The following is a 66,779-nucleotide window of genomic DNA, read 5'->3' as shown; positions in this document are numbered from 1 at the left end:
TCACCGCTCTAACTATAAAAATGTAAAAAAACATTTTCATTGAGGTTAAATAAACATACATAACGTTTACCGTCGTAGCCATTTGTGAGTGTGCAGTTCAGTGGCGTCGAATACATTCACATTGTTGCGCAACCAATCTCCAGAACTTTTCATCTTGCGAAACTGAACGCTTTAACCATTTTTAACTATACGATTTGCTGGCATTAAGCACATTCACAATGTTGTGCAACCATCACCACCATCCACCTCCAGAACTTTTTCATCAACCAAGGAGAAACCCTGTGCCATTACACAACAACTGCTCCGTCCCCTCTCCCCCGGGGCCTGGTGACCTGTAGTCTACTTTCTGTCTCTATGAATTTGCCTATTCCAGATACCTCATGTAAGTGGAATCATACAATATTTGTCCTCTTGTCTTGCGTGTTTCACTTAGCATAATGTTTTCAAGGTTCATCCTTGTTACGGCGTGCGTCTGTCAGAATTTTGTTTCTAGCCAGCACTATGGTGGTAATCATCGTGTTTTGCAATATCTAAGTGTAACAAATCAACACATTGTACACCTTAAACTCACACTATGTTATGTATCAATTATATCTCATTGAAGCTGGAAAAAAATTTAAACTTAAAGAAAAAAGAACTTTATTCCTTTGTAAGGCTAAATGATATTCTATTGTATGGATATACCACGTTTTGTTTATCCATTTACCTGTCGATGGACATTTGGGTCCACCTTTTGGCTATTGTGAATAATGCTGCTGTGAACGTGGGTGTGGAAGTACCTGTTTGAGTCCTTGCTTTCAATTCTTTTGGGGCTACATTGAGAAGAGGAATTGCTGGACCATACGGTCATTCTATGTTTAACTTCTTGAGGAATTGCCAAACTGTTTTCCTTCGTTATTCACTTTTTACTTGAAGTTTTACATATTGAAAATTGCCCAAATTATAAATGTATTGTTTACTAAATCATCCCAGAGCAACACCCCTGCGTAAATTGTCACTAGGTCAAACTCATGACCACTCTCCTTCTGTTCCTTCCCATTCACTTCTAACACCATAGATGAGTTTTGCCTGTTTTGGAACTTTACGTAAACGTTTTATTTATTCTTCTATGATAGGTTTCTTTCATTCAACATAATGTGAGATTCATCCATATCGTTACCTGCAGCAGTAGCTGATTCATTCCATTGTATAAATATACCACCATTTATTTATCCACTGTGCTGTTAATGGATATTTGGGTTGTTTCCAGTTTGGGGCTATCATGCATATGGTTATGAACATTTGTGTAAAGGTCTTTTAGTGCATAAATGTATAGGTTCCTGTTGGGCATACACCTCTGAGCAGAATGTTAGGTCATAGGGTTTGCATACATCAACCTCGGTAGATACAGTCAGTTTTCCAAAGTGGCTGAATCAATTTCATGCACTTCCATTAGAAACAGGTGAGAGTTTGGATTGCTTTGTAATCTTGCTGACATTTGGTATTATCAGCCTTTAAAACGTTTGCCACCAGAGGGAGGGTGACTGTGTAGTGGTACCTCACTGTGGTTTTAATTTTCATTTCTTTTGTCACTAAAGAGGTTAAACCTTTTCTGATGTTAATTGACCCTCTGGAAATTCTCTCTTGTGAAGTGCCTCAAGTCTATTTGTGCATGAGCTGTTGGATGTTTTTCTTATTGATTTGTAAGAGCTCTTTATATATTCTAGACATGAGTCCTTTGTTGGTTATATGTGTTGAAAATATCTTCTCCCATTATGGGGCTTAACTTTTCACTTGGAATAGTGGGGTTTTAAAAATTGTTTTATTATTTAAATTTAAACAAATTTTTTTAAGATTGGCACCTGAGCTAACATCTGTTGCCAATCTTCTTTTTTTTTCCCTTCTTCTCCCCAAAGCCCCCCCAGTACATATTTCTATATTCTAATTGTAGGTCCTTCTGGTTCTGCTATGTGGGATACCATCTCAGCATGGCTTGATGAGTGGTGCTAGGTCCATGCCCAGGATGTGAACCACTGAAAACCTGGGCTGCTGAAGCAGAGTGCATGAACTTAACTACTTGGCCATGGGGCCAGGCCCTGGTATGGTGGGTTTTGATGAACTAAAGTTGCTCAAGTAATCTTTTTCTTTGTATCCTGTTTAGGAAATTCTCACCTATCCTTTTTATTGAAGTCTTTAATTTCTCTCAATAACCTTTTATTAGAGTTATTTATGGGCGTTTGATGTTTTCTGATGCCATTGTAAATGATATAATTTTTTAAAAATAGACTTCTTATTTTAGAATAGTTTTAGATTTACAAAAAGTTACAAATATAGTGCAGAGAGGTCCTGTGATGGAATCATTTTTAAAATTAAAAAAATATTAGTCTTTTTCCTAATTGTCAATTTCCCAATAGTCAATTTCCTAATTGTCTGTTGCTGTTATGTTGAAATACAATTATATTTAATAGTTCCACCTTGTATTTTTCAACTTTGTATACTTGTTTATTTATTTATTTTTTTAAACTAATTTTTTTTTTTTAAGATTTTATTTTTTCCCTTTTCTCCCCAAAGCCCCCCGGTACATAGTTGTATATTCTTCGATGTGGGTCCTTCTAGTTGTGGCATGTGGGACGCTGCCTCAGCGTGGTTTGATGAGCAGTGTCGTGTCCACGCCCAGGATTCGAACCAACGAAACACTGGGCCGCCTGCAGCGGAGCGCGCGAACTTAACCGCTCGGCCACGGGGCCAGCCCCTGTATACTTGTTTATTAATAGTAATAATTTATCTTGATCTTTTTGGATTTTCAATGTACCCAATTATGTCATCTGTGAATAAGATAGTTTTATTTCTTCCTTTGTAATCCCCAAACTTTTTCCCTTTATTGTACTAGCCTGGACCTCCAGGAAATTTTTTTTTTTTTTTGAGGAAGATTAGCCCTGAGCTAACTGCTGCCAATCCTCCTCTTTTTGCTGAGGAAGGCTGGCCCTGAGCTAACGTCCGTGCCCATCTTCCTCTGCTTTATATGTGGGATGCCTACCACAGCATGGCTTGCCAAGCAGTGCCGGGATCCGAACTGGCAAGCCCTGGGCCGCTGAAGCAGAACGTTCGAACCTAACCGCTGAGCCACCAGGCGGGCCCCCCAGGAAAATTTTAATATAAGTTGTGGTAGCAAGCATCCTACTGTCTTTCCTAGTCTCAGAGGAAAACTTCCAATATTTCACTATCAAGTATAATGTTTGCTGTAGAATTTTTTTTAGATATTCTTTATCAGATTGAGAGAATTCCTTATTTTCTCCTAGGTGGATTTCGATTTTCTCTTTTGGATGGTGAATTTTATCAATTGATTTTTCTGAGTATGTTGAAATACTTTGAATGTCTTTTTCTCCTTTTTTTTTTTTGTTACATTAATGTTTCAATTTTCAAATGTTAAACCAACCTTGCATTCCTGGGACAAACCCAACCTCCGGTAACATATTATCATGTTTATATATCCCTGCCTTGGTGATCACTGATGCTATCAAAGAGATTTTTCAAAAAAATTAATTTGATCACCATTTCTAGTTTTCTTGGTGGAAGTGTTGGTGTAAAATAAGATTAGATTTCTTTGCTGAAGTGGAAAAATCTTAAAGATTTTTAATTTCATTGTATCTGTTACATCCTCCTTTTCACTTTTAGATCAATATTGCAGAGGTTTGTGTGGACACAAAGCAAAGGATTCTGTAGCTGATGCAGAGGTTCCCCCTGCACGCCAGACTGACTCAGACCAAGAGCTAACTTCTGTCTCCTGCAGTGCACACCCAAGGGCTGTTGGTCCCACCCAGTCCTGGTAGATTGACCACATTGGGTCTTTCACCCCCTCACCTCAGTGCTGTTGACACTTTTTCAGATTACCAGGTTGCTGTTCTAGTCCAATAAGCTGACCCTGGCATACCACTGTGGCCTTTAAGAGCTCAGAGAAGTGCCTGGCTGTTGTGCATTCTCCTGACAGATCAGTTGTCGTCCATCTTGTTCCTCTGCAGCTCCCTCCATTCCTGCTATGTTTCATGACGCTGATGATTTGTCACTCTGTTCTTTAAAGTCTAAATCCAATTTTCAGCAATTCATGGTTTAATTCAGCTTGGTGGCTCCCTACATCCCTGTGGTAGGCTGAATAATGGCTCCCCAAAAATGTCCACACGCTCATCCCTGGGACCTGTGAATGTTACAAAAGAGATTTACACATGTGATTAAGTTAAGGAGCTTGAGATGGGGAGATGATCCTGGGTTATCTGCGTGGGCCCGAAATGTCATCACAAGGATGCTTATAAGAGGGAGGCAAGAAGATCAAAGGAGGAATTAGGAGGTGTGAGGACTGAAGCAAGAGATTGGAGTGATTAGAGGAAGAGGCTGTGAGCCGAGGAGTGCAGGAGCTAAAAAAGACGAGGGAATGGATGCTCCCTGAGAGCCTCCAGAAGGAACCAGCCCTGCCGACCCTTGGCTTTAGCCCAATGAAACTGATTTTGGATTTCTGACCTCCAGATCTGTAAGGGAATAAATTTGTGTTGTCTTAAGCACTGAGTTTGTGGCAATTTCTTACAGTGGCAACAGGAAGCTAACACAGTCCTCTACTTGCATAACCAGGCCCTTAGGTATAAGGGAAGGGTTGGGACTCGATAGAGATTCGGAATTGCTTATTGACTTGTTAAGGGTGGAGCTGAAAGACACACAAACCTGTCCTACAGAGGTACACTGGGGGTGGACTACATAAAAGGGATATAAGCAAGACTCTAGCCAACTCCAGGACATAGAAGATACAGGCAGCAGGAGATGCAAATGGAACAAGAATTCCAACGGCAGGTCCTATGGTAAGTTTGCACAGAGAGCGGGCACGGAATGTTGATGGCAGGCTGAGTTGTAAATATTTTTCGATATTTGGTTCCTATTTTGCTAATAACCTAAGTTAATAATAGAAAAGAGAATTTCCACCAAGGTTTTGGTCGGGGAGTTTTTTGATGTAGGTTATCGGAGGAAGAATAAATATGATGGAGGAAAATGCCTGCTGGTAGACGCCACTAAATGATAAGTGCTGAATTCTAGGAGGACAGATGAGACTGGAGATACCCTATAAGATTGGAGAACTTATCAACAGGGAAGCTGGTGAGAGAAAGTGTGGGCGTCCCCACTGGATTGGGGCTCGATGTAGCTGAATATTCTGCAAGTAAGTTATTTAACGTGTTGGTTTGCTTGTGCTAAAGCTTCACTTATGTGGACATAACTAAAAGTCAGCAAGGAAGTAAAATGTTTTGAGTAGTCAAAAAAGAGTTTTCAGGGCTTTCCTCCACTGGTCTGAGTACAGCCTGTGGGCTCTCAGTTCAGCTCTATCCGTTCTCCTTGTGCATGTAATTCTGCAAAGTGTAGCCATCTGATTTCTGGCCAAAGAGGTAAAAAACAGCAAAGAAAAAACAGCAAATAAGAAGCCAGGAACAGAGGGAAGGCAAACAGACAACCCAAAGAGGCGAGAGCTGGCAGCCCATGTAAATGAACACAAACACACTGGTGCCTCCAGGTGCCCCTGCCGCCCAGCCCTGCCCAGGATCTCCCACTCTCCCTACAATCCACCAACAAGAGGGTTAACTCCTGGCGGAGCAGGGGGCTTCCAGACCCCACTGCAGCACCAAGTGTCTCTTCTGTTCTGGTCGGTCGTGCCCTGGCCTCATGGATGTTAATAATTTGAATATCACTCATGCACATTGCTTTGTTTTTTTAATTTTTTTTATTTTTGGGGGGAAGATCAGCCCTGAGCTAACATCTGCTACCACTCCTCCTCTTTTTGCTGAGGAAGACTGGCCCTCAGCTAACATCCGTGCCCATCTTCCTTTCCTTTATATGTGGGATGCCTGCCACAGCATGGCTTGATGAGCGGTGCCATGTCTGCACCCGGGATCCGATCTGGTGGACCCCGGGCTGCTGAATTGGCACGTGCGAAATTAACAGCTGTGCCACTGGGCCGGCCCCCAAGTACATTGCTTTAATAATTAGGTCAGCTAGCTAATTTTCTGATATAAGAAATCCAAAAATAGAGCAGTTAGGGGTTGTTTCATGTAGGGAGAACAGTCATATATAGTTACAGGCGCAGTGGGCATCAATACATTACAATACAGGCTAACAACTGATTTTCATATGAGTGGGCCTCAGTCATTAAGAAAAGTTTTATTGTATTCAGCTTAATCTGTTCAAGAAAACAGGCAAGAGTGTGATACATTTTAGAAGTTTTAATCCAAAATGGACTAAACGTTTTGGTGCTTTTATAGAATTGAGCCTTTAACCATCTAGAAAATTCACTTGTTCAGAGTGACTCATTCTTCAGGATTCCAGAGCTGGAACTCCTGAATGGAACACAACAATGGCCTGTCCGTATTGTGTATAGCCAAAATGTGCATATTCTTGTATAGCCAGATTCATTCTTCTATCCCAGGCCTGTGCAAACGTGAGCATTGGCTCACCTGGGCTGAAGTTGCCTCTGTGCTCACCTGGGCCCATCAACCCTCCCTGCTCACCTGGGCTGATGGTGGCTCCGTACTCACCTGGGCCCATCACCTTTCCCCGCTCACCTGGGCTGATGGTGCCTCCATGCTCACCTGGGCCCATCACCCCTCCCTGCTCACCTGGGCTGATCACCCCTCTCTGTTCATGTGGGCTGACCCTGCTTCTCTGCCCACCTGGGCTGACCGTGCCTCCATGCCCACCTGGGCTGATGGTGCCTCCCTGTTTATCTGGGCTGACCTCACCTCCCTGCCGCCTCCTTTTCCTTTGCTTCCGTGGGCCTCTGTCGTGGAACTGTGGTGGCACCAACGAAGAACAAAAGCTCCTTTCTCATTTTTGACACGATGTTATGATGAAAATGGCACACACGTCAACTCATCTCAGCCACTCAAACCATAGGCCTTAGAAAAACAGTTTAATGAGACTTAAGACAGCTTGAAGAGCTGGAGATGGGGTTGGATGGAGGCAGAAGCAAGTTCAGAGTCCAATGTAACACACTAAAAAAGCAAATCGAAACAAACAGCGTGCTTTGAAAATACGAAAAGGAGGAAACACGTTCAAAGTTAATGGAAAATTTGAGGGTCAAAGAAGTCAATGAGCTAGAAAGAGGGCAACAAAAGTAACCTTGCTGAATTCTGCATGGATTGTGTCACTGGAATTTGCTACACAGCAGAGGGAAGGGACCCTCTTTCTCTAGCAACGTGCCCTCATTAGCAGATGGGTCTTATACTTTAAGAGCCTGGCCGGTCTAATTGCTTTATTAACTTAATTACTCACTCTAACCACCTATACTCAACATTAGTCAGCTGCACAGGTTACCAGCCAGCCCTGAGCGAAAGATGCAGAGAAACCAGGGCCAAGCGGCAGGCCTGAGCAGTGAACAGGGCACGGGAGGGCTCCACGGCGGGGTGGCTAAAATCACAGACTCACAGCAGTGACCATGCGCTCACTGTGAGGATTCCGGGTCGCAACAGCAGCACCAGGGCTCCCCAGGGCATCCGGAAGTGGGGACCGCAGGACCGTGGAACCCCATGGGACATGGAGCCGGGAGCCATTGGTAGTGGCAGACACTCTCCATTTCCCCAGCATGGCCGTGGGGTCCCTGCTCCTGGAGCCCCTTTCTCTGAGCATCTGTTCCCATCTCCTCTCAGCCCCCACGGCCCCTTTCTTCCTCCCCCTTGCGCAGTTTCCCCACCCAACGGCTCAGGCCTCCTGGGGCTCCTTCTCGCTCCAGCCTCCCTTTGTGCTCTGACCCATCCTCCCTGCCTTCCACCACGTTGTGACCTGCCAGGCTCCCTCTGCAGCTCCAAATTCTTTCCCTGGTGCCCAAGAAAAAAATTCAGATGGCTCCATTTGTGTTTTCCTGCCAGTTGGATGTCAGGGAACCCTGGCATCTAAAGGTCGACGCACACCCTTGCTGTCCTCAGCAGAGGCGGGGTCTCACGGTATCTACAAGGTGGTCCTTTCTGCAGGGCCGGGGCCCAGCAGTCAGGTGTGGCTTACTCGCAAAGACTGGACAGTGGGTTTCTAGTTTCTGAAAACGTGGAAGAGTTCCATGAGTTGGAGAATGAGTCCTTCATTTTTGCCTCTAGTTCCCTCACTCACAGGCTGGGTGGACAATGGTAAATCACTTCCTTTCCACATAGAATGAGGGGTCTGCATAGATAATAATGCCATTTGCCACATACCAGGCATTCCAAGTGCTACACACAAATTTGTTGTTGAATTCCCAGGAGGGAGGTACTATCCTCGAATCCTATTAAAGATGGGGAAACAGGCACAGAGCAGTTGAGTAACTTGGCCAAGGTCACATAGCTAGTAAGTGGGAGAGCAGGGATCTGAACTCTGTCAGTCTGGCTTCAGAATCCTTGCTCTTAACCGTGCTCAATTCGCGCTGCCATATTGCCATTCTAGCATCCCTCGGGCCCCAGGGAAAAGTGGGCAATGAGATAAATGAGGCTGGTGGGGAGGGGATTAGCTCTGTTCTCCAGAACAAGATGGTCCTTTGTATCTGGCCAGGATGGCCGGCACCCCGCAGGAACGCTGCTGCCCTTTGCCTGTGCCCTCTCTGCAGGGCATGGGAAATGCTGGGCTGTCAGCATGTATAAACTCAAAAGTTTCTCCCTCACTCACTTCAAGGACTGTTTACCCAAGTGGAAGCAGGAGGATTAGGCAATCCATTGATCCAACGTGTTTGATTGGTTTGGGTGTGACCGAGTGTAGTGCAGCTATGGGAACAAATGCATCCCATGGAGAAACATGGACACCCACGCTAGCTCGGAGGGCCCAAAGGCAGGCCTTGGCATGTGGCTCATGAGCTAGGAATCCGGGGTCAACCAGTGATTTCGGGATGCGGATAAGAACATGAGTACTCTCCATTCCATGCCATACGCGGGGACCAGGCCATTTCCCAAGATGCCTGCTGAGGGCTGACAACAGTCTGCAGCGGTGGCTTGTGTCCATTGTTGAGACAGGCAGGAAATATCAAGCAGGATCCGGCTAGGGTTTTCAGGGATCAGTGATGCCCTTCACCAGGTCCCAAAGCTCCTTGCCAGGAGCCAGGTCACAGGAAGTGACAGTGTTCTGGTCACTCCTGCACAAAGGCTGCACTGTGTTGGCCCTTCAAGGGAGTATTTATAAGTTAGGACATTGAACCACCAAACCCGTGGGCTACCTGGTCATGGTAATGACCCTGGAGGAGATCGGGAAAGGAAACGTCACCTGCCGAGCGAACCAAGTCAGAAGGGCCATTGTGGGGAAGGTGTTATCGTTTTAGCGGGTGCAGCGGAGGGTGGATCAGGCCGCCAGACTTGGTAAATTGTTATTTACAGTTTCTGAGCTTTTAAAAGAAGGGCTTCCCCAGAATCCGTCCTGACGCCGGACCCGCGGCACCATGCAGGCTCCGCTGACCTTGCTGTCTCTGCTCCTCCTGGGAGCCCAGGCCGGGCAGCACTGGACCTACTCAGGTAAGCCCCCCGCGAGGAGGGGAGCGCCTCCTTCCGGAGGACAGCGGCCGAGCCTGGCGTTTCTTGGGCTGGCGAGGCAGACCACGCACGCTTGTGTGCGGTTCCTCTGTTGGGGTCTGCCCATCGTGGGCTCAGTGTCTCGGGGTGTATAGAGAACGCACTGAACTTAGACCTCCACTAAGGAAAAGAAGAAATAGTCCCCCACTTCACAGATCCACGAGGGTCACCCAGAGTGTCTTTAGGTAGCCTCCAGGCTGCCTGCTGTCGATGGCCGTGTCCTGCTGAGACCCAGACCTCAGTACTGAAACCCAGCCTTTAAAAGATGAAATCGAAACCCTGGCATTGACATGAGTTCTGGCCCACGTATGAGCCAAAGATGGGAGGACTGCATCTGTGGCGTTTGGACATGAAACACCCCATCCATGTGGCAGTGAAGAGAGCTCCTGCCCATGTCCCCTCTTTTTTGTACTGGACTGAGGCAGGAGAAGACACTCCTGCCACTGGCAGGGGCCAGGAGCAAACACAGTGTTGAGTCTGCTCCCTGCACAGGCCCCCAGCCTCAGACACAGGGAAGCGTACATTCAGGGTGGATATGTGCCCTGTTGAATCAAGGGCAATAGAATTAGGGGCATAGTGGGGAAGCTCAGAAAGTCCAATTTCAGAGGGCAAGATGGCCAACCCTGACCAATGGCTCTGTTGTGGAGCAGAGGCATCCCACAGCCGGCCACGGGGACCCCGGGGCATCTGCTTCTCTGGCCCACTGGCGCTGGGGGTGGAGCAGAGGGTAAGGAAGGGAGAGAATTCCGTCAACGCAAGTCTTGTCCTCCCCAGGCTCAGTCCAGCGTCTGGGACTGTGGGCCTTCTGGAAAGCCTCCAGGGGCCCTGGAGGACTTGGGGCAGCTGCTGCAGTGACTTTCCAGAACACATGAGAACCCTTCAAGACTGAGAGGGGTGCGGCCAAAGCCTTGTGTCCATAAAGGGACTGTGCTCGAGACCCCTGGCCTTGATCCTGGCATCTCGCCTCTAGGAAAGAATTGTTTAAAAATTGGGTTTTATTATTAAATAGAGAAGAGCAGAGAAGTAGAGAATTGACTTTTCTCTTGATTGCAAAGCCAAGAAGCTGTGAGAGGCCCCAATATAAACATCTTCCTTCAAACAAGCTCTGCGCTCACCTCACAGCCCCCACCTCCTGCCCCCTCGCTGCACAAGGGTGAGGGCTCGTAGTCCTAGCTGCAAATGGTCACACCAGGACCCACGGTGTTTGGAAGCCCAGTCGCTGCTAATAATGACTGGCTTTTATTACTCTCTCCCCTGTGATTAGTAACTACCTTAAAAAAAAGACCCTTTTCCTTATTTTGATGTTTTCTTACCTCATCATTCTAGTTGAGTGATTGAACCAGATGCCTCCTTTCTCATCCTGAATCTGTAGGTGAAGGTGCACCTGGTGGGTCTTACCACACTGGGAACCGGTGAAAGGGGTGGAGAGAGAAAACAGGCGGGGGGTCCTGCCGCAGGGGCGGAAGGGGCTGTGTTGTTGTTGAGAGCTGGGAAGGAGAACTATGCCATTCAGAGGAAACGAGGCAAAGGCCACCAAATAACACAGGAAGGCCAAGCCCAGGGAGCCCTCTCGTACATTTATCAGCTGACGATAATTCACAGGCAAACTAAAGCTACATATTAAAGACTTTCATCGCTTTCAAAACACTAAGTCATATTCTCAGGGCCAGTGGTTGCAACAGGAAAGTCAGGGATCGGCACCAAAGCCCCCAAGACACAGCGTCCATGGAGTTAATTTAAATGCCTCTCCCACCTCCTTCTGGAGGCCCTGCTTCTGCTTTCCAGAAGGCAGACCTCTGGCCTTGATCCTGGCAGCCTGCCTGGCTCCTGTGGGCCTTCCGCCGGGCAGGCCGTGCTGGGAGCTGCAGGCTCTGGCCTCTGCCCCGAGTGAGGGGCCGGCAGGGAGGGCTTGGCTGGGCAGCCTCTCAAACTGCAATCCCTTGGGATCTCTCCTGTCTCAGACGGGGAGCTGGATGAAGCGCACTGGTCGAATGAGTACCCCACCTGCGGGGGCGACAGACAGTCGCCCATCGACCTGCAGAGTAAGAAGATGCGGTACAACCCATCCCTGAAGCCTCTGACCCTGGTGGGCTACGAGGACCAGGAGGGCGAGTTCTCCATGATCAACAACGGCCACACAGGTAAGGGTGGGCCACAGGGGCCGGGCCATGAGTGGTCAGCAGGGAAGGCAGGTGTTGGCTGCCGGGAGCGGCATGCGCAGAGGCTCAGAGCGCAGCCTTGGAGCTGCAGGCCTCAGACGTGCGGGCGGACAGGCGGGAGGCCCTGAAACTAAGTGGCTCTTCCAAAGTTGTGCAGCATCTGTCTTTAGACTCAATTCCTGGCTGGCTCCTTCTTTCCTCCTTAGCCTCTCCCCAAACTTGCTCTGACCCGACCAGTGGGAAATTCAGCTCACAGACAGGTGATGCTGCTGAAGCCACACGCCCGCTGCGTGCTCTGTTGATCTCTGCCCTGGTCTGATTTTCCGTATTTTCTGTACTGAGTCTGATTAACTCAAAGTGCCTGACAGGTAGGCCAAGCATTTCTCAGAGGTTTAAAAAGAAGCTCATGTTTTCTGTTCCCTCCTAGAAAGGGGGTGGAAGTCAGACAGGAGAAGTTGGGTCTTGGGGACCGCACTTCAGAAGCCTAGACTGGACAACTGTAAATTCGTGCTTTATGTTTGCAGAACACCCTGCTGATTTTCCGTGGGTTCATCTCTGAGCCTCATGACAACCCCAGGAGGGGGGCATTTTTTAGGCTGGAAACCAGAGACCTTGGGAGGCCGAGGGACTTACTCAAGGTCACACAGGCTCTTGCGGCCCAGCTGGACCCAGAGCCCCTGTCCTCCTCTTCCACTCTGGCCTGGGGCGGGTCAGTTTACTGCCCACCTGCATAGGTGTACGGGGGTCACAGGACTTAGATTTCCTATTGGCACAATTGAGAAAATAAAACCAATTGCCTTGATGGGGCTGGTGACATAGCACATAGGAGAATGACGGAAGATCTGTAAAATCCTCAGGGACATGAGCCTGGATCACCGAACTCCACTAATAATTCATAAAAGCCTCATTTTATCATAACGTCAAGCTCCTGTTTCCAAAATTACTCTCTGAAGCTTCCAGTGGGTTAGCAGCTTGCAGCTTCTCCCCGTCCTCGCCCTTAGGGGAGAGGGGCTGGCGCCAAAGGGTCAAAGGCGGCCGCTGAAGGCAGGGAAAGCTTGGTGGACGCCAGCAGGTCAGTCGGCCGGGACTAACGAATGATTGACAACCCCTCTTCATTACGTGGGCTGAGTTTCTGCTGGCTGCCTGCTGTGTGCAGGGCTTTGTGTTGAGGACCCGGGAGAGGACGGGGTGAGGAAGACGCCAGCTTCCCTGGGGGTTTACAGTGGCTCCCTCCTCCCGCATTGCAGAGGGCCCTGGACCTTCCTCCTATAAGGCTGTGCTGGGATCTCTGGAGGCCAGAAGCTTGTTCCCCTGGGGTCCCCAACCCACCCTACAGCATCTCAAACATTAGAATGCACTCACAGCTCACAATACTTATTTTGTTTTATGTAAATTGTTTTGAAAGATTTTTATAATTTAGCTTTTGAGGTTATTTGGCTATACTCTTTACAAGTGGCTATACATTTTCAGCAAGCTCCAAGCACATTGAAGAATTCCACGGAAGGGAGGGGGCCGGCCTGGTGGTATAGTGGTTAAGTTCACATGCTCTGCTTCGGCAGCCTGGGGTTCACTGGTTCAGATCCTGGGCGTGGACCTACACACTGCTCATCAAGCCATGCTGTGGTGGCATCCCATATAGAAGAACCAGAAGGACTTACAGCTATGTACTGGGGCTTTGGGGAGGGAAAAAAAAGGGAGATTGGCAACAGATGTTAGCTCAGAGCCAATCTTCCTCACACACACACACAAAATTTACTATAGTGGAGCCATTTAAAAAAAAAAGCTAATATTAAAAAAAAAGAATTCTGTTGAAGGGAAAAAAGAAATAATCTACAAATTTTAAATCTAATGAAATTTTGATGAATACTAAGTTTAACAAAAAAGTTGAAAAGACATAATTAAACATTTATTAATTTTGCTTTTGCAGAGTCCTTTTTATATCTTGGAACCTAAGATATAAACATATATGTTTATATATATATTTTTAATAGATTTCATTTTTTAGAGCAGTTTTAGGTTCATGGCCAAATTGAGCAGCAAGTACAGAGCTTTCTCATACACCTCCTGCTCCTCTGCCTGCATAGCCGCCTCTATGATCAACATCACTCACTAGAAGGGTACATTTTTTATGAAGGATGACCCTGTATTGACACATCATAATCGCCCAACGTCCGTAGTTTACATTAGGGTTCACTCTTGGTGTTGTACACTCTGTGGGTTTGGACAAATGTATAATGACATGCATTCATCACCACAGTGTCATACAGAGTGTTTTCACTGCCCTAAAAGTCCTCTGTGCTCTGCCTAGTCATCTCTCCCCCGCCCCTAACCCCTGGCAACCACTGACCTTTTTACTATCTCCATAATTTTGCCTTTCCCTGAACGTCATGTAGTTGGAATCATACAGTGTTTCGTCCTCCCAGCTTGGCTTCTTTCACTGAGTAATGTGCATTTAAGTTTCCTCCATATCTTTTCATGACTTGTTAGCTCCTTCCTTTTTAGCGTTGACTAATATTCCACTGTCTGGGTGGACCACAGTTTATTTACCCATTCACCTACGGAAGGACGTCTTGGTTGCTTCCGAGTTTCAGTGATAATGAATAAAGCTGCTGTAAACATCTGTGTGCAGATTTTTGTGTGGACATGTTTTCAGCTCCATTGGGTAAATACCAAGGAATGTGATTGCTGGGTTATATGGTAAAAGTATGTTTAGTTTTGTAAGAAACTGCCCAAATGGCTTCCAAAGTGGCCGTGTCATGTTGCATCCCTCCAGCAATGTGGGAGTCCCTCTTCCTCCACATCCTCACCAGCATTTGGTGTTGTCAGTGTTCTGGGTTTTGCACATTCTAATAGGTGTGTAGCGGTATCTCATTGTTTTGATTTGAATTTCCCTAATGACATATGATGTGGAGCATCTTTTTATATGCTTATTTGCCATCTGTGTATCTTCTATGATAAGGTGTCTGTTAAGGTCTTTGGTCCATTTTTAAACTAGGTAGTTTTTTTATTGTTGAGTTTTAAGAGTTCGTTGTATATTTTGAGTAGCAGTTATTTATCACATGTATCTTTTGCAAATATTTTCTCCCAGTCTGTGGCTTGTCTTCTAAATTCTCTTGATGTTGTCTTTTGCGGAACAGAAGGTTTTAATTTTAATGAAGTCCAGCTTGCCAATTATTTCTCTCATGGATTTTGTCTTTGGTGTTGTATCTAAAAGACATCAACATACCCAAGGTCATCTGGGTTTTCTCCTGTTATCTTTTAAGAATTTTATAGTTTCACATTTTACTTTTAGGTCTATGATCCATTTTGAGTTAATTTTCGTGAAGGGTGTAACGTCTTGTCTAGATTCACGTTTTGCATGTGGATGTCCTGTCATTCCAGCAGTGTTTGTTGATGAGACTCTATTGTATTGCCTTTGCTCATTTGTTAAATATCAGTTGCGTATACTTACGGGGATCTATTTCTGGGCTCTCTATTCTGTCCCATTGATCTGTTTTCTCTTCTTTCACCAATACCACACTGCCTTGATTACTATGGATTTACAGTTAAGTCTTGAAGTTGGGTAGCATCCGTCCTCCAGCTTTGTTTTTCTCCTCAATATTGTGTTGGCTATTCTGGGTCTTTTGCTTCTCCATATAAACTTTAGGATCAGTTTGTTAATAGCCACAAAATAACTCACTGGGATTTTGATTGGGATTGCATTGAATCTATCAATCAAGTTGAGAAGAACTGACATCTTGACAATATCGGATCTTCCTATCCAGGAACATGAAATATCTCTCCATTTATTTAGTTATTCTTTGATGCCTTTCATCAGAGTTTTGTAGTTTTCCTCATATAGATCTTGTCCATATTTTGTTAGATTTATAGCTAGGTGTTTAATTTTTGGGGTGCTAATGTAAATGGTGTGGTGTTTCTAATTTCAAATGCTACTATATATTTATATTTTTATGTGCCCCAATTTTTGTTATTAGATTCAACAGACATAAAATTACATTTGAATAAGAAGAAATTGAAAACACACTTGGATGTTGAGACAAATTGCTACAAAAGTTTCTAAAGCTTATTCTCAATTTCTCTATTTTGTTGTAGACTAGTAACAGGTGGTGGACCTGATTGATTAATATATACTTTTAACTTCCCAAAATACATATTCTTAGGCTCCAGAAAAGCTTAAAGGCCTAAGGTGCTGGGATTCTAGTGTTCAGTGGGAAAAAGAACATTGTTCTCTTAACGGGTCCTATACGCCGCTTTGTTAGGCTCCTCGAAAGAGGGACAATCTATCATTCAGCTTTCTAGCCTAGTACCTGGACTAGATGCGTTTGAGGAGAAAAGACTTCTGCATGAAAGGGTCAGTCCCCAATAGGTGCCCATGAGGGATGCAGGATTCTGAGCAGGTTTTGATCTTCCAAGACTGCCGGAGCAAGGCTGGTTTTGTCTTTTTTTCAAACTCTTATTTTGAAATAGTTTTAGATTAGAAAAATTGCAGAATAGTACAGAAGGTTCCCATATACCCTTCTCCCACTTCCCCTAATATTGACATCTTATAACCGTACTACATTGATACGATTAACTGCTCTATAGACCTCATTTGAATTGCCACACTTTCCCATTAACGTCCTTCTTCGGGTCCAAGATCTAGTCCAGGATCCCACATTGCATTTAGTCATCATATCTCCTTACTCCTCTCCAACTGGGGTCAGTTCCTCAGTCTTTCTTTGACTTTCACAACCTTGACACTTGGCCATTGCTTCTTGAGCACAGAAAATGCTCAAATCGTGGTTTTTCTGCTCTGGGAAGAACCTGGTTAAATTAGTTTCAAACAAGGGGAACAACTTTTTCTGGATATTAAATCAATTTTCAGAATCTGGAGCATTCAGCAGGTTGATTTTTGGGTAGAGGTATTTGGCCTCCCCTTTTCTTTTTTTTTTTTTTTTATTAATGTTATGATAGATTACAACCTTTTGAGATTTCAGTTGTACATTTTTGTTAGTCATATTGTGGGTACACCACTTCCCCCTCCGTACCCTCCCCCCACCCCCCCTTTTCCCTGGTAACCACCGATCAGATCTCCTTCTCAATATACTAATTTCCACCTATGAGTGGAGTCATATAGAGTTCGCCTTTCTCTGACTGACTTATTTCGCTTAACATAATGCCCTCGAGGTCCATCCACGTTGTTGTGAATGGGCCAATTTCGTCTTTTTTTATGGCTGAGTAGTATTCCATTGTGTATATATACCACATCTTCTTTATCCAATCATCAGTTTCTGGGCATGTAGGCTGGTTCCACGTCTTGGCTATTGTAAATAATGCTGCGATGAACATAGGGGTGCAACGGACTCTTGAGATATCTGATATCAGGTTCTTAGGATAGATACCCAGTAATGGGATGGCTGGGTCATAGGGTATTTCTATTTTTAACTTTTTGAGAAATCTCCATACTGTTTTCCATAGTGGCTGTACCAGTTTGCATTCCCACCAACAGTGTATGAGGGTTCCTCTTTCTCCACAACCTCTCCAACATTTGTCGTTCTTGGTTTTGGATGTTTTTGCCAATCTAACGGGGGTAAGGTGATATCTTAGTGTAGTTTTGATTTGCATTTCCCTGATGATTAGCGATGATGAACATCTTTTCATGTGTCTATTGGCCATATTCATATCTTCTTTTGAGAAATGTCTGTTCATGTCCTCTGCCCATTTTTTGATCGGGTTGTTTGTTTTTTTGTTGTTAAGCAGTGTGAGTTCTTTGTATATTATGGAGATTAACCCTTTGTCGGATAAGTGGCTTGTAAATATTTTTTCCCAATTAGTGAGCTGTTTTTTTGTTTCAATTCTGTTTTCCCTTGCCTTGAAGAAGCTCTTTAGTCTGATGAAGTCCCACTTGTTTATTCTTTCTATTGTTTCCCTCAACTGAGGAGTTACAGTGTCCGAAAAGATTCTTTTGAAACTGATGTCAAAGAGTGTACTGCCTATATTCTCTTCCAAAAGACTTATTGTCTCAGGCCTAATCTTTAATGGCCTCCCCTTTTCAAAAGCACAGTGACAAGCCGGAATTGCTGCCATTTTTCAATCTGGCCTGTGAGGTCCTGTTGATAAAACTTGAGAATTGAGCCATTCTGTCTGCAGGGAATTGTATTTTGGGGAAACATACTTGTCAGGACCTCTGTTTCTGCTCATGAGGTGCTAACTGTCCCCGGCCTGGTCCTCAGCTCGCCAGTCTCTTGGCACAGATGACACTGCACATCTCCTTTTAAAGACTCTTCCGTTTTGCTCATGTGAGCTGTGATTTGGAGGCCGGCCATGTTTTAAACACTAATACAAAGTACCTGTTCTGCCAGAGGGCATGTTAAAATCTTTGAGGCCGGATTCCTGCCTGACAACGCATTATGTTACGAATTTAATCACAGCTCCCTGCGCTTTAGACCATTGGGAAGGGAAGAAGGGGGATCTGACGGATATCAACTCCCTAATATTTACTCTTTAAGGAAACTTACTTGTTTATCACCATCTTTGAAGACTTTAAATAGAAAGACTTTGATAACAGGTCAGCTGCCGCTTGTCCCTTTCCAAGTCGTAAATTATGTCCTCAGAGGTATTTTTCTTTCACTCCCTTGTGTCACTCTCCACATCTTTCTTTAGAGAAATATAGAGATTTCTCTAAGGCCTGAGCCAGTCAAATGGACTACTGCAGCTATGTGACGGGAGTGACTTCTCTGCAGGAAGTCTGTCGGGCACAGGCAGGAGGAAGCTGGAATAGTGATCCATTTTCCCATCAGCAATAACCTAACATTTGAATGCATCCATTGATAATCACACCAAATTAAACGCAAGCCAGGAGTCCGTGTGTTCCCAGACTTGCTGCAGATTTCCGTCTCTTGTCTTCTGAGGACAAGTTGAGGCTAGTAATGGTGACATCCTGTCCTGTCCACACCCAGTTCTGGCCCAGCTCTGTCCCGACCCACAAACTGTGTGATCTGAGAAGTCTTTCCACCTCCCTGGGGTGGCTTCTCTGTCCATAAACTGAAAGTTTCGAAGGCCCGCAGGGACGCCCCCTTACACGGGGTGGAGTGGGTTTTCAGTTGGGCTAGTTCTAGAAGGCTACATAGGATGAGGATTTTAACCCCATCACAAAGAAGATAATGACCTCAACTTGGCCTTACAAATAGTACTTATTCTGGAGAGTAAAAATAATAAAAACAGTCCAAGAGTCCCCCCTTCCTATTTCTACATCAGGGGCAAATTCCAAAACTGGCCAGATGTGAAGAGTGCAATTCTGGTTTCCACACCCATTGGGCCATATCTTTTCAGGGCCTTCCCCTTTCCAACAAGCTGGATCTGCCAGTTTGCGGTCCTGCCTCTAACCTACTGGTTCTGGGTGGAAATGTGTGTCCATGGGAGAGGCATCTGCCTTGCCTAGCTTGCTCAGTGCCTGGTCCTCATCCTGCCCTGTGTCAGTCGCCTCCTCCCCATTGGAACTCTGCTCATGGCATTCTAAGCCAGTCTATAGCACCAGCTTGCCCCCAGAGTGGGCAGGTGACCAGGGAAGAACCAGTAGGTCTGACCTGTCCACATTCACTTGCGCCACTCCCTGTCTCTCGTCTTCTCTCCAGTGCAGATCAGCCTGCGCCCCACCATGCACATGGAGGCTGCCGATGGCACCAAGTACATAGCTGAGCAGATGCACTTCCACTGGGGCGGCCGGGCCTCAGAGATCAGCGGCTCTGAGCACACCATCGACGGGATCAGATATGTGACTGAGGTACCGTGAGGACCCCAGCCAGGTCCTCTTTTCTTCACACCCCGTAGTCACTTATCTTATTAAAACAGCCAAAAAGACTTCGTGCAATGGTGACAGTCAAGTCACCCTGAGGTTGAGTTTATTTTTCGTTCACTCACAACTATTCATTGATCATTGCCATGTGCCAGGGATTCAGGTGGGGTCCCCACCCTCACAGAAGTCACAGCAAGGTAGGAGTCTGCAGCCTACACAGTGGGGCCAGCCCTCTTCAGTTTCAGCTGGATTTCTATGTGTTAGATTTTCTGGCTTCCCTCTCTTGCTTAGATCTGTCCTTGGGATGACCACAGGTACAGTCACCTCCAGGGGCAAGGGTCTCACACCCAAACTACAGAGACCTCAAGAGAACTCAGGGGCTCCCTCCAGACTCTGCCAGTATGTCTGCCTGGAGGGAGGCGGGGTCAGGGAACGCCCTTGAATTGTCCTCTTCCCAGAATCCCATTCATGCTCTTTTCATTCTTAGAGAACTTTCTGGATTGATAGATCTCCTAGCCTAACTAGAGGGAGGTGGAGGTTGGAGTTGTTTGTGCAAGACAGTCTGAGGCCTCAGATGGAAGCCTTTTCTTTCTTTTCCTCCTCTCCTGAGACCCTGAAGCATTTGAAGTCTGTATGAACTGCCCTTGATTACCCTTCCTTGCTCCCACAGATTCACCTTGTTCACTACAATTCTAAATACGGGAGCTACGATATAGCCAAGGATGAACCTGATGGTTTGGCAGTGCTGGCAGTCCTCATTGAGGTAGGCTGAAACTGTGCATGTGAAGCTATAGATTGGTGTCCAGATAGATGTTAAGTATGGATGAAAGCTTTTCCTTCCTGTCCCTCCTCATCTGTTCCTGAGCTCACAATTCCTGGAAACGCTAACTCGATGGAAGATCTCCCCTTTATCTAGCCCTTGCTCACAGTCACCGGGTTCCTTCCGTGTTATCAACCTCAGGGACCTTGGATAACTGGGACAAGCTGACTTAGAGCTGGAGTCACAGAGGGTTGACTGGACACAAAGTGGTCTGAGGGCAAGGGGAGGCCTGCAACCTGCCAGACAAAGGCGACACATCTGCATTTCCAAGAAAGTCTGGAGCGTGGGACTTATGGCTAGGTGGCAAGAAGTGGTCAGTGAATCCACTCCCCACAAAACGAGTATTAAGTTGGATAAAATTGTCACAAATAACCATATCAGTGCTTTGGGAATGGGCCAAATGCAAACAACAATTGAGGCATTTATTTGTGAAAAATGGCTAGAATTTTGAGGAAGAACAATGAGCATCTGTGGACTTTGTGCCTGGGGTTATTCCCAGCCCCACCGCTAACTTGGTCAGCCAGGCAGGTTTATCAGGGCAGGGTGGACAGGAAAACCAGCAGCTTCACTGCCTGGGGCTGAGGAACTGTCTTGATTTGGGCTGTAAATTGAAAACCCAGGCCCAGGGGCACTGACAGTATAAGTAGCAAGCTTAACAGAAAAGACAGAAAACAAAGAGGGAAAACCTGAGCTCTGACAGTCTGAGGTTGCAGTCCCAATTCGGGCAAGTGGCAAGTGGCAGGCCAATAAGAAATTTAACAAGGAGATCCTGGAAATGAGAAAGCCACAGAAGGCCGTGTAAACTTCCCAAGAGGTGGAAAGTAAAAGCCGAGGCTGACTTGATACCTGGCTGCACTTCGATCCATCAGCTGAGGGAGCAAATCTTATGGGACTGAGGGATTCGAGCAAGACCTCTGCTAAAGTCATTCACCGACTGCAAAGCTCTGCTGACCCCAGGTGGCCCCTAGGAATCCAGGCTAAAAAATAAAAATAAGATTTAAGAACTGAGCAGAGACAGTAGCTGCTGCATGTTGTCGGGAAGACGTATCCTGTAGATCAAGTCCGGCCAAGCTCCTAAACAGACACACAAACAAAAAACCCTCAGGCCAATTTTAAAAAATCAGAATTTGGATTTGCTACCATATAGTATACGAAATGTCCAGTTTTCAAGAAAAAGTTGGGCATACAAAGAATAGGAAAATATGATCCATATTTAGGAGGAAAAGACCCAGTCAATAGAAACTGACTCTGAGTGGACCCAGAGTGATTTAGCAGACAGTACTTTATTTTTTATTTTTTGGTGAGGAAGATTGGCCCTGAGCCAACATCTGTTGCCAATCTTCCTTTTTTTATGTTTATTTTTTCTCCCCAAAGCCCCAGTACATAGTTGTATATCCTAGTTGTAGGTCATTCTAGTTGTTCTTTGTGGGATGCCACCACAGCATGGTTTGACGAGTGGTGCATAGGTCCATGCCCAGGATCTGAACTGGTTAACTCCAGGCTGTCAAAGCAGAGTGTGTGAACTCAACCACTTGGCCATGGGGCCAGCCCCTAGCAGATCATGCTTTAAAACAACTATCATAAATAAGTTCAAAGAATTAAAGGGAAATACGATGATGATGATTCAAAAAAGGAAATCTCAATAGAGAAACAGAAACTATAAAAATGCACCGAAATGAAAAGTCTAGAGTTAAAAAATATAATGAACAAAATGAAAAGTACACTACACAGGCTCCGAGCAAATCTGAAGCAGCAGAAGAAAGAATCAGAGAGGCTGGCCCCATGGCCGAGTGGTTAAGTTTGCATGCTCTGCTTCGGCAGCCCAGGGTTTTGCTAGTTCGCATCCTGGGCACGGACCTAGCACTGCTTTTCAAGCCACGCTCAGGCAGCGTCCCACAAAGCAGAACTAGGAGAACCTACAACTAGAATATACAACTGGGGGGCTTTGAGGAGAAGAAGAAGGAGAAAAAATAAATTTAAAAAAAGAAGACTGGCAACAGATGTTAGCTCAGGTGCCAATCTTTTAAAAAATAATGGAAGAAAGAATCAGTGCATTTGAAGATAGAGTAAAGAAATTATTCAATCTGAAGAACAAAGAAAAAAGATTGAAGAAAAATGAACAGAGCCTTAGACTCATGGGGACAAGATCACACATCCTGAAATATATGACATGGGAGTCCCAGAAGGAGAGGAGAGAGAGAAAATGGCAGAAAAAACGTTGAAGGAACAATGGTCAAAAATTTCCCAGATTTGATGAAAAAAAATCCAAGAAAACTCAACAAACCTCAAGTCTGATAAACATCTAGACACATCAAAGTCAAAATGCTGAAAGCAACAAGACAAAAAGGAGCCATCACACATAGGGGAATGCCAGTACAATTAATGACTGACTTCTCTTTAGAAACAAGTCATCAGAAGCCAGCGGAATGACTGTCAGCCAGGAATTCTATATCCAACTACACCACCCTTTAAAAATGAGGCAAAATAAAGACATTCCCAGATAAACAAAAACCAAGATAATTGCTAGCAGACCTGTCTTAGAAGAAATATTAAAGGAAGCCCTTCTGGTTGAAAGGAAATGATACCAGATGGTAATTCAAATCTACAGAGAGAATTGAAGAGTGCCGGATATGGCAAATATGTGGGTAAGTGTAAAAGACTATACATGTATTTGTTCTCTTTTCTTCTTTTAATGTCCTTAAGAAAATCCCATAAAATTGTTCAAAGCAATAACAATACCACTGTGTTGCTGGGTTTATAATATATGTAGAGGTAATATATATGAAAAATAAAAGGAAGGATGGGGAAGAGACAGAGCTATGCTGGAGCCAAGTTGCTCTATTTTACTGGAATTAAATTAATATTAACCTGATGTAGATGGTGATACGTCAAGCTGTGTATTGTAATCACTAGAGTATCAGTAATAACTAAAAATGGTTAAATGGTCCACTAAAAGTATTTGTGAAACACAAAAGGTGGAACAGAGGAACAAAACAGACACGAGACATTTAGAAAACAACTAGCAGATGGCAGTCGTGAATCTGAGACATCTGAATTTACACCCAGTGGAAGAAGAATTGGGTCAACACCACTGATGGAAAAGAACCATTGAAAATAGACCTTTTTCACCAAAGGCAACTTTTCTGACTTTTAAAAAGTCAACACTCATACAAAAAATCAAGAATGAGCTGGCCTTGGCCGAATCAGAGCAGCCTTGCGGGGGCCGTCTGGCTCTCTTCTGCTCAGCCAAGTCCTGAGGATGAAGAAGGGAGGGCATGAGACCAAGCCCCCTCAACCCAGTGAATCCGACTATGGCTGACACTGCCCCAATCTGGGTCACTGGGGATATTTTAGCAGTGACAGCCATTCCCCGAGGGTGTCCCCAGTCATCACCAAGAAGCTCCTTTCCCTGGAAGCTGCCAAAATGCTTCAGATCTTGTCTCCCTGGTGAGCCCAGGCAGCTGGTGGCAGAGAACAGGCAGACTGTCCCCCAACACAACTGGGGCGTGGACAGGCCGCCTCCTCCTTGCCCTTCTGGCTCTGCCTCATCAGTTAGGATAGCAAACCAGCTGGATTAGCGGAGCCGGTCCCGGACAGAGGTCCCTTCTCCCTTAGGTTGACTGCTCTGTGTTTCTCCTACAGGTCAGTGATTACGCTGAGAACACCTATTATAGCAAGTTCCTTTCTCACCTGAGTGAGGTCAGGTATTCAGGTAAGGGAAGCCGACAGCAGCTGCAGGAGGGAAGAGGAATGAGCGTGAGGGTGAGGTGAGGACAGCGGGGCAGGGGAGGGTGACGCTGGTGGGGAGGGTAGCAGATAAGCCCTGCCAGGGGAGCACCCCTCCCTGCACAAGGTCTCTTGTTCTAGCAATTCCTGCTGTTGGCTGAGGCTGTGAACACCTCTGAGAAATCTGTTCTAAACTCTACCTGTCAATTCCCACAACTGGAACTTCTCTCTGGCCAGAGTTCCACTAACTAGGGATGTCTTCACTTGAGTGACTCTCACCGCCGGCCCCAGCCCGCCGTGATGATCCTGGTCACCAGAGAGACATGTTCTCCTTAGCTTCAAGCTGAGAAGACTCTCAAGGGTGAAGCCCCTCATCATCGTGCGGGGACACAAAGTCACACAGGGCTGCTCTCCCATCTCTCTGCCTCCGGAAGGCAGAGTTCTGTTAGAGTGATCGCCCACTCCTATGGCCAGCCCTTGACCTCGAGCGACATCCGCGTCAGCAGTGAAGCCTTGGTTTTGTGCATCCCACTTTGGCCACATCTCCCAGACTCCAGCTCCCTGACTTCAGTCCTCGCTCCTCCAGCAATTCTCACCTCCAATCCATGGGCCTCCACATTCTCACTACTAGTCATGCCTCAGGCCTTTCATCTCTCTTTACCTAGCTGAAGTTCCACTGGCCATCATTCTGACGCACCCAGGCAAACGTCCCCCATGCGCTCGCCCCTCTGTCCCCTATAAGCTCACCTGGCAAAGCCCCAGACCGACTCCCATCTGTTCATGACTGAATGTGGCTGGATAGAAACACACAGACGTCTAACTGGTGTTATGAAGAGGTTCTAACACTGCCCGGAAATCCTGAAATACTTCCCCGGGCGTTTGCTTTTCCGCCTCTCCGAAATGATTACTTCACACTTTCTCCTGTCTCCCGAAGCCCCTGGCCCTGGCCCCAGCTTCTCCCTGGGAGCGGGTGCCTTGCCTCCTGCTTCGTCGAGAAGGTAGTCAGAAACTGACTCATCTTCTGAGCTTCCTGCACCTGACCAAACGTCATTCCCCTCCTCGGCTACAATGGTGAGGTGTCCCTGCACTTGTCCAAGACCACCCTCCGTGTGAGCACCAACCCCACCCCTCTCTCATTCTCGGGCCTCCTCACCTGCTGCTCTCTCCCCTCTCTCCTGCATCATTGATATCTTCCCTTTCATCGGACCATTCCACTCAGCACACAGTTCTGTGCTCCAGCACCTCCCACCTCAAAACGCAAATGAAAGTGTCTCATGACGCCATTATTCTCTCATCTTCCACCTCATTTTCAGATCCCCTTGAAAGAATTGTCTAACAGCCTTGTTCTCTTTTCTCACTCACTGGAAGCTGGCCCGTCACTCCACTGAGCCTTCAAGGTCACCCCTGTTGTCAGATCTCCCTGCCGCTTTTCTCCTCTTCTCTTAATTGACCTCGAAACATCAATCCATTACACCCGGCTCTCATTCTGACCACGCACTCCCTGCCCCAGCTCTGCTTTCTTTTTCTGGCTCCCTCCCTAATATTGGAGGGTGCCACGACTCTGTCTTCCCTCATTCGGTCCCGCAGCCTGAATTGCCATCTCTAGACTGTGGAACCCAAAAATCTATATCTGGTCCTCCGTGCAGGGATGGCATCAGGCAAAGCAGATGCAAGAACCGTCTGGCTAATTTACTGGCTGTGAACAAAGCCAGTGGGAGAAACCACAGGCCTGTGGTATAGCTAAAACATTTCTTCAAATTCACTCATCTCAGACATTTTATTTCTACAACTAACCCGGACACATTTCCTCTCTAGTTCAATAAATTCCACTTCTGATCAATACTGCCTACCACACTGGCCTCTCTCCCTGAACTCAGGATTCCTTTATCCAACTGTTTACTTGATATTGCCATATGGATATAAAACTTAACGTGGCCAAAACTTAACTGTATTCCCTTCACCTTCCAGACGTCACTAAACCAACTTTCTCATCTCAGCAATGAGTGTCATTATCCATCCCATTGTTTAAGCCAAAAATCCCAGAATCATTCTTGATTTTCCTCTTTCCATTACCCCCCACATCCAAAGCATCAGCAGGTCCTGTTAGTTTACCTCTCTACTTTCATTTCTTTTGGGTATATACTCAGAAGTGGAATTGCTGGATCGTATGGTCATTCTATGTTTAATTTTTAAGGAACTGCCATATTGTTTTCCAGTGGCTGTACCATGGTTCTGGAATTTGTGACTCACTTAAATATATTAGAGTTATGAAACTAAATCTATGCAATAGAGCCCTTTAGAAGGTTATATCTTTCAATCTTTCCAATAACAGTAAAACTTACAAATCTTTTGCTTACTATGGGATTATGCACTGTTAGAATTCACGGCCTTCGTTAAACAAGCCGATTTAACTGCATGTCAAAATGATGTCCTCTTTGCCATTAACAAATGCAAAAGTGCCCAGGGAAAGTGAAGCAAAATTCAACTCAACTCCATGTTACTTTGACAGTCTCATGCTAAGCTCAGGGGCTCAGTGTCATTGATGTGAACAAAAGAGGAATTCTCTAGATGCGGTGATGGTTGCGGGTGCTGTGGAGGCTTCAGACACCCTGCAGAGGTCCCCCTCCCTACACCCCACCTGTGGCTGAGCTTGGTTCCCAATGGGCATGGCAGGGAGAGCTCAGGACAGGATGCCTACACCTGGACCCCCACTCGGTTCTGATTCTGCCTTTCTAACCTCCATTCAATCATTTCTAAATCAGCCCAAACTAAAGAATTTGTTCTTTCTTTGAGAGCACTTATGAAGAAGCCCCTAAGAGTCATAGTTAATTCTTTCATTTATCATAAAACATATCCTCTGCCTGAAAACGATGACGATGATGGTGACAGTTACACTCGTGAGTATTTCCTACGTGCTAGTTCGATCCAGCACTTTATAAACACACCCGCCTTTGCCCTTACAGCAATCCTACTGAACGTTCCCTTTTTACAGATGAGGGAGCAGCCTTAGAGGAGTGAGCACCCAGTCAGGAGGAGGTGTCTGAGTGGGTCTCTCCCCAAAGTCTTTGCTCTAACCCCTTCCAGGGAGCAGCAAACAGGGGAAATATTTCCCAATGGTCAGCTTCTATGTTCTGCTTAAATCAGGAGATTCAAACATGGTGAGGTCTGAGCCTGAGCTGTCCTCCCAGGGGGCAGCAGGGGTCCCTAACACTCCTTTATCTCTTGTCCCCTCCGTTAGGACAAAGCACAGTTCTGAGTGGCCTCAACATTCAGGACATGCTACCCAAGGACCTCCGCTACTACTACAGCTACCAGGGGTCACTCACCACTCCTCCCTGTACCGAGAATGTCCAGTGGTTTCTGCTGGCGGATCCCGTCAAGCTCTCCAAGTCACAGGTAGTACATGGCCTCACTTCACCGAAGTCTCCCCTTCCAACTCCCTAGTCAAGAAGAGTGCTCGGCCAAATCTCACCCAATGCCAGCCCTGGGCTCCTGTGGTGTTTGCCCTGCACAGGGCTTCTGTACCTCCCCTACACTGTCGTGGGCGATCTTACTAGTGCCATGGCAGAGAGGAGCAAACAGGCATCAGGGAATCCAAGAAATTTCTAGTTGATGCAGGAAAAGGACTGGAGCCTGATCCAAGTCAGAAGAGAAGGGTTGCATAGTAAAGGCAAATATTTATTGAGTGCTGCTCTCGCCAGCCACTGTGCTCGGCCCCTGATATACAAAATCCCTGTCCTCGTGGAGCTTACATTCTAACGTCATAAATGGCTTTATGCAAGAAGACTGGCTTCGTGTTGAGCTCTTTCCCATGCCAAAATGCCTGTAGTCCTTTGAAGAGAAGAGCTGTGTCAGTCATCTTCTTTCCTCCAGCATAGCATGGGCATATAATAAATGTTTACTGAGTTGAATAAAGGACAAATGTTGCTGAGGTTGCAAAACAAAGCTGACAATTCCTTCTGGGTGATGTTCTTCCTTTTTCTTAAACTTTTCATTTCCTTACTTCCTGAAAAGGTGGAAAGACCCCTATTCAAGGATACCCCCACACAAAATTGTCTAACCAGGTTAGAAGTGCCCCCAGATGCCTAAGAGAAGCAAATGTAAATCATCTTTGGAAAAAGGCACCTTAAATCCAGATCTAGGGGAGCTTTCACTAGACAAGAGGCATGGTTTGAAGAATATTGGCTTATAATTTTCCAAAAGCGTTGAAAGACACCAAGTCATATACTCAGGAACCCCAATGAGTCAACGTAAGCCACACTAAACATACCACAGTGAAACTACAAAATATCAAAGACGAAGAAAAGACTTCAAAATCAGCCAGAGAGAAAAGGCAGATTATCGTGCAAGGAGTACTATTAGACTGAGAATTGATTCAACGCAGCAACAACGAATGTCAGAAAGCAGTGGAATCATCTATTTTCATAGTGCTGAGAGAAATGAACAGCCAAGCTAGAATTGTACATGCCGCAAAAATGTCTTTCAAGGATATAGACAAAGTATGGACATTTTCAGAAAAACAAAAATCGAGTTTGCCACTTATATATCTTTATTTACTTCTTTCTCTCCTTTATACTGGTAACCAAATACAGAAAAAGATTAAAAGAGATTGTTGGAAGAATGAAGAGTGGATAAATGGATGCCATGCCTGCCACATAGCACCTAGAACATCCTTTGGACTTGAGATCTTCCAACAACTGCTTTATCAGGGTTATAAAACCCAAGCTCTAGTTCAATTGCTAACTAAACTCTTTTAAATCACTCAGTGCCTCTTCTCCATTATCCACTTCATGTTACCCACAGGTTTTGAAGCTAGAGAACTCCTTATTGGATAGCCAGAACAAGACCCTCAACAATGGTTACCGCAGTACCCAGCACCTGAATGGCAGAGTGGTGGAAACCAACTTCATATATCACCCTAATCAGCGTGAGTGAGATCAACTCTTGTTTATTCTTTGCAATTTGTTGACTTCTGTTTCCTCCTTCCCTGGGTGGACTCATCTCTTCCGGCAGTAGTAAGGGAAGGAGAGTCATCTAAATAGCAGGAAGCTCAGATGGGCCAATCTATACAGGGCTTGGGCAAAAGGGATGACTCATTTTCTCAGTCCATGCAGTGATGTAGAACAGAGGAGACAATGAGGAAGGGCAGCTACATGGTTTATTACCTACCTGGTCGTGGCTGGAGACAGTAGGAAAAGCAAGATGGCAGCAACACCCAGATGCCCCATAAGCATGTAGGCTCAAGGTAACCTCATCAAACCCAACTCAGATTATATCCTGCACATCTTTATCTTGGTCTGTATTACAAGCCCATCCCCAACTCTTCCTATATGTTCCCTCAAGGTGGGGTTAACTAGACCACATATTGTTTACTGTATTTTCTTGGGGACCAAGCACCAAGACACTGGAAGTAGGCATCAACAGTCCAGCCTCTCCTGGACTCTCTAATCCATTGGGTCAGGCTTCAACTCTGTTCTTGGCTCACCTCATTTCTGTGCTTGCAAGAATATAAATGTCCTGCCGTCGTCCCATCTTTATTTTGTCTGCTTCTCTGTAGAGTTGTGGTGAACTAGACATATTCCCTGAATTCATTGTCTTTACAATCTGTTTCTATTAACCATTCTTGAGACCTTTACATCCTCTAATACAATAGAATTGGTCTCCAACTGATATTACCCTACTTTTATAAGTGTCTTTCAAGATTTTAAATCTCTATATATACTCCCCCGCTCCCAAGAAAGACCTGTTTGTGATTTTCTTACCATCTTTCCGCCCTGGTTTGTTTATTGCTGTTCTTTCTATCAGCTTGCTCCTCCAGAGGGAAAATGACACCAGCTATAATTACCTTTCCTCATATTATACTATAATGATATTAAGAGTATCACTTCCTTTTTCCAAAGGGTTGCATCCTCCTGAGCAGGTCCACTTGCTGGAATGCTGAGCAAAGGGAGCCTAGCCCCACTGATCTGTCTCCTTGTTCTAATTTTGCCGTGTTCTCCAGTTTTCCCTATAAAATTTTGCACTATTCTTGCAAGAGGCACAAAGAGATTGTATAGTTTCCCGTATGTCACATCTCAAATGTTCTTTCCATGGGGGTGGTCACTCCAGTTTACCCTTATGAGGGAGCTCAGATGTTCCAGACACCCACCTCTTAGACCAAGATGCGCCAAGTTGCGGTTTGCCTGTGTGTCCATTGTGGCCCTTCCTTCTGATAGTCTGTTTAGCGTGATTACTTCAACAGCCAGTAGGGAGTGAGAGGGCTTCTTCCCCCACTGCTAACTGGGGATCCGTAGGATGGCCTGCCTTTGCCGATAATGGAACAGAAAACTGGGCATCATCTTGCTCCACCTGCCCTCACTCAGGCCCAGACTTTGATGTAGCAGGAATTGTCTCCAGCCAACCTGGTGGTGTGACCCACATGATCTCTCATAATTCTGTAGAATTCCACCCCAGAGGGGTTAATTTGATCAAACTGCCAATGAGGAATGATCTGAGAAACCAAGGTCAGTCACAAAAACAAGACCTCTTGCAATTTATTTATTAGAAAACGTCCCCTAAGGTAAGACTACTGAGCGTTGCATGAGAAACTAAGGTTCAAGGGTGGAACCAGCTTTAACATGTCATCTCTTGGATTCTGGTAGTTTACAAGCCTGAATTCAGACATAGCGAAGATGCTTGAAGCCAATGGGATGGGAACATGAAGGGCATTCTAAGGAATCCAAAATACTTCCCTAAAGGACACACGTGCGGAATGGCCTCTGGCTGTCCCACATTCTCCGTTTTCACGAGGACCTCCAAAGTTTTGACCTTTTCTTATTAACTCTTTTTTTTATAGAATCTGTTCTTGGCTCTGAGCTCCAGTTTCACCTAACCAGGATCGACAATAACCTTGAATACTTTAGAAGATTAATTGAACAGAAGCAAGTAAAGAGAAAAGGCAAATATTAACGAGCTGGAATCATGAGCTAGGACAGGAAGAGGCAGCAGCCCCCTGAGCCCACGCCCTGCCCTGTCTGCAAGAAATCCTATGTGTCCAATGGCTTCACTCCCCCTGAGGCACCTGTTGAATTTCTGACTAAAACAAGGGGAAACCATCACCCGTGAAAGGAAGTGAGATGGTTTCAATGTGTGAGAAAAGATCTGAGCTAGACAACACTAATGGAAATTGACTGGAATAGAAATTTAAAGGGCTAACTCTCCTCCTATCTAATCATGCACGTTGATCTTCCTAAATTATAAACCAGCCCAAACTTCCCTGCAGCATTTAGATGTAATAAACAACGTTAGAAATTTGTCATTAAAAAGTTTCTCTTTTCCATTCCTTTGTTCCACTTCAAATTTCCCTTCTTTGCCCCACCCCCAGGGCCCCAGGCCATGGGATAGAGATCAAGGTGGGAGGGATTTCCAGGACCAAGATGAGAAAAAGGAAAGAGATTCTTTCATGGGGATCTTGCTGATGGGGAGGTTTGGAGTAGTGATCGTGCCCTGTGAGTAAAGGAAGGGCAGACGAGCAAGGAGGCAGGCTCCCTGGAGACGGGGAGGGAGGAGATAAAACTGACGGCCTCCCTGCCGATCTCCACCTTTTGGTCAAATGCTGTCTGGGCCTTGTTGTCACTGGACCCAGGATCTACCACTTACTAGTCATGTGGGATAATAAAATAACCCACCTTCAGAGTTGTGGTTTGATTGAATAAGACAAGGTTGAGATGCACCGGGCAGAGAGGCCGTTAGTTTTATGGGTCAGTTATGCATCCCCTTCCTGCAGGCCCCTCCCTTACCCACTCTCAACTTCCTCCTCTTCTCTGAGCTCACCCTCATTCTTCTGAATTCCTCAACCTACTGTCTTTACCGCCTTTCTTATTCCATGTTTTTATTCATCATATCCAAAGGACTTTCACATATGACTCACTTACCCTCAAGGCAATCCTGTACGAAGCCGCCTTATCCCCAGTTTACAGAAAAAGAAACCCAGATGCAAAAGGCCAGCTGGCTTGCTCAAGATCTCCCGGGTGGCAGACAACAAAGCCAGAATTTGAACCCACGTCTTTTGTATCCAAGTTCTTTTAAATACAGAATCTCTCATTCATTTATTCCACAAGCTTGGTAAAGCACTTGCTATGTGACGGATGTGGGGCTAACTACTAGTGTACCGAGATGGCGGAGGGGCTGTTCCTACGCTTGGAGCTCAGGTCCAGTGAATAGGACATATACTTACATAACCAATCTCCCTACCACGGCGAGAACAACTGGAAAACCTCCTCAGAGGGGCTGTGCTCGGCCTGGGTTTGGAAGGAGTTCACCTGGTGAGCCGAGTGGGGGAGGGGCGGGCGCCTATGGGAAAATGGGAGCAGGGTCAAGGGAGCTGGCAGGGAAAGAGGGGTGAGGCCTTGGGAGGTCCGGCTTCGCAAGTGCTTTCTGTGCCACTAAAGGGTGTTGGATTGTACCTGTGGGTGACGGGCAGCTATGGCAGGGCTTTCCACAGGGGAATGACATGGTGACATAAGATTTATTCTTTCAACCAGAAATGAGAGTCTGTGATGACCTGGAGATGAAATAGGGAAGACTTTACGTCTCTGTGGGGTGGGAGACACTACAAACAAGTAAACGAAGACGTAAACAAACAGGATTACACATGCCTGTTTGTGCTTGAAAACAAGGGAAAAAGGAACCCAAAATTGATTATAATGGTTGCCTAAAAGGAGGCGGCAGGGGGAAAGGTGGAGGATGGGGCTGGAAGATGGACTTTTCTGGAAGCATCCAGTTTGGTGGTTTTGACTTTTGAACCCTGGGTTTCACGTAATTATAAAACAGAATGAAAAGATTTTTAAAAAATCCCTAAAACTTAACTTAAAATGCAAAACCATAGTAAAGTGATCAAACAATTATACATTGAGTTGGAAGCACAAACACACAGAGAAGAATGTCTCCAAGTTGTTTTAAACACGCTATTTTTACCATCAGACCCAGTGGGGTACGTCCTAAAGCCGAGAAGAACTGCGACGAAAGCCGCCACAGTGCTCAGGAGTCCTGTCAGGAACGATGTTGGAACTGTTATTTTGAAGCTGTGTGTGTGATTACTATACTATCCTACTATATACACCAAATAATTATGTTTGTGTCCTTAGTAACAAGATTTTCAGCATAAGAAAACAGAGATCCAAATAGAACATCGAAAAAGCTAAGTAAAAACCCTATAATCATAACTTTGAACTGTCAGTATGTCAGTTCAAATTAGAAATGTCAGTATGAATTTATAAATTCCTTTTCTATTTCTAAGAAGCACATATTTCCTGGCTCTGTCCACTTTTCAGGCCTAGAAACAACGGTGCCCCCGAGGCAATGAACGCCCTTCCACCCAGACAGCCGCCTCTCAGCGCTCTTCCCGCTACGACAAACCGGGGCTCCTGGTAGCAGACCCCATGTCTGGGGCGAGGACACACAAGATGAGCCTGGGGTACCTTTTTAGGCCAGAAAACAAGAAATCCACCTAAGACAACTGGAATCATGCCCCAAAGACACAGGGGCCATCTTGAAGGGGCTCCTGGGACAACTTAAGCATCGAAAAGAATAATATCAGAAAAAAGAAGAACTGCAATGGGTTGAGACATATCACGTCTATGCAAATAGCCGAGCTCACAACGGTATTAAAAAGTGAGGGAAACCTCATTGGTCACCTTGGGAGGTTGCTAGGGAAACCATTTATTATTCTGTAAAATGGCAAACAGAGGGGAGAATCAAGCATGTTCCTGCCTCTGCTGTCCATTGTCTTTCCGTCTTCTCAGAGTTGGTCATATTAGCTTCCTGGGGCTGCTGTAGCGACTGGACCGCAAACTATGTGGCTTAAAAGAACAGAAATGTATCTTTCCCCAGCTCTGGAAGCCATAAATCTGAACTCAAGGTGTTGGCAGAGGGCCAAGCGCCCTCCAAGGCCTCCTTCCCGGCTTCTTCCAGCTCCTGGGGGCTCCAGGTGTTCCTTGGCTTGTGGCTGCATCACTGCAATCTCTGCCTCCATCGTTACATCACCCCCTCTTCGTGTCTGTGTCCGTCCGTCTTTCTCTTATTAACACTTATTGTTGGATTCAGGGCCCACCTAGATAACCCAGACAATCTCATCTCAAAATCCTTACCTTAGTTACATCTGCAAAGATCCTGTTTTCAGATAAGTTCACATTCAGTTTCTGGGTGGACGTATTGTTTTGGAGGGCCACCACTCAACCCGCTACAGCCGGTGAACGGAAGTTCTTCTTGGAGCGATTCCAGCTAGAAAATTCAAAAGGAATCGGTTTGCAACCTACATGAAGTAATGGCCCAGATGATGGTCTTCAGTGGTTCCTAAGACCAGTAGGTGGAAGGGTGATGGGGTCTTTGCACAGTGGGTGGGTCAGGCTGACCGCCTTTAGAGGCACTAAGCAGCGTTAACATCCCTCGAGGTGGAGCCAGCTGATGCTTCGTGCCTGTCGAGTACACAGCACTCCCAACAAAGACTCATTGCAAAAGAGAATTTTTTTTGAACCTGAATCCAGTTAAGCCTTTAGCTCTAACGAGTAGTTTTCAAGAAATTCAAGGGGTAGAAAAACGTATATTCAGCGAGAAGATATAAGCTCCGTGAGGAAGCTTTTTCACAATAAACTCCAAGTACCTAAGAACAGTATCTGGCACATAAAGGTGCTCAGGGAGAATGTGCTGGGTGAATGAATCCAGACTATTTCAAGAAATTCTAAAAATCCATAAGAAAAGGACTGGCAACCCAAGAGAAAAATCATAAAAAAGGATGAACAGTTTACAAGAGAGGAAATGGGAATGATCAATAGATGATGAAAAGACGCCACCTCACCTCACAGTAATCAAGGTAACGGAAATTAAACCCACAGCGAGATACCATTTCACACCTCCAGGTTGGCAAAAACCTTAAAGTCTGACAATACCAAGCCTTGCTGAGGATGCGAGCGATCATCATCCACTGCCAGCGGGGGCATCAACCGGAACAAGCACTCTGAACGCCGTCTGGTAACATCTCATAAATGGGACACGCGCACATCCCCTGACCTGCAAACTCCACTCCCAGGTACTTACCTTAGAGAAACTTGCATATATGCATAAGAAACAAAAACGTTCACATCAGAATTAGTAGTAATTGAAAAATATGGGAAACAACCTAAATATTTGTCAACAGGATAATGTAAAATGATCATACGAGGTGGTAGTAAAGAATGAATGAACCAGAGCTCCACATACCAACGTGGTTGCAATTCACAAGCACGATGCGGAGCAACAGAAGCAAGTAGCAGGAAAAATCTATAGTGTAATATTACTTATAAAAGTTGGACAATAACAAAATGATTGTGTACACATATAATTTTAAGGTGGTATAATACATAGTAAAAGTGATTCATAAGAAAAACACAAATTCAGAAGAGTGGTTGCATCCTTTAAGGAGAGAGAGGCAGGGGAACACAGGGCCTGCAATTGTGTCTGTGATGACTTGTTGCTTAAAGTGGGTGCTAGATACATGGGTGTTCATTACTCTTTAGTAATTACTATTTATCCCTTTTAAAATGTGAATCTGATTGCATCACTTGCCCACTCAGAACCCACCAATGGTTTCCCATTGCACTTTGAATACATTTGAGAGCCCTAATTGTGGTCTATATCATTTGTCCCCTGAACACTTCTTGGGCATCATCTATTACCACTCTCCCTTTTGCTCACTGAGCTCTGGCCATAGTGTTCCTCAGACCTACCAAATATGTTTCCGCCTCAGGGCCTTTGCATGTGCTGTTCTTGCTGCACTCAATGTAGGGCACAGGCTTCTACTCTTTCTTGCTAAACTTCTCCACCTGCATCACCACAAAAGCCATCAGATCACCTTCTGTCTTACTCTAGAGATTGACAAGGAGCTGAGATACCCCTGCTCTCTTAGGTAACACTGTGGTGGGCTGCTCCTCCACCATTTTGCCCTGAACTGTGGCCCCAGGGCTGGGCCCATTGCTGTGTGATCCTATTCAGGGCAGCCTCATCTTGGGGGAAGACGTTGCCGAATGGCTCTAGAAAGGATGTGTCGTGTAGGAGGGAGGGACTGTCATCCCAGGTAGAATCCTCTCCAGTGGACTCCTGGGCTGGATGAGCCACGGTCTCACTGCAGCCTCCCTGGGCGACTGCAGATTCAGACACTGGCCCTGGGGCAGGTGCACAGCTCCCAGCGCAGGGAGCGAGGCTGGTGGCCCTGGGCTGAGTCAGGCAGGAACCAGGCTCCACACTGATTCAGCTTCCAGGGACGTTTTAATGACTAGAAGGGGCGCTTACATTTATGTCGTGCTTCAAAAGCTGCTGGAAGTTCCCATGGGCCTCCTCTGACCCTGAGCCTCACAGCAGTGCCGTGAGGTAGGGACTCTGATTCCAAAATTAGAGATGGGGAAACTGAGGCCCAGAGTTCTCCAGGGATAGGACTGGGGTTGAACTCAGGTCTCGGACTGTAAGTCTTTCCACTGTCCTGGGACACCTCTCTCCGGGGTGGGGAGGAGAACCAGGCAGTGCTCCACGGAAATGACTAAGGGGTCCAAAAAAGTCATTACTTTCGGCATTTACGCAACAACTATGAGGACAAAAAGCCTGAGTTTCTTTTTCTCTTGACTCACCACGACAGAAATTTACCCTCTCACAGTTCTTGAGGCCAAAAGTCCAAAGTCAAGGTGTCGGCAGGGCCGAGCTCCCTCTGCAGGCTCTGGGTGGGGGTCGGGGGGGTCCTTCTCGCCTCTTCCAGCTCCTGGTGGCTCCAGGTGTTCCTTGGCTCCACATCTCTGCCTCCGTCTTCACATGGCTTTTTTCCCTCAAAAGCCTGAGTTCCTGAAGCACCTTTTGCCCTGGGCGGGTAGTTATTCCCCCCTGCACTTCGTACAGCCCTGTGAGCACACTTATCCCAATATTTTCGGTTTGCAGGTACTCATTAGTACTCAGTGCGATTCCTCACCCGGCACCGAGGCTGGGGCGTGAGCTTGAGGAAGGTTGTTCTCTGGAAGAGGGGCTGCAGCCAGGGGGCCACTGATCTGACCAGAAACTCATTCACACGGTGAGTGTTTCTGAGGCCCTGCTGTGCCAGCACCGCTCAGGTAGGCTCCCTGCTCCTGGAGGACACCAGGGGTGGTGGGAGGCAGGGACACCTGTTCTTGCCATGTGAGCATGGGGGGCTGGGGGGGGGGGTGCGGTCAGGAGCTTGCCAGGAGTGGAGGCTGGAAGGGCAGGAGCCAGGGCAGGTGGGGAGGCGAGTGTGGGTCAAGAGCCTGAGCTGGAGAACTGTCTCTTTAGGGAGGTGTCTGCAGCCTCCCAGGCCCAGCCACTCTGTCCACCAGCCAAGCTCAGAGGTTTGGCCTCCATCACTGTCCAAGGCCTTCCGGGGGATCCTGGGGAAGCGGGGACCTTGGACCGGCTACCAGCCTCCTGCTGGAGATGACAGGAAGACAGTCCCCCTGCCGGGAGGGACGATGAAGACAGGTACCCAGGAAGGTGACCGTGGAAGTGACTGTCCAACCTGTAACACCGGAGGGAACAAAATTTCTACTTATAAGTCTTTAAACTTTTTAGTGAATTTTAGCCCATTATGCTTGCTCAGTTTTGAAGTAGCAAAAAGTTCAAAATTTTGTAAATGTCTAGACCTTGAGAATTAGTTTGGAGATAAGGATAGACATGAAACGTGTGTGAGTGTGTGTGTGTGTGCAAAGGAATCTGGAAGTTTCCACACCAAGAGTTTAAATAATAGAATCTTCTGGGCGGGTTAGATTACGACTTTTTCTTCCCTGATGAACAAGACTTGCTTCTGTAGTAAGAAAAAACATAAAGTAAATGTGACAAAACAAAACAGTGAAGGAAAATGATCCAGACTCTTTTAGCATTTCAAATTTTCAACTTTTTTGCAGTCAGCTATATTAGTTCCGTTTGTTTTAGTTTTATTGAAAGGTTGAAAACGAAAGTTTCCAATCACATTTTATAACATTTATGGAAACTAAATATTATTGTTTAATTATATTATTACTTACTGTTAATCTGTGATTCCAATTTTTCACTAATACAAACAACACAGAGTAGGAATTTGGCTGAATTTAGTTAAAAAACTAAGACAAACAAAACCCCCCAAGAAAAACATAAAAAGGCTTCTGGTGACATGAATTTGGGGCTAACGTTATCTCCCGCAGATTGCCACCGTGAACGCTCTTGCACCAGGTGGCTGAGGTCTCCCGGGAGCTGCAGGCGACGGCGGGCACCCCCTCTCCGTGAGAACACCCAGAATCGGGGGTGAAACAGCCACAAGACCAGCGTCCCCTGGTCAGCGGGAAGAAAGCGGCCGGCCCGGGGTCCCGTCCAGGGCAAGGCTGGGTGCCCCCGGAGGGGAGCTGGGAAGACCCCTTCGCGGGCCTGGAACTTCAAGATTGGTTTCTCTAAGCTCATGGTGCTCGAGAAAAATTTTGAGAAACAAAATATCCTTAAGAAACAGCCCGTTAGCTGTTCCACGGCGCTCCCAGCAGGTTTTCCTCCCACCAGTGCCAGAAATTTTCCAAAGGCCTTCTGTGCTGGTGTCATTTTGTAAGAAACTCAAGCAGAGGGTTTGCCAGGGGGATCAGAGGGCTGAGGGGCGGCTGCGATTGCGGTGAGGGTGCTGCCCTCCAGTGGCCACTGTGGGGATGGCGGGGCCTGTGCCCAGGGGACCTCAGAGATCTTTTAGTCCACCCACCCGCGTTTGTGTGTTGGTAAACTGAGGTGCACAGGCCCCACAAAGGTCTCGTGGTAAGCTACAGGCGTATCAGGGGCAAACAGCACCGTGCACGTGCCTGGACTGCTGCTCTTTCTCACAGAAGATGCAGGACTGCGTCCCTATGGCCCCTCTTGCCTCCGTGTCCTGCTTTTGAAATATCGAAGCACCATCACAGCTGGATGATAGATGCCCAACCCTTCCTGTCCTCCCGGGGGCCGCTCCCCCCACCCCAGCTGAATGGACAGGCTGGCCACTCAGATGCCCCCTCTTGAGCCCAGCTGACACCTGAGTGCTGAGGCAGGGCAGAGGGGTCCGGCACTGGCACCTGGCAACCCTGAACCTCACACGAGGGGATGTTGGGGGAACAGACACCAAGTCCTTGCAGGGGCAGCTTCTGTCCAGAGAGAAGGAGGCAGGTGCTGGAGAGAAGCAGAGAAGGACCTCTGGGCCTCAGAGAGGGAGGCATCAGTGTGGCTGAGGGTGGCAGGCAATGACCCGCTTTATCATGAGAGATTAAAAATCCTTTATGGTTAACAAGCTTCTCTGAAAATGAAAACACTCCAGGGAAAGTTCATAGACGAGGCCATTGCCAGATATTTAAAGGGTGTGAATTCAATGGCATAAGCAAGTGCCCCATAAATATTTGCAGAGCGAAGTATGGCGATATCTCTCCTCTGGGTTTAGAATGATGGCTTTGGTGCGGAGGAAAAGGTAGGAGTGATCTGGAGTATCACAGGCCAATGGAGGGCTAGGATTGCGCAAGAGTCTGAGGTTGTTGGCTTGGGCGCTCGGGTGTAGAGTGATGAAGGAGAGTCTTGAAGGCAAGAAGCTACTGGAAACTATTTTATCTGTGGTGGGCCATGAATTCTTGGCCAAGGCAAGGGTTTAGAGGGTTTCAGAACTGAGCTAAAGCGACCTCCAATTGAGCCTGGGTGGGCTGCGTGCCACCATACTGAGCCTCATCTCCTTACTTGGCTCTGGATCTGAATTTAGGAACCTCTAGGAGCCACAGAAATTTTCTAGGGCATCTGCTCAGCTGTCCTTGGAAGGATGGTGGGGGTGGGGGAGGTACGAGTGTAATGTCCCTGGATGTAGGTGAAGACAGAGGGTGCCAAGGTGAGACAGCTCAGGGACCAGGCTCTGTGGACGGAGGCAGGGCTGTCTGTGGCTGAGAGGGCCTGGCCTGGGACCTCTGAGAGCCCTGAGTGCATGGATCAACCTGTGGATCCCACCCTTCTGTCACAGGAAGGAGCCACACTTGGGATTTCTGAGCATCTGTGAAGACCTCAAGGGCTCTGTGGGCATTATCAGTAAAATAAAAATCATGGATATGAAAATGAAGCCAAGTTAATCAAGACAGCGAAAGAATGGAAAATTGAAGAAGGAAAACAGCAAGAACATATAAGAAACAAGGCATAAAATAAGATGCAGAAGAACAAACATATCAATTATAACAAATTTAAATGGATTAAACTCCGCTATTTAAAGGCAAAGACTTCAGATTAGATCAAAGAACAAAAAACATAGGGTGTATCTAAAACATAAGAGAGAGAAAGGTTGAAAATACAGGAGTGCGCAGATCCATACCAGCCAAATGCAAACAAAAAGTCAATATAAATATTAATGCAGAATCCAAAGCTAAAAGTATTAAATATAAGTTGAAAGAGTAGTGATAGCATATTTGGGGTATTGTGGTGTGGTCAATAGCATCGGGTAAGGGTGCCAAGAATACCCGAATCCTGACCTTGAGCACCCTCCCTTAGAAATCTCTGTGAGGGACGGCTAATTCCCTTTGTCCTCCCCAGTGCTCTGTCCATGTACTTTGGGTGGGGTGGTCAGTCAGCATGCTCCATCCTGTTGGCCACCAGGGTTGTTTTTAGGGAAAGATGTGATCCAAGTGGCCCGATCAGAGCCAATCCCAGAATTTGGGAGAACTCAACATGCACAAAACTAAACTCATGGTTTTCCCCCACACAAAACCCAGTACTCTTCTTGTGACCCAAGTTTTAGTAAATGGCACCACCATCTGTTCAATGAAGGATGTAAAAAGAACAGCAAACTTTGTTTTGGTGACGAAGATTGGCCTTGAGCTAACATCTGTGCCAATCTTCCTCTATTTTGTATGTGGGGTGCCACCACAGCATGGCTTGACAAGCGGTGTGTAGGTCCACACGTGGGATCTGAACCCACAAACCCTGGGCCACGGAAGCAGAGCGCATGAACTTAATCACTGCACCACCAGGCTGGCCTCCAGCAAATAATTTTAACGTCTTCCTCTTCCTCACCCATTTTCCAAGCCATTACTAAGTTCCATTGATTGCTTCTCCCAAACCTCTCTTTTTAAAATTTTTATCGAGGTCATATTGGTTTACAGTGTTATGTAATTTCAGGAGTACATCATTATGCATCATTTTCTGCATAGACTGTATCATGCCCATCACCAACAGTCCTGCTTCCATCTGTTGCCATACACGTGCACGCCTCCACCCCCTTTGCCTACCCTTCCCCTGCCCCTCGGGTAACCACCAATATGTTCTCTTTATCCATGTGTTTGTTTATCTTCTATATATGGTTGAAATTGCTGATTTCATATTCTTTGGATAAATACCCAGTAGTGGAATAGCTGGATCATATGGTACTCATATTTTCAGTTTTTTGAGAAATCTCCATACTGTTTTCCGTAATGGTTTCACCAGTTTGCATTCCCACTAGCAGTGTGTGAGGGTTCCCTCTTCTCCATGTGCTCTCCAACGCTTGTTATTTCTTGTCTTCTTAACTAGAGCCATTCTGATGGGTGTGAGGTGATATCTCACTGTAGTTTTGATTTGCATTTCCCTAATAATTTAGTGATGTTGAACATATTTTCATGGGCCTGTTTGCCATCTGTATATCTTCTTTGGAAAAAATGTCTATTCATATCCTCTGCCCATTATTTGATCAGGTTGTTTGTCTTTTTGTTGTTGAATGGTATAAGTTCTTTATATATTTTGGAAAGTAACCCCTTGTTGGATATATGATTTGCAAATATTTTCTCCCAGTTGGTGGGTTGTCTTTTCATTTTGTTCATGATTTCCTTTGCCTTGCAGAAGATTCTTAGTCTCATGTAGTCCCATTTGTTTATTTTCTTTTTGTTTTCCTTACCTGAGTAGACATGGTATTCAAAAAGATTTTGCTAAGACTGATGTCAAAGAGTGTACTGCCTATATTTTCTTCTAGGAATTTTATGGTTTCAGGTCTTACATTCAAGTCTTTAATCCATTTTGTGTTAATTTTTGTGTACAGTGTAAGATAATGGTCTACTTTCATTCTTTTTTATGTGGCTGTCCAGTTTTCCCAACACCATTTACTGAAGAGACTTTCTTTTTTCCATTGTATGTTCTTGGCTCCTTCCTAGATTAGATGTCCACAGATGTGTGGTTTTATTTCTGGGCTTTCAATTCTGTTCCATTGATCTGTGTTCTGTTTTTGTGCCAGTACCGTACTGTTTTGATTACTATGGCTCTGTAGTATATATATATATATATATATTTTTTTTTTTTTTTTTAAGATTTTATTTTTCTCCTTTTTCTCCCCAAAGCCCCCCGGTATATAGCTGCATATTTTAGTTGTGGGTCCTTCTAGTTGTGGCATGTGGGACGCTGCCTCAGCATGGTCTGATGAGCAGTGCCATGTCCATGCCCAGGATTCGAACCAACGAAACACTGGGCCGCCTGCAGCGGAGCACGAGAACTTAACCACTCGGCCATGGGGCCAGCCCCTCTGTAGTATATTTTGAAGTCAAGGATTGTGATTTCTCCAGCTTTGTTCTTGTTTCTCAGGATTGCTTTGGATATTCAGGGTCTTTTGTTGTTTCATATAAATGTTAGGATTCTTTATTCTATTTCTGTGAAGATTGTCATTGGGATTCTGATTGGGATTGCGTTGAATCTGTAGATTGCTTCAAGTAGTACAGACATTTTAACTATGTTTATTCTTCCAATCTGTGAGCATGGAATATCTTTCTGTTTCTTTATGTCTTCTTTGATTTCTTTCAGCATTGTCTTACAGTTTTCAGTGTATAGGTCTTTCACCTCCTTGGTTAAATTTGTTCCTGGATATTTTATTCTTTTTATTGCAATTGTAAATGGGATTGTATTCTTCCCTTCTCTTTCTGCTAGTTCATTATTAGTGTATAGAAATGAAACTGATTTTCATAAGTTGATTTTGTACCCTGAAACTTTGCTGTAGCTGTTGATTGTTTCTAATAGCTTTCTGGTGGATTCTTTAGGATTTTCTATAAGTAGTATCATGTCATCCACAAACAGCAAGAGTTTTACTTCTTCCTTTCCAATTTGGATACCTTCTATTTCTTTTTCTTGCCTATTTGCTCTGGCCAAAACCTTTAGTACTATGTTGAATAGGAGTGGTGAGAGTGGACACTCTTGTCTTGTTCCTGTTCTCAGAGGAATGGTTTTCAGTTTTTCACCATTAAGTATGATGTTGGCTGTGGATTTGTCATATATGGCCTTTATTATGTTGAGGTACTTTCTTTCCATACCCATTTTATTAGAGTTTTTTTTTTTTCTTCCCAAAGCGCCCCAGTACATAGTTGTGTATTTTTAGTTGTGGGTCCTTCTAGTTGTGGCATGTGGGACGCTGCCTCAGCATGGCCTGATGAGCAGTGCCATGTCTGCGCCCAGGATTCCAACCAGCAAAACCCTGGGCCGCCAAAGCGGAGCATGCAAACTTAACTATTTGGCCATGGGGCTAGCCCCTATTGAGAGTTTTAGTCATAAATGGATCTTGGACCTTGTCACATGGTTTCTCTGCACCTATTGAGATTAGACATTTATTTTTATTCCTCATTTTGTTGATGTGGTGTATCACATTGATTGATTTGTGGATGTTGAACCATCCCTGCATCCCTAGTATGAGTCCTACTTGACAATGTTTTATGATCCTTTTACTGTATTGCTGTATTAGACTTGCCAATATTTTCTTGAGGATCTTTGCATCCATGTTCATCAGCCATATTGGCCTGTAGTTTTCCTTCTTCGTGTCGCCCTTGCTTTGGGATCAGGGTAATGTTGGCCTCATAGGATGAGTTAGGAAGCATTCCGTCTCCAATTTTTTGGAATAGTTTGAGAAGGATAGGTAATAGATCTTTGAATGTTTGGTAAAATTCTCCAGAGAAACCATCTGGTCCTGGAATTTTGTGTTTTGGGAGGTTTTTGATTACTGTTTCAATCTCTTTACTTGTGATTGGTCTATTCAGATTCTCTACTTCTTCTTGATTCAGTTTCAGGAGGTTGTATGATTCTAAGAATTTATCCACTTCTAGATTGTCCAATTTGTTGTCATATAGTTTTTCATAGTGTTCTCTTATAATCCTTTGTATATTTGTGGTATCCATTGTGATTTCTCCTCTTTCATTTTTCATTTTATTTATTTAAGCCTTCTCTCTCTTTTTTTTTTAGTGAGTCTGGCTAAGGGTTTGTCAAATTTGTTTATCTTCTCAAAGAACCAGCTCTTAGTTTCATCAATCCTATCTATTGTTTTTTAGTCTCTATTTACTTTATTTCTTCTCTAGTTTTTATTATTTCCCTCCTTTGGCTGACATTGGGCTTTGTTTGTTCTTCTTTTTCTAGTTCTGTTAGATGTAATTTAAGATTACTTATTTAAGATTTTTCTTGTTTATTGAGGTAGGCCTGTATTGCTGTAAATTTCCCTCTTAGCACTGCTTTTGCTGCATCCCATAAGAGTTGGGATGTTGTATTTTCATTTTCATTTGTCTACAGATTTTTTTTATTTCTCCTTTAATTTCTTCAATGATCCAGTGGTTGTTCAGTAGCATGTTGTTTAGTCTCCATATATTTCTGCCTTTCCCAGCTTTCTTCTTGTAGTTGATTTCTAGTTTCATAGCATTGTGGTTGGAAAAGATGCTTGATATGATTTCAATCTTCTTAAAGTTACGGAGGCTTGCCTTTTTTCCCAACATGTGGTCTATCTTTGAGAATGTTCCATGTGCACTTGAGAAGAATGTGTATTCTGCTGTTTTTGGATGGAATGTTCTATATATATATCTATTAAGTCCACCTGGTCTAGTATTTCATTTAAGGCCACTGTTTCCTTATTAACATTCTGTCTGGATGATCTCTCCATTGATCTAAGTGGGGTGTTGAGGTCTCCTACTATTATGGTATTGCTATAAATTTCTCCCTTTAGGTCTGTTAGTAGTTGCTTTATGTACTTTGGTGTTCTTGTGTTAGGTGCATATATATTTATAAGCGTTATGTCCTCTTGGTGGAATGTCCCTTTTATCATTATATGCTGCCCCTCTTCGTCTCTCATTGTCTTTTTTATCTTTAAGTCTTCTTTGTATGATATAAGTATGGTAACACCTGCTTTCTTTTGCTTGCCATTTGCTTGGAGTATCGTCTTCCATCCCTTCACTCTGAAACTATGTTTGTTTTTAGTGCTGAGATGTGTTTCCCGGAGGCAACAAATTGTTGGGTCTTGTTGTTTAATCCCTCCAACCACTCTGTGTCTTTTGATTGGAGACTTCAATCCATTTATTTTTAGAGTGATTATTGATATATGAGGGCTTAATGTTGCCATTTTATCTCTTGTTTTCTGGTTGTTCTATATTTCCATTGTTTCTTTTCCCTTGTAGTTCTGACTGCCAGTTCACTTTGGCAGTTTTCTCAGTTTTTTCTTTATTTATAATTTGTGGCTCTGTTCTTATTTTATGTTTAGTGGTTACCATGAGGTCTGTATAAAAGATCTCATAGATGAGATAGTCCATTTTCTGATAGCCTCTTATCTCCCTTAGCCTAAGCAGTTTCCATCTCTTTCCTTTTCCTCTTCTGAGTTATTGTTGCCACAAATTTTTCTTTTTTGTTTTGTGAGTTTATGACTAAATTGAAGTGTTTATAGTTATTTCTGATGCTCTCCTTCCCTGTCTTTTATGTTATAATTATTTACTGACTTATTCTGATATAGAGCTGCAATTTTCTGATTCCATTTGTCTATTTATCTCCTTGGTCAAGATTTCATAAACCATTGTCTTTTTGTTATAAGTAGGAGGGCTTCCTTCATCATTTCTTGTATGAGAAGTCTCGTGGTGATGAACTCCCTCAGCTTTTGTTCATCTGGAAAAGCTTTTATTTCTCCATCATATCTGAAGGATAGTTTCACTGGATCAAGTATTCTTGGCTGAAAGTTTTTGTCTCTCAGTATTTTGAATATATCATTCCATTCTCTCCTAGCCTGTAAGGTTTCTGCTGAGAAATCTGCTGAAAGTCTGATAGGGGTTCCTTTGTAGGTTATTTTCTTCTGCCTAGGTGGCATTAATATTTTTCCTTTGTCACTGACTTTTGCCAATTTTAATAGTGTATGCCTTGGAGAAGATCTTTTTTGTATTGACATAATTAGGAGTTCTACTGGCTCCAAGTACTTGTAAGTCCAGGTCTTTCCCCAGGTTTAGGAAGTTCTCTTCTCTTTAGGAAGTATTTCTTTGAACAAGCTCTCTGCTCCTTTCTCCCTCTGGAATATCTATAATCCTTATGTTGCTTTTCTTAGTTGAGTCAGATATTTCTTGAAGAATTTCATCATTAAAAAAAATCTTAGGGGCCAGCTCCATGGCCGAGTGGTTGTTTGTGTGCTCCGCTGCGGCAGCCCAGGGTTTGGATCCTGGGCACGTACATGGCACCGCTCGTCAGGCCACGTTGAGGTGGCGTCCCACATCCCACAACTAGAAGGACCTGCAACTAAGATATACAACTGTGTACGGGGCGGGGGGCGGGGGGTGCGGGGTTGGGGAGATAAAGCAGAAAAAAAGAAAGATTGGCAACAGTTGTTAACCTAGGTGCCAATCTTTAAAAAAAAAAATCTTAGTTTTCTCTCCTCCTCCACCTGAAGCATTTCTATATTTCTATCCTCTAAGTTACTAATTCTGTCTCCTATAACATCAGCTCTATTTTTTAATGGATTCTAGATTATTTTTTATCTCATTAATTGTGTTCTTCATAACCAGAATTTCTGTTTGGCTTTCTTTTTAGTTTCAATGTCCTTGGTGAAATATTCTTTCTGCTCATCAGTTTTATTCCTGAGCTTATTGAACTGTCTTTCTGAGTTTTCTTGTAACTCATTGAGTTTCTTTATGATAGCTATTTTGAATTCTCTGTCATTTAGATTGTAAATTTCTGTGAGTTCAGGATTGGTTTCTGGAGATTTGTCATTTTCCTTCTTCTCTGAAGTGTTAATGTAGTTCTTCATGATGTTTGATGAATTGATCCTTAGCCAGGGCATTTTGGGGAGTATTAGGTCACAGATATCACCTACCACTACTGGGATGGGGGTGGGGCAGGAGTTGTGTTTTCTGATCCCGCCCCATCTGCTGGAAGTTGTGTAGGTAGAGCTTCTCTGCGTTTGTGTGCTGGCTGCAGCCGCTTGGCAGGTCGTGCATGCACACTCATGTGGGGCCTCTGTGCTTTGCCCAGCAGGCCGCTCTGGCAAGGGACCACTGTGCTCAGCAGTGGACCGGCTGAGCTGGCATGCTGGGTGGGAGGGGAGGGGTGCTTTGCCTCTCACACACAGGCTCTGGGCTCACAGGTTGTTTGGCTGAGCTGCTGCCCTTGGTGGGGGCTCCATTGCATGAGAGGAGCCATGCTACTTTGGTGGGGAGCATTCCCATGTGCTGGGCCACTGTGGCACACTGGGTGCTCCTGCAGGCTGTGCTACAACTCTGAAAGTGTTTGCATGGGCTAGGCTGCCCCCACCTCCTCTTACAGTCACGCTGGCCACCATGTAACAACCTGCAACCTAGATTGCTGTCACTGGGGCGGGGGAGGTGTGCTCACCTATTTCCACTACATTCCGGAGATCCAGTCCACCCAACTTCAGATGCACAGCTGTGTGGGTCTCTCAGACGTCCTGTTGTGCTGTGCAGGGAATCCTCTGCTGGTTAATGAATATTGATTAGTTGTAACTTACAAGGGAGACAAAGGGAACAACTCACTCTGCCATGATGTTGACATCACTCCTAAATATCTCTTAATTCTCTCTTGTTACATCTATTTTTCACTGACCTCCCCCCCTCCCCCCGGCATAGCCTATTTTCATTTACTGGAAGTCTGCACAGGGGCATAGATCTAAATCTCCACCAGCTGTGAAGTATTGTTCTCACTTGCTTATTCTTTTTTTTTTTTTTTTGAGGAAGATTAGCCCTGAGCTAACTGCTGCCAATCCTCCTCTTTTTTTTTTTTTTTTTTTGCTGAGGAAGACTGGCCCTGAGCTAACATCCATGCCCATCTTCCTCTACTTTATACGTGGGACGCCTACCACAGCATGGCTTGCCAAGTGGTGCCATGTCTGCTCCTGGGATCTGAACCAGCGAACCCCAGGCTGCCAAAGCGGAACATGCGAACTTAACTGCTGCACCACTGGGCAGGCCCCCAACTTATTCTTTAAGGAACTATTCTATTTAGGAATTTTGTTTTCAGAGACAAAAGCCCAGAGCAAACAGGTTTTAGCAACACAGGGAATCTATTGGTTCCACTAACTGAAAAATTCAGATGAAGTCCGGCTTCAAGAGCAGCTGGATCCCAGCTCACACCACTTTCTCAGAACTGACTTCCTCTTCTCACAGCTCTGCTCTCCTCTCTGCTGGCCTGGTTCTCATGTAAGCATTCCCTTACAGTGGGTGCCAGCAGCTCCAGGACTCTATCCTGTCGGCTCTGCAGTCAAGGGGGAGAACAGTAATAGACACCTCCATCTAGAGTGGGACCCTGCAGAGAATTCCTTCAGCAAAAGAGACAGTAGGAAAGAAGTCCACCCGATAAAGGGAGACAGGGAGGAGCCCTAAGTGTACAGGTCTCTGAGCTAGGTGGAGGGGAAGAAAGACAGGCCTGGAGCATTCACAGGCACCAGCTGGCCCTTCCCTGGCTTCCGTGTTCAAATTCATGTTAACTGCATGTTAAAGGAACACAAAAACAACAATAGGAAAAAAACTAAGCCAAAAAACTAAACTAAAAACTCAACAGCACCTCCTGGTGCCTGATAGGAGCAAACACAAACGTATTTTGAGAGTTCCTATAGATGTTTGAATATGGCAGCAATATTAGATGATAATAAGGAATTCTTCTAAATTTTGGTATGTGAAATAAAGGTGTTATATAAAAACAAGACTGTGTTGATTTTTTTTAAAAAAATTGGCACCTGAGCTAACATCTGTTGCCAATCTTCTTTTTTTTTTTCTTCTTCTTCTCCCCAAAGCCCCCCAGTACATAGCTGTATATTCTAGTTGTAGGTCTTTCTGGTTCTGCTATGTGGGATGCCGCCTCAGCATGGCTTGATGAGTGGTGCTAGGTCCGTGCCCAGGATCTGAACTGGCGAAACCCTGGCCTGCCAAAGTGCATGAACTTAACCACTCAGCCATGGGGCTGGCCCCACAAGACTGTGTTTTTAAAAGATCCATAGTACAATATTTAGGGAGGAACAGTCATGATGTCTGTAATTTACTTTTAAAAATTTCAGCAAAGGAGAAGGAAGAGAGGGAATATGGCAAGTTTATGTTTTTGTTTTTTTTTTAAAGAATCATTACTGGGAAGTGTCTGAGTATTTGAGGTACTGGAGCCTTTCAAGACCTGAGAATGAAGAGCAGGGGATGGCAACAGGTAGAGAGAGGAACAAGAAATGGAGTTGTGGACTCTCATGGCCGGCCACGTTCTGTCCTCACATAAGGAAGCAAAAAGGCTAATTGCAAGTCAGGAAAATCAACAGGAGCCCTAACCCCGTCCATTCCTGTTTCCAACCTGCCCCTCTCTGAGTCCGAAGCACACAGATCCTTTCCCTGTAGCACAGGGCTGGCCCAGCACCCACCAGTCTGTGCAGGTACAGACCCAGCATGGCCCAAGAAAAGATTTTCAGCTCAAATGCTGTGACCATTCTGAGGCTCCCTTCAGGATGATGGGAATGGTGGCAAAGACATTATTGATTGGGAGCTCTCTTTCTGCAGCGAGGGCACGGTCTAGGATCGGACTCTGGGGACAGAAGGTGGCTGAGACGGCAGTGTGTCTTTGGACATAAAAAGAACAACGAACTGAATGACAACCAGGAATGTAACCTCCGAGCCCATCCTTGGGGAGGAGCCGGGAAGATGGCTGAGGACAGCACAATGACGGGACGGATGCAAAGTGAGGACCGGAGGGCAGAGATCCACGGAGGAAGATTTGGGATCAGTGTAGGAAAAATCACTTTATCAGATGAAGCTGCCTGACAACAACATTCGTTAACCCTGAGTACACACTCACTAGACACCAGACAACCTCACAAGCTGTCTTAGATTGGGCTCCCCAGAAGCAGACGCTGAGTCAATGATTTGAGGGCAAGTAGTTCATTTGGAAGAAAATACTGGTAGGAGAGTAGAGAAATGAGACCCGGAGCAGGAAGCAGCCCATAAAAGGGTGTGGTTATTGAGCCAGCTACCAACAGGTACCACATGGCATCGGGAGCTTTATCCCCAAAAGATACTCAAGGAAACGTGTCAAACACGCTCAGACTATCCCACTTGAAGGATGAGGAACCGGGGCCTCTACACACCAGCTCCACCAGGCAGCGGTGTAGGGCTGCTGCAGGGGTGTCCACGCCCCAGCCCCTCTGGCTCACCCTGGGCTCAGGCAGGGCAGCCTTCAGCAGCCTCAGAAAAATGCCTCAGGTAAGGAGAAGGAGGGCAGACGCCGATACACAGAGAGCCAGATCCATGGAAAGGTGTCTGCCGCACACCCATGGACGCACTTAATCCTCTCAACAATCCTACAAGTTAGATATGAAGACTATTATCATCCTCATTTTCCAGACTGGAAAATGAGACAGAGGAGTAACTTACCCAAGTGGCAGAGCCAGGATTCTAAGCCAGGCAGTCTGGCTCCAGAGTCCATGCTGGAATGGGCTGTCTTTGGAGGTGATGGACTGCCTGTCAATGGAGGCATTCAAGCAGAGGCCTGATAACAACTGTTGAATGAGGATCCCTAATGAGGACAGGGACTAAGAGACAGCTAAAATCCCTTTCAATGTTTAAATCCATGATCTTATGAAGAGGCAGAAAGAATATCTGAAAAACTGGTCCAGGCAGCCAATGTAGGAGGCTCTGATGCCAGAAGATGGCAGTGGGGGCAGGGGGACAGGCCCTAAGAGAACCCTCTGCTGCATGGGCTGCAAGAATTCCGCGAATACATCCCCCCTGAGCTCCACCCAGGCCTCACCAGGCAATTAACTGACAGGCACACGCTGGTTTTCTAGTGGACCCGCCACCAAGCAGGCAGGGAGGGTCTGCCTGGGGGACACCTGGTCCCACACTGTGAATCAGTTTTCTCTCCCAGAGGGCTGCTCATCAGAGCCCAAACCTTGCTAGCCATGCAGTCAGCCAGCCCTGAGGCCCCTCCCCAGCCCTTCCTGATGACTAGGAGCCGCATGAGCCTCAGGGAAGCTCAGGGCTATCCAGACCAACTAGGACAAGGCCGGCTCCACTGGCCTTCCTGGGCCCAGGGTCCTCATCGGCAAGGTGAGGGCATTGATGGGACTTGTCTCCAAGCTTCCTCCACCGCCCAAGTTCTGGGACTGTGGGGTTCAGACAGGAAGTGGAGGCCAAGCCTGGGCTTCTGGAACAGTCCAGTCACTCTTGATCTAGCTGAGAGCAGCACAGTGTGAATCACCAAAAAGCTTGAATTATGGCATAATTACAATATTTTGAATATTTTCGTTATTCAATGTGTTGCACGGCAATTTAACTGTTAATCAATTTAGTCTCTAGAAGAAGAAGTCCTATGGGTCTTGCTCTAATAAATAATTTTCATTTGGCCATGTTTTCTTTTATGCATGAAAACTGAATTGCTACGGTTCTTTAAAAGTCAGTTTTCTTTGGAGGCCTTTCCACTCTCTCCTACAAACTGCCACCCTTGGCACATCAGGTCCGAGTGTGACTGTGACCCCCAGGGTGGGATCTGGCCAGGTGAAATCCACGGTGCCGCACCCCGAGATCTCGGCTCACGCCCGCCTTCCTGGGAACCTTGACCTGGGCATCCTTCCTTATCTGCGGAGTCCTGTCCTTGTAGCAACTTGGGTTAGGCACAAAGATCAGTGAGTCCATGTAAGCCAGAAAAGCACAAGGACTGTTCCTCGTTCTCAAACAAGACATGAGCCGGGCTCGTGGGGTGACTCAGGCTGAACCCCAAACCTCAGAACAACAATGCTGATGAGGCCGAGCAGGGAGAGGCTGCAGCTGTTACCACAGATCACCTGATGGCGAATTAAACCCAATCAACAAGTTTATCGAACACCTGCTGGAAGTGCTGACAAGGCACTACGCTAAGGACCATCAAGAACTTTGCTCTCGAAGGCTGTACGTACCACCTCCGTGGCATAGATGACGGAGGAACTGCTGTTCCTGTGCAACTGACAAGGGGAAGAAATCCCAAGAAATTCATGGGCTTACTTTAAGGTCATGATATCTACGGGAAAGTGGGGACTAGCCTTCAGGCCTCCTGATTTTCAAGGTCACATCAATTCCTCTCCACATGCACAATGGCCAAGAGACAGCGTGGTTTCCTAACGTGCATTGTAAAAATATTTTCATTAAGCATCTCTTTTCTTTTTTCATATATTTATTTTTTTTATTGAGTTAATGATAGGTTACAATCTTGTGAAATTTCAGTTGTACATTAATGTTTGTCAGTCATGTTGTAGGTGCACCACTTCACCCTTTGTGCCCACCCCCCACCCCACCTTTCCCCTGGTATCCACTAAACTGTTCTCTTAGTCCACATTTTTAAATTCCTCATGTGAGTGGAGTCATACACAGATTGTCCTTCTCTCGCTGGCTTATTTCACTTAACATAATTCCCTCAAGGTCCATCCATGTTATTGCAAATGGAATGATTTTGTTCTGTTTTGCAGCTGAGTAGTATTCCATTGTATTATGTACCACATCTTCTTTATCCATTCGTCTGTTGATGGGCACTTAGGTTGCTTCCATGTCTTGGCTATTGTAAACACTGCTGCAATGAACATTGGGGTGCACAGGACTTTTGGGATTGCTGACTTCAAGCTCTTTGGATAGATACCCAGTAGTGGGATGGCTGGATCGTATGGTAGTTCTATTTTTAGTTTTTTGAGGAATCTCCATACTGTTTTCCATAGTGGCTGCACCAGTTTGCATTCCCACCAGAAGTGTATGAGGGTTCCTTTTTCTCCACAACCTTTCCAACATTTGTTACTATTAGTTTTAGATATTTTTGTCATTCTAATGGGTGTAAGGTGATATCTTAGTGTAGTTTTGATTTGCATTTCCCTGGTGATCAGCGATGGTGTGCATCTTTTCATGTGCCTATTGGCCATCCGTATATCTTCTTTGGAGAAATGTCTGTTCATGTCTCCTGCCTATTTTTTGATCGCGTTGTTTGATTTTTTGTTGCTGAGTTGTGAGAGTTCTTTATATATTATGGATATTAAGCCCCTGTCAGATATATGACTTGCAAATATTTTTTCCCAGTTAGTGGGTTGTTTTTTGTTTCAATCCTGTTTTCATTTGCCTTGAAGAAGCTCTTTAGTCTGATGAAGTCCCATTTGTTTTTTCTTTCTATTGTTTCCCTTCTCTGAGAAGACATGGTGTCCGAAAAGATCCCTTTAATACTGATGTCAAAGAGTGTACTGCCTACGTTTTCTTCTAGAAGCCTTATGGTTTCAGGTCTCACCTTTAGGTCTTTGATCCATTTTGAGTTTATTTTGGTGAATGGTGAAAAAGAATGGTCAATTTTCATTCTTTTACATGTGGCTTTCCAGTTTTCCCAGCACCATTTGTTGAAAAGACTTTCTTTTCTCCATTGTAGGCCCTCAGCTCCTTTGTCGAAGACAAGCTGTCCATAGATGTGTGGTTTTACTTCTGGGCTTTCAATTCTGTTCCATTGATCTGTGCACCTGCTTTTGTACCAGTACCATGCTGTTTTGATTACTGTAGCTGTGTAGTATGTTTTGAAGTCAGGGATTGTGATGCCTCCCGTTTTGTTCTTTTTTCTCAGGATTGCTTTAGAAATTCGGGGTCTTTTGTTGCCCCATATGAATTTTAGGATTCTTTATTCTAATTCTGTAAAGAATGTCATTGGGATTCTGATTGGGATAGTGTTGAAACTGTAGATTGCTTTAGGTAGAACGGACATTTTAACTATGTTTATTCTTCCAATCCATGTACATGGAATGTCTTTCCATCTCCTTATGTCATCATCCAATTCTCTCAGAAAGGCCTTGTAATTTTCATTATATAGGTCCTTCACTTCCTTAGTTAAATTTACCCCAAGGTATTTTATTCTTTTTGTTGCGGTTGTGAATGGTATTATGTTCTTGAGTTCTTTTTCTGTTAGTTTGTTATTAGAATATAGAAATGCTACTGATTTATGCAAATTGATTTTGTACCCTGCAACTTTGCTGTAGTTGTTGATTACTTCTAATAGTTTTCCAATGGATTCTTTGGGGTTTTCTATATATAAGATCATGTCGTCTGCAAACAGTGAGAGTTTCACTTCTTCCCTCCCTATTTGGATTCCCTTTATTCCTTTTTCTTGCCTGATCTTTCTGGCCAGGACCTCCAGTACTATGTTAAATAAGAGTGGTGATAGAGGGCATCCTTGTCTAGTTCCTGTTTTCAGGGGGATGGCGTTCAGTTTTTGCCCATTGAATATGATGTTGGCTATGGGTCTCTCATATATGGCCTTTATTATGTTGAGGTAGTTTCCTTCTACGCCCATTTTGTTCAGAGTTTTTATTATAAATGGCTGTTGGATCTTGTCAAATGCTTTCTCTGCATCTATTGAGATGATCATGTGGTTTTTATTCCTCAGTTTGTTGATGTGGTGTATCACGTTGATTGATTTGCGGATGTTGAACCATCCCTGTGTCCCTGGTATGAATCCCACCTGATCATGATGTATGATCCTTTTGATGAATTGCTGAATTCTGGTTGCAAAAATTTTGTTTAGAATTTTTGCGTCTATGTTCATCAGTGATATTGGCCTGTAGTTCTCTTTTTTCATGGTGTCCTTGTCAGGTTTTGGTATCAGCATGATGTTGGCCTCACAGAATGTGTTAGGAAGTGTTCCATCCTCCCTAATTTTTTGGAATAGCTTGAAAAGGATAGGTATTAAATCCTCTATGAAAGTTTGGTAGAATTCCCCAGGAAAGCCATCTGGTCCTGGGGTTTTATTCTTTGGGATGTTTTTGATTGCTGTTTCAACCTCTTTCCTTGTGATTGGTCTGTTCAAATTGTCTGCCTCTTCTTGAGTGAGTTTTGGGAGATTGTAGGAGTCCAAGAATTTATCCATTTCCTCTAGGTTATCCATTCTGTTGGCATATAGTTTTTTGTAGTATTCTCTTATAATCCGTTGTATTTCTGCAGAGTCTGTTGTTATTTCTCCTCTTTCATTTCTGATTTTGTTTATTTGAGCTTTCTCCCTTTTTTTCTTTGTAAGTCTGGCTAGGGGTTTGTCAATTTTATTTATCTTCTCAAAGAACCAGCTCTTTGTTTCATTGATCCTTTCTACTGCCTTTTTCGTTTCAATAGTATTTATTTCTGCTCTGATTTTTATTATTTCTCTCCTGCTGACTTTGGTCTTTATTTATTCTTTTTTCTCTAGTTCAGTTAGGTGTAGTTTAAGATTGCTTATTTGGGATTTTTCTTGTTTGTTAAGATGTGCCTGTATTGCGATGAATTTTCCTCTTAATACAGCTTTTGCTGTATCCCATATGAGTTGGTATGACATCTTATCATTTTCATTTGTTTCCAGCTATTTTTTTATTTCTTCTTTAATTTCTTCAAGGTTCCATTGCTTGGTCAGTAGTGTGTTGTTTAGTCTCCACATCTTTGTGCCTTTCTCAGCTTTTTTCTTGTAATTAATTTCTAGCCTTATAGCATTATGATTGGAGAAGATGCTTGTTATTATTTCAATTTTTTTAAATTTGTAGAGGCTTGCCTTGATTCCCAACATATGGTCTATCCTAGAGAATGTTCCATGTGCACTTGAGAAGAATGTGTATTCAGCTCTTTCAGGGTGGAGTAATCTATATATGTCTATTAAGTCCAATTGTTTTAGTTTTTCGTTTAGCTCCACTATTTCCTTGTTGATTTTCTGTCTGGATGATCTGTCAATTGATGTGAGTGGGGTGTGGAGGTCCCCTACTATTATTGTGCTGTTTTTAACATCTTCCTTTAGGTCCGTTAATAGTTGCTTTACGAATCTTGGTGCTCCTGTGCTGGGTGCATAGATATTTATAAGCATTATTTCTTCTTGATGAAGTGTCCCTTTGATCATTATATATTGTCCTTCTGTGTCTCTCTTTACCTGTCTTATTTTGAAATCCACTTGGTCTGATATAAGAATTGCAACGCCTGCCTTTTTTTGCTTGCTATTAGCTTGAAGTATTGTCCTCCACCCCTTCACTCTGAGCCTGTGTTTGTCCTTGGGGCTGAGGTGTGTTTCCTGGAGGCAACAAATTGTTGGATCTTGTTCTTTAATCCATTTTGCCACTCTGTGTCTTTTTATTGGAGAGTTCAATCCGTTTACGTTGAGAGTGATTATTTTTTTTTTTATTAATGTTATGATAGATTACAACCTTGTGAGATTTCAGTTGTACATTTTTGTTAGTCATGTTGTGGGTACACCACTTCCCCCTCCGTACCCTCCCCCCACCCCCCCTTTTCCCTGGTAACCACCGATCAGATCTCCTTCTCAATATACTAATTTCCACCTATGAGTGGAGTCATATAGAGTTTGTCTTTCTCTGACTGACTTATTTCGCTTAACATAATGCCCTCGAGGTCCATCCACGTTGTTGTGAATGGGCCAATTTCGTCTTTTTTCTTGGCTGAGTAGTATTCCATTGTGTATATATACCATATCTTCTTTATCCAATCATCAGTTTCTGGGCATGTAGGCTGGTTCCACGTCTTGGCTATTGTAAATAATGCTGCGATGAACATAGGGGTGCAACGGACTCTTGAGATATCTGATATCAGGTTCTTAGGATAGATACCCAGTAATGGGATGGCTGGGTCATAGGGTATTTCTATTTTTAACTTTTTGAGAAATCTCCATACTGTTTTCCATAGTGGCTGTACCAGTTTGCATTGCCACCAACAGTGTATGAGGGTTCCTCTTTCTCCACAACCTCTCCAACATTTGTCGTTCTTGGTTTTGGATGTTTTTGCCAATCTAACGGGGGTAAGGTGATATCTTAGTGTAGTTTTGATTTGCATTTCCCTGATGATTAGCGATGATGAACATCTTTTCATGTGTCTATTGGCCATATTCATATCTTCTTTTGAGAAATGTCTGTTCATGTCCTCTGCCCATTTTTTGATCCGGTTGTTTGTTTTTTGGTTGTTAAGCAGTGTGAGTTCTTTGTATATTATGGAGATTAACCCTTTGTTGGATAAGTGGCTTGTAAATATTTTTTCCCAATTAGTGAGCTGTTTTTTTGTTTCAATTCTGTTTTCCCTTGCCTTGAAGAAGCTCTTTAGTCTGATGAAGTCCCATTTGTTTATTCTTTCTATTGTTTCCCTCAACTGAGGAGTTACAGTGTCCGAAAAGATTCTTTTGAAATTGATGTCAAAGAGCGTACTGCCTATATTCTCTTCCAAAAGACTTATTGTCTCAGGCCTAATCTTTAGGTCTTTGATCCATTTTGAGTTTATTTTGGTGTGTGGTGAAAAAGAATGGTCAATTTTCAATCTTTTGCATGTGGCTGACCAGTTTTCCCAGCACCATTTGTTGAAGAGACTTTCTTTTCTCCATTGTAGGCCCTCTGCTCCTTTGTCGAAGATTAGCTGTCCATAGATGTGTGGTTTTATCTCTGGGCTTTCAATTCTGTTCCATTGATCTGTGGACCTGTTTTTGTACCAGTACCATGCTGTTTTGATCACTGTAGCTTTGTAGTATGTTTTGAAATCTGGGATTGTGATTCCGCCGGCTTTGTTTTTCTTGCTCAGGATTGCTTTAGCAATTCGCGGTCTTTTTTTGCCCCATATGAATTTTAGGATTGTTTGTTCAATTTCTGTGAAGAATGTTCTTGGGATTCTGATTGGGATAGCATTGAATCTGTATATTGCTTTAGGTAGTATGGACATTTTAACTATGTTTATTCTTCCAATCCATGTGCAAGGAATGTCTTTCCATCTCTTTATGTCATCGTCAATTTCTTTCAAGAAAGTCTTGTAGTTTTCATTGTATAGATCCTTCACTTCCTTGGTTAAGTTTATCCCAAGGTATTTTATTCTTTTCGTTTCGATTGTGAATGGGATAGAGTTCTTGAGTTCTTTTTCTGTTAGTTTATTGTTAGTGTATAGAAATGCTACTGATTTATGCACGTTAATTTTATACCCTGCTACTTTGCTGTAGTTGTTGATTATTTCTAATAGTTTTTCTGTGGATTCTTTGGGGTTTTCTATGTATAGGATCATGTCGTCTGCAAACAACGAGAGTTTTACTTCTTCGTTACCTATTTGGATTCCTTTTATTTCTTTTTCCTGCCGAATTGCTCTGGCCAGCACCTCCAGTACTATGTTGAATAGGAGTGGTGAAAGTGGGCACCCTTGTCTTGTTCCTGTCCTCAGAGGGATGGCTTTCAGCTTTTGTCCATTGAGTATGATGTTGGCTGTGGGTCTATCATATATGGCCTTTATTATGTTGAGGTACTTTCCTTCTATACCCATTTTACTGAGGGTTTTTATCATAAATGGGTGTTGGATCTTGTCGAATGCTTTCTCTGCATCTATTGAGATGATCATGTGGTTTTTGTTTTTCATTTTGTTGATGTAGTGTATCACGTTGATTGACTTGCGGATGTTGAACCATCCCTGTGTCCCTGGTATAAATCCCACTTGATCATGGTGTATAATCTTTTTGATGTATTGCTGTAATCGGTTTGCCAAAATTTTGTTGAGGATTTTTGCATCTATGTTCATCAGTGATATCGGCCTGTAGTTCTCCTTCTTTGTGTTGTCCTTGTCAGGTTTGGGGATCAGAGTGATGTTGGCTTCATAGAATGTGTTAGGGAGTTCTCCATCTCTCTCAATTTTCTGGAACAGTTTGAGGAGAATAGGTATTAAGTCTTCTTTGAATGTTTGGTAGAATTCTCCAGAGAAGCCGTCTGGTCCTGGACTCTTGTTTTTGGGGAGGTTTTTGATTACCGTTTCTATTTCCTTACTTGTGATTGGTCTATTCAGATTCTCCATTTCTTCCTGATTCAGTTTGGGGAGATTGTAGGAGTCTAGGAATTTGTCCATTTCTTCCAGGTTGTTCAATTTGTTGGCATATAGTTTTTCATAGTATTCTCTTATGATCTCTTGTATTTCATTGGTATCTGTTGTGATTTCTCCTCTGTCATTCCTGATTTTATTAATTTGAGATTTCTCTCTTCTTTTCTTGGTGAGTCTGGCTAGGGGTTTGTCAATTTTGTTAATTCTTTTGAAGAACCAACTCTTTGTTTCATTGATCCTTTCTATTGTCTTTTTTGTTTCAATATCGTTTATTTCTGCTCTTATTTTTATTATTTCTCTCCTTCTACTGACTCTGGGCTTTGTTTGTTCTTCTTTTTCTAGTTCTGTTAGGTGTCGTTTGAGGTTGCTTACGTGAGCTTTTTCTTGTTTAGTGAGGTGAGCCTGTATTGCAATGAATTTCCCTCTTAGGACTGCTTTTGCTGCATCCCAAATGATTTGGTATGTCGTGTTCTCATTTTCATTTGTCTCCAGATAATATTTGATTTCTTCTTTAATTTCTTCAATGATCCATTGTTTGTTGAGAAGCGTGTTGTTTAGTCTCCACATTTTTGCACCTTTCTCTGCTTTTTTCTTGTAGTTGATTTCTAGTTTAATAGCGTTATGATCAGAAAAGATGCTTGATATTATTTCAACTCTCTTGTATTTATTGATGTTTGCTTTGGTTCCCAAAATATGGTCAATCCTTGAGAATGTTCCATGAGCACTTGAGAAGAATGTGTAACCTGCTGTTTTTGGATGAAGTGTTCTATATATATCTATTAAGTCCATCTGGTCTAATTTTTCATTTAATTCTATTATTTCCCTGTTGATTTTCTGTCTGGATGTTCTGTCCATTGGTGTTAATGGTGTGTTGAGGTCCCCTACTATTATTGTATTGTTGTTGATGTCTTCTTTTAGTTCTATTAAGAGTTGCTTTACAAATTTTGGTGCTCCTGTGTTGGGTGCGTATATATTTATAAGTGTTATGTCTTCTTGGTGGAGAGTCCCTTTTATCATTATATACTGTCCCTCTTTATCTTTCTTTATCTGTTTTGCTTTGAAATCTACCTTGTCTGATATTAGTATAGCGACACCTGCTTTCTTTTGTTCATTATTAGCTTGGAGTATTGTTCTCCATCCCTTCACTCTGAGTCTGTGTTTGTCTTTGGGGCTGAGGTGTGTTTCCTGGAGGCAGCATATTGTTGGATCTTGTTCTTTGATCCATCCTGCCACTCTGTGTCTTTTGATTCGGGAGTTCAATCCATTTACATTTAGAGTGATTATTGAGATGTGGGGGCCTACCTCTCCCATTTTGTGTCTTGTTTTCCGGTTTTCTTCAGTTTCCTTTGTTTCTCGTCCCATGGTTTAATCTGTTCTGATGTAGAGCTGCTACTCTCTGTTGTTGTCCTTCTACTTATCTCCTCTGCTCTTGGTTTTGTAGCCCCTTTCCTTTTTTGGATTTTTCAGGAATGAGGGTTTTCCTGAGGATTTCCTGAAGAGGAGGTTTTGTGGCAATGAACTCCCTTAATTTTTGTTTATCTGGGAAAGTTTTTATTTCTCCATCGTATTTGAAGGATATTTTCGCTGGGTAGAGAATTCTCGGCTGTAGATTTTTGTCCTTCAGATTTTTGAATATATCATTCCACTCTCTTCTAGCCTGTAAAGTTTCTGCTGAGAAATCTGCTGATAGCCTGATGGGGGTTCCTTTGTAGGTTAGTTTCTTTTGCCTGGCTGTCCTTAATATTTTCTCCTTGTCGTTGACTTTTGCTAGCTTCACTACTATATGCCGTGGAGTTGGTCTTCTTGCATTGATAAAGTTTGGAGATCTATTGGCTTCTGTCACCTGAAGATCCATCTCCCTCACCAGATTTGGGAAGTTCTCAGCCATTATTTCTTTGAATAGGTTTTCTGCCCCTTTCTCCTTCTCTTCTCCCTCTGGTATACCTATAATCCTTACGTTGCATCTCCTAATTGTGTCTGATAATTCTCGGAGAGTTTCTTCATTTCTTTTAAGTCTTGCTTCTCTCTCCTCCTCTGCCTGCAACAATTCTATATTCCTATCTTCCAAATTGCTAATTCTTTCCTCCATATTATCGGCCCTACTGTTCAGAGCATCTAGATTTTTCTTAATCTCCTCTATTGTGTTCTTCATTTCCAATATTTCTGTTTGGTTCTTCTTTATCGTATCAAACTCTTTTGTGACATAGCTCCTGAACTCGTTGAGTTGTCGGTCAGAATTCTCTCTTAACTCATTGAGAATCTTAATGATGGCTGTTTTGAAGTCATCATCATTTAGGTTATATATCTCATTTTCTTTGGGATTGTTTTCTGTGTATTTGTTACTTTCTTTCTGTTCTGGAGATTTAATGTATTTTTTCATATTGCTTGATGTTGTTGATTTGTGCCTCCGCATGGAGATAGAGTTTAGTTGCTCCTTTCACTTGTTTCAGCTGCTGCGGTGGGGGGAGCAGCTGTTTATACTTCACCAACCAGGAACCCTGTCCGTAGTTGCTAACTGGGCCTGGGCCCCTCTTCGTAGCCACAGTGGCCCTTTGGATTCCCTCCTCTGCTGTGGGGGCCGTCACAGGGGGGCTTCAGGCTGCAGGTGCCTACTGTTGCAGCCCACCTAGATGTGCTCTCTCCTTGGGGTCTGCAACGGTGTTATGGGCTTTTCCAGCGGCCAGGGGTGGGATCACTTATATTTGTCGCTCCGTTGCTGTCGGCACCCACCAAAACTCACTTGTCCTCTATGGGTCGCAGGAGAGCTATTGGCATCTTCTACAGTCTGTGGTTAGTACACCTAGCTATGCTGCTTTTGCCCTGGAGTCTTCCAGCCTTGTGGCTGGCGGCTGGGTGCCTTCTACTGGTGCTGTGCAGAGGCTTTCCCTAAGGCTGCTGTGAGCCTGTAGGGTTTCCCCCTAGGCTACTAAGCTGGGTCTCTGGAACTCTCTCCAGCCCCAGTCCTCTCCGAGATCTCCGGCAATCCCTAGCCTCACGGGGCGGGCAACGGCAGCTAGGGGGTCGCCCCGCCCTCTGGGATTCTCTCCGGGCCTCTCCCGGAGCCGTGAATGCTCAGTGTGGCCCCTCTGCTAACGGCAGACAGAGAGTTTTGTCTGCTGCCCAGGCGGAGCTCCGGCGCTTCCCCTCCGGGTCGCAGAACCGGCCTTTGAAAGTTCCCCCAGCCCCGGTCCTCTCCGAGATCTCCGGCAATCCCTAGTCCCACAGGGCGGGCAATGGCAGCTGGGGGTCGCCCCGCCCTCAGGGCTTCTCTCCGGGCCTCTGCCGGGAGCCCTGAATGCTGGGCGTGGCCCCTCTGCTAATGGCAGACAGAGAGTTTTGTCTGCTGCCTGGCGGAACTCCGGCGCTTCCCCTCCGGGTCGCAGAACCGGCCTTTGAAAGTTCCCCCCGCCCCGGTCCTCTCCGAGATCTCTGGCAATCCCTAGCCCCACGGGGCGGGCAACGGCAGCTGGGGGTCGCCCCGCCCTCTGGGATTCTCTCCGGGCCTCTCCCGGAGCCGTGAATGCTCAGCGTGGCCCCTCTGCTAACGGCAGACAGAGAGTTTTGTCTGCTGCCTGGCGGAACTCCGGCGCTTCCCCTCCGGGTCGCAGAACCGGCCTTTGAAAGTTCCCCCCGCCCCGGTCCTCTCTGAGATCTCTGGCAATCCCTAGCCCCACGGGGCGGGCAATGGCAGCTGGGAGACCTCCGTGCCCTCTGTGTCTCTCTCTGGGACCCTCCGGGCGCCCCGAGCACCAGGCTGGGTCTCCCCGCCAATGGCGGGGAGAGACTTTCCCCGCGGGCTCAGGTGTGCAACTCCAAAGTTTCCCTCTGCGTTTAGGAGTAATTGCGGGGGGTTTAGGTAGGGTTCTGGTCACCTGTTTCCACCGTCGCTCCTCTGTTGTGTTCTCGCTCCTACCCTAGATGTGTGTGGATCCTCTGGGGGCGTCCGTTGGAAGAAAGCCGCTTGCGGGTACTAGGCTGCCCGTCGGGGTCGGAGAGTTTTCACCTATTTCCACATCCTCCCGGAGGAAAGTCCATCCGCCTTCCGATGTATAGTCGCGTGGGTGTCTCAGACGTCCTGAGATGCTGTCTGGATATCCTTTGTCAAGCGATAAGTGTCCAAATAATTGTAGACTCGAAGGGCGAGAGACAAAGAGGACTACTCACGGCGCCATCTTGGATCTTCCCCTTACGTTGAGAGTGATTATTGATGCATGTGGACTTAATGCTGTCAATCTCTCACTCATTATCTTGTTTTCCTGCATTTCTTTTCCTGTTTGCTTTAGACTACCCATTTAATACTGCAATTTCTTATGCTGGGTTTCTCAGATTTTTCCTTATTTACGTTTTGTGGCTCTGTTCCGTTTTTCAGTTTAGTGGCTACCCTGAAGTTTGTATTTAGACTCTCGTGTATAATATAGGCTATTCTCTGGTGGTCTCTTACTTACTTGGCCTAGACTGATTTAGACCCTTTGTTCTTCTCCTCCTAAATAATTATTTTCATTTCTTATTCCAACTCGTGTTATGAATTTGTAGTTAGAGTGCTAAGATCGTCCTTGTTTTGGTAGTTTCCTTACTTTACCCTAATGCTATAGTTGAATATTTGCTATCCTGTTCTGGTTCTATCCATCGGTCTCCCTAGTCTGTGGTTTGTGACCCCTTTCTCCCTTTTTTCTTTTTTCTGGTATGAGAGCCTTCTTGAGGATTTCTTGTAGTGGAGGGCTTTTAGTTACAAATTCCCTTAACTTTTGTTTGTCTGGAAAAGATTTAATTTCTCCCTCATATCTGAAGGAAATTCTCTCTGGATAGAGTATTCTTGGCTGAAGATTTTTATCTTTTAAAGCTTTGAATATGTCACTCCATTCTCTCCTAGCTTGTAAGGTTTCTGTAGAGAAATCTGCTGAAAGTCTGATAGGAGCTCCTTTGTAGGTTATTCTCTTCTGCCTTGCTTCCCTGAGTATTCTTTCTTTGTCTTTCATTTTTGCCAGTTGTACTACTATGTGCCTTGCAGTAGGTCTTTTTACATTGACAAATCTAGGAGATCTGAAAGCTTCCTCTACACACATTTCTCCATCAATCCCTAGATTTGGGAAGTTCTCTTCTATAATTTCATTAAGCACACTGTCTACTCCATTTTCCTTTTCCATGTTCTTGGGAATTCCTATGATCCTTAAGTTCTTTCTCCTCATTGAATCCACTATCTCTTGGAGATTTTCCTCGTTTTTTTTTTAAATTCTTGGTTCTCTTTCTTCCTCTGTCTGGAGCCATTCAGCCTGTCTATCTTCAATTATGTTAATTTTCTCTTCTATGGTGTCTACACGGGCATTCAGGGGATCCGTATTCTGTTTTATCTGGTCCATTGTGTTTTTTATCTCTAGTAATTCTGTTTGATTCTTCTTTATAATTTCAATCTCTTTTGTGAAGTAACTCCAGAACTCATTGGCTTGTTTCTCTATCTTTCTCTCTACCTCATTGAGTTTTTTGATTATAGCTGCTCTGAACTCATTTTCACTTAGTTTACCTAATTCCAAGTCCTCAGGACTTAATTCTATGTTTTTATTGTTTTCCTTCTGGTCCGGGGCTTTTACAAATTGCTGGATGGTAGAGGAGCGGTTTTTTCGCACGGCGGTAGAATTTGGTTGCTACAGCCTGCCACCACTAGATGGGGGCTGAGAACCACGCATTCTGAGCTCTCCGCCTTCAGGCAAGATGGCGGCACCCAGTGGCTTTGCCGTGAGGGAGGGGCTGCTTTTCTCTTGCACCCATCTGGATTCGGATCAGTTCTGTTCTCTGGTCTCACGAGGCCCTGGGTTTATGGGGTCCCCGCGTGGAAGCTTTCCCCTGTCAGCGGGTTTCCATTGTACCAGCTGCGGGAGTCCTGGATGATCCCCCAGTTGCGTGGCCCCTCCCCCGCTCCTTCCCAACCCGCACCGCAGCGATCGCAGACTCTAGGGGGGCGAGCGATGTTCTCTCCTACCGTTCCAGCGCCTCCAAGGCCAGAAGCAAGGTCTCTGTCCTCCGCCTTCTTGGTATTGTAGGTCTCTAACGTGTTGGCATTAGATTTATTATCTGAAATTCAGTTTTTCCAATCCTTTGTTGTATTTTGGAGGGGAGAGAGTCCCGGGTCAGCTCACCCCACAATTTTGCTCCGCCAGTCATCTCTTTTCTTATTGAAAATGTACAGTTTGATGTTTGACACATGTATATATCCATAATATTATCACAATCAAGATAATGAACATTTGCATCATTCCAAAAGTTTCTCCCAGGCCACCACTAATCAGTTTTCTGTCACTATAGATGAGTTTGCACTATAGATTAGTTTGAAATAATACAGTATGTACTTTTTTTGGTATGGCTTCTTTCACTCAGCAGAATTACTTTGGGATCCTTGCATAGTGTAGCAAGTGTCCATAGTTCATATCTTTTTATTGCTGAGTGGTTTTCTACTGTATGCATACATCTCAATTTGTTTATCCTTTCACCTAGAGATGCACTTTTGCATTGTTTCCAGTTTTTGGCTGTTACAAATAAAACTGCTAGGAACATTTGTGTAAAAGCCTTTGTATGGACATAAGCTTTAATTTCTTTGGGTAAATACCTAGGAGTGGAACGTTGGATCATATGGTAGATGTATGTTTAACTTTTTAAGAGACTGGCAAACTGGTTTTGAAAGTGGCTGTACCATTTTACATTCCTAACAGCAGAGTACAACAATTCCAGTTTCTCCACGTCCTTATCAATATTTGATGTCGTCAGCCTTTTAAGTTTTAGGCATTCTAATGGGCGTATAGTGGCATCTCACTGTCATTTTAATTTAATAATTTCCCTAATTACCAGTAATATTGAGCATCTTTTCATGCATTTATTTACCATCATATGTCTTCTTTGGTGAAGTATCTATTCAAATCTTTTGCCCATTTTTTAAACGAATTGTTTGTTTTCTTATTATTGAGTTTTGAGAGTTCTTTATACATAATACATTTATATGTCTAGATGTAAATCTTTCTCAGATACGTGATTTGCAAACATTTTGTGCCACTCTTTTTATTCTCGTAACAGTGTCTTACAAATAGCAGAAGTTCCTAATTTTGTCAAAGCCCAACATGTCAATATTTTCTTCTATGGATTGTGTTTTTGTGATACCCAAGCTCACAAATATTTATCCCTTATATTCTATTCTAGAAATTTTATAGTTCAAGGTTTTAATTTATGCCTATGATCCATTTTGAGTTAATTTTTATATATTGAGTCAATTTTATATATGTAAATATATATTTATAATCTATCTCTTATTGAGTGAGCTTTGGTACTTTGTGTCTTTCAAGTTTTTCCATTTCATCCATGTTATCAAATTTCTTGGAATAAAATTGTTCATAATATCCCTTTATTATCCTGTCCCTTGCTGTGTTCGATTGGGTAGAAGCAAGTCAGCCTTGTCCAGGCCCAGACCATCCTTCCACTCACACCAACCACAAAGGCACCACAGCACCTTCTGTTTTACTCCAGAGAGCAGCCAATGTGTTTGGATGACCCTGGCCTCACTTGGCCAACACTGATGGGTGGCTCCTTCATTGTTTTGCTCTTGAACCACTGACTAGGCCCAGCACTATGAGACCTGGGCTTCCCTTTAGGGCAGGCCCAGCTGCGGATCATGGGAATGTCCTCCATTTGGGGTATGTGATCCAGGAGGGAAGAATTCTGCGGAAGAATCGCAGCGGACTCCTGGAATTTCTGACTGAAAGATGCAGGCTA

The 66,779-nt window shown here is 44.6% G+C and overlaps 1 protein-coding gene and 1 long non-coding RNA gene across 4 annotated transcripts in view; both read left to right on the top strand.

Moving 5' to 3' along the window:
• The first annotated feature begins 9,152 nt into the window (after nucleotides 1-9,152).
• CA6 (carbonic anhydrase 6) lies at nucleotides 9,153-40,310 on the top strand. 2 transcript variants are annotated; one of them, XM_044769622.2, is made up of 10 exons: nucleotides 9,153-9,467; nucleotides 11,486-11,665; nucleotides 19,297-19,445; nucleotides 20,128-20,220; nucleotides 23,920-23,989; nucleotides 27,242-27,399; nucleotides 28,807-28,930; nucleotides 30,839-35,068; nucleotides 36,940-37,069; nucleotides 38,190-40,310. In XM_044769622.2, the coding sequence occupies exons 1-8, from the start codon at nucleotides 9,395-9,397 to the stop codon at nucleotides 30,949-30,951; spliced, it is 960 nt and encodes a 319-aa protein (XP_044625557.2). In that variant the 5' UTR covers nucleotides 9,153-9,394; the 3' UTR covers nucleotides 30,952-35,068; nucleotides 36,940-37,069; nucleotides 38,190-40,310. The 2 variants fall into 2 exon arrangements, with proteins under 2 accessions (XP_044625557.2, XP_070367259.1); XM_070511158.1 differs by having other exon boundaries at nucleotides 37,306-40,310.
• A 21,821-nt stretch (nucleotides 40,311-62,131) lies between these two features.
• LOC139045375 (uncharacterized) overlaps nucleotides 62,132-66,779 on the top strand; it is an 11,407-nt gene continuing 6,759 nt past the window's right edge. Inside the window, exon 1 of one of the 2 annotated variants that reach the window (XR_011503664.1) lies at nucleotides 62,132-66,779. This exon is cut by the window's right edge and continues 143 nt beyond it. This is a non-coding gene — a long non-coding RNA (uncharacterized lncRNA). The other variant, XR_011503663.1, reaches the window with a different exon arrangement.

This window comes from Equus asinus, chromosome 5 (genome assembly GCF_041296235.1).
Source record: "Equus asinus isolate D_3611 breed Donkey chromosome 5, EquAss-T2T_v2, whole genome shotgun sequence".
Lineage (NCBI taxonomy): Eukaryota > Metazoa > Chordata > Mammalia > Perissodactyla > Equidae > Equus > Equus asinus.
Note: the sequence above shows the minus strand (reverse complement) of the source record. Positions and strands in the feature narration are given on the sequence as shown.

Coding starts and splice junctions, on each gene's coding strand:
- CA6 (XM_044769622.2), top strand. CDS start 9,395: ATGCAGGCTCCGCTGACCTTGCTGTCTCTGCTCCTCCTGGGAGCCCAG. Junction 19,446..20,127: donor GGATCAGATATGTGACTGAG/GTACCGTGAGGA, acceptor TTGCTCCCACAG/ATTCACCTTGTTCACTACAA. Junction 23,990..27,241: donor GAGTGAGGTCAGGTATTCAG/GTAAGGGAAGCC, acceptor CCCCTCCGTTAG/GACAAAGCACAGTTCTGAGT.